Here is a 72089-nt window from a genome sequence, read left to right as displayed (position 1 = left end):
AGACACGTAGTCCTCTTTTATTGTCATTTAGTAATGCATGCATTAAGAAATGATACAATATTTCCTCTGGTGTGATATCACAAAACACAGGACAGACCAAGACTGAAAAAACTGACAAAACCACATCATTATAACATATAGTTACAACAGTGCAACAATACCATAACTTGATGAAGTCCATGAGCACAGTAAAGTTCAAAGTTTCTCAAGTGTCCCACATCTCACGCAGACGGGAGAAGGAAGAAAAACTCTCCCTGCCATGCCGACCACAATCCGACTCTGAGTCATCTGAAAACTTCGAGCTCTGATCAGCTCCACGACATCGAATACTGAGCGCCATCTCTGTCCAAACGACTCGACCTCCCTCTCAGTCGCCAAAAGCAGGCAAGGCCAGGGATTTTGAGGCCTACCCTCCAAAAGATTCCCGACCACACAGTAATGACAGTAGCGAACGAGTGTTTCAGAAATTTCTCCAGATGTTCCTCTGTGCTTTCACGTCCATTCTCCATCAAATCAGAATTGTCCACGGCCCCTATTTAACAGATACAACATCATTTTTCATCAGAGGGCTGCGCACATGCAGGCGCGCCGCCATCTTCTCCTCCCGCCTATTAGGAAAATACAAGATAAGGCAAAATCCACAGTTTTATGAAATATAAATAATTTTTGACCATCTCTATGCATAAAGGGAAGCAATGGGTGTACTATAGTTAGATTTCTAGGAGGCATTTGATAAGGAGCCACATCAAAGGTTATTATGAAACAGAAAGACTCATGGAGAAGGATGTAACATATGGCATGGATCAAAGATTGGCTGTCTGGCAAAGGGGAGAAGCACTAGACTGGACTGAGTAGTAAGATGTAATGAGTTTAATGAGAAGTGTTCCCCAGGGATTGGCGCTGGAGCCACAATGTTCAAAATCATATAAATTGCTCAGTGGAAGGCATCAAGGTTGACGCAAAGGTGGGTAGGACCATAAGCTATAAGGAAACTAAAAAAGAGATTTAGAGATGCTTTGTGATAGGACACTGACTTGTCATAATTTGAAATTATACTTTTTCACAGGAGAAATTTAAAAAAAGAAACATGCTTTCCAAGTGGTGGGGGATTGCAGATTTGTGAGGTACACGGGGATCCTGGGGATCCTAGTGCATAATTTGCAAAAAGCTTCGTATTTCAGCACAACAAATAACTAGCAAAGCTAACAATGTTAAATAATTTATTACCAAGGGGTTGAATACAAAGTTAGTGGGGCCTTGCTTCCCTGAAGTTGGCCAGTAGTATGGAGTCCTGGTCTTGTACTTTTTGAAGGAGGAATGCAAATGCATTGCAAGTAGTTCAAAGGTTTACTTGACTAATACTTGGTACTGGCAGCTTATTTTATGAGGAAAGGTTAAACAGGCTCAACATTTACCTACTGGAGATCAGAAGAGTGAGGCTGAAAGATATAAATCCTGAGGGTACATGACAGGGTGAATGTGGAGAGAATCTCTTCTGGGAGAATTGGAAAACAGGGGACAATCTACCATTTTAGACAGGTGTTTTTTTTTGATTTCTCTAAGATTGAGAGTGTTGGGAACTTCCTCCAAACAAATGCAACATGATCTTTGAACACCTTTTAGGCAGAGGTGGATAAAGTCTTGATAAGAATATAATTTATTTATTTACTTATTTCTTGAGATATAGTGTAGAATAGGCCCCTGCCACCCAGCAATCCCCCGATTTAACCCAGCCTCATCACGGGACAATACACAATAAGCAATTAACCTACCAATTGGTATGTCTTTGGACTGTGGGAGGAAACCGGAGCACCGGGAGGAAATCTACACGGTCACAGAGAGAACGTACAAACTCCTGACAGGCAACACCTGTCCTGAAAGCACTTCCTCAGGAGTCGTCAAGTCATCAAAAGCCTTGGCAAACTTCTCTAGATGTGCAGTGGAAAGTATGCTGACTGGCTGCATTACAACCTGGAATACATTTGAGTGGAAAATACTACAAAAGATAATGGATTTGGTGCAGTACATCATTGGTAAAACCCACCCAACCATTGAGCATACAGTATGTACAATAAACGTTGCCATAGAAAAACAGCATCCATCATCAAAGATCGTCAACACCCAGGCCATGCTCTTTTCTTGCTGCTGCCATCAGGTAGGAAGTACAAGAGCCTCAGGACTCACACCAGCAGGTTCAAGAACAATTACTACTCCTCAACCATCAGGCTCTTGAACAAAAGGGGATAACTACACTCACTCTATTTCTGGTGTCTACACAACCAATGGTTTCACTTTAAGGACTCTTTTACCTTGTTATTTCATGCTTATTATTTATCGATACTTATTTATACCTGTGTTTGCACAGTTTGTTGTCTATTAATTCTGTTTACAGTTACTGTTCTATAGACTTGGTAGGTGTCAGGGTTGTCTGTGGTGGCATTTATGTACTCCGATAATAAATTTTACTTTGAACTTTGAACTTTAAAAGGTGTATCAGACTTGAGAAATAGGAAAACTTACTCATGCTCTGGTGTCTGTTGCTCTTGCCCTTGGAAAGCACTCGGAATGTGACTGTCAACTTCTGACGTTTATGTAGATTCCCACTCAGCGTCTGGCATTCTGTTGAGACTAAAGAGCTGCTGCCACAAATGTTGAATGATTCCTTTTTAATTTTTCTAATGGGCCAGATGAAGTGAAATTAGCACCTGGTTTATTGCAATCCGAAGCCATCCACACTTCCTATCCTCATGCTGTTCACACTCTATTTGTTTCTGACTGCTTTTAATTTAGTCAAAGACGGAGAAAGACATTCCACTCCAAATGTGAGCATCTGCTCTTTCCCCTCTGTTCGGTTGACTACAAATGCTTTGTCCTTCAAGTCTTTCCTTTCCTTAATGCTCATCTGACTGTATTGGGATTTTACTCAAATTCCAATCATTGCTGTTGGCAACCATATTGAAATCCATTAGTGACATCAATCCACTCAGCAGGAATCGTTCACTCAGCTCACCAGACTCACAAACATGCCTGATCCTTTACCTCAATACCTTTCTCCTTCTCTATTGGTATTGGTGTATTATTGTTACATGCACTGAGTGGTCACTTTATTCAGTACACCTATACACCTGCTCATTAATTCACATATCTAATTAGCCAATCATGTGGCAGCAAGTCAATGCATAAAAGCATTCAGACATGGTCAAGTTAAGTGGCAACTTGTTCAGATTCTTTTTTGGTTTTGATGAGTCTTAAAACAGGTCATTCTAGTAGTAAGGTTGATTTACTATTGGAAGCTCTTCAAACTTTATTTGTTATTCAAAGTATTGGTTTGCATTCTTTCATCTTATGGACCCCTGCACAGGGAGGTATTAAGGGGAATAAGTGTGTTGACTGTTTAGCTAAAAAAGCTGTTAAAAGTTCAACCGTGGGTATAGACCTTCCACTTAGAAAATCAGAAGCTAAAGGGTTGGTAGGGTTAAAAACCAGGGGATTCTTGGCAAGACTTGAGGGATGATGGGTATAAGGGGAGACATCTTTAGAGAATACATAAAACAGTTGGGTTGATGGGAAGAGGGGGTAAAGCAAGAAGGGTAGGAATTATATTAAACTGACTTAGAATTGGGCATACTATGCTTAATCATCCCTTGTATCTTGTCAGAAAACATCATTCTGGGTTGTGTAGATTTTGTCATCATTATGAAACAGTTGAGCACATACTATTACAGTATGAAGCATATTAGTTTGAAAGAAATCAAATGCAGGCTTCGATATTATACCTGGAGGTTGATAATTTTAGTTTAAAAACTTTATGAAGTATTTTATTTAAATCACAGCATTGTCTTTAGAGTAATTTAGTTTTCATTTGATAAAGAACTAGTAGGAGTTTTATTTCCCAATTCTCTACACCACACTCCAGTCCAGTTGGTGGTGGTAATGCCCCTTTAAGTTGGTCTGCCAACTGTCATTAAAGATCAGAAGAAGAAAAAGAAGAGGGTTCATTCGTTGTTCAGACGAAACATCAGAATGGGAAAGAAATTTGATCTAAGTGACTTTGACTGTCAAGTGATTGTTGGTGTGATACGGGCTGATTTGAGTATCTCAGAAACAGCAGATCTTCTTGGATTTTCATACCCAATAGTCTCTAGAGTATCCTGAGAATGATTTGATAAAGTAGTGGTGTTGGGATGGGTTATTGGATGGAGACATTGATCTGCCTGACAGCTTGTGGGAAGAAATTGTTTTTGAGTCTCGTGGTCTAAGCGTGGATATTGCATAACCTGTAACAAATCAATTACAATAAAAAACGTAAGTCTGATACTGAGTGAAGTTCAGTGCGGGCAAACAACAAAGTGCAAAATCATAAAGAGGTGGATAGTGAATCAAGAGTTCGCCCTATCAGACAAGAGGCCTGTTGAAGAACTTGCTGACAATGAGACAGAAGCTGTGCTATGTTGTAGTATGTGCTTTCAGGCTTTTGTATCTTATGCCCTGCTGTGGTTTGTGGGTTCTTTGATTATGTTAGCTACTTTCCTGAGACAGCAAGAAGCATAGACAGTGTCTATAGAGTGAAGAATGGTTCCAGTAATGTGCTGAGCTGTTTCCTCAGTCTCTGCAGTTTCTTGCGGTTAAATGCAGAACACTTGCCCTTCCAAGCTGTTGTGCATCCAGTTATTGTCGTTGTTCCTCTCCACGCTTTGTGGTACATTAGGCGGCAACCTTGCCACTCCTTTAGCATTTTGCCTGTTTTTTTTATGAGAACGAGTTGCTCACTCAACACTTAACACAGCACAGAAGGAAATCGTGCAAGGATTCAAGCCCGAGGCCACCCAACTCAAAGTCTGGTGTGGCTGCCACAACTCCACCAGTCAGCTTAGGCATCCGCATTGACACACAAAGTGCTGGAGGAACTCAGGAGGTCAGGCGGCATCAATGGAAATGAATAAACAGTCAACGTTTTGGGTCAGGACCCTTCAACATGTCTGAAACATCAACTCTTTATTTATTTCTATAGATGCTACCTGACCTGCTGAGTTTCTCCAGTATGTTATGTATGTTGCTCTGGATTTCCAGCACCTGCAGAATCTCTTGTGTTTATGCATTGAGATAGAATGGTTTCTATGGTACGTGGATAAACATTGGTAAAGATAATTGGAGACACGCCGTATTTCTTTAGTTGTCTGAAGAAATAGAGATGTTGGTGTTCTCTTTTGGCTGTGATATCAAGATGCTTGGACAAGGACAGGCTGCTGGTGATGGTCACTCCTAGGTACTTGAAGCTCTCAACCCTCTAACTGCATATTCCTTGGTTGCCAATAATCAAGTTCAAAGTAAATGTATTATCAACGTACACATATGTTACCATATACAACCCTGAGATTCAACACAGTAAACAAAACAGAATCAATGAAAGACCACACCCAACAGGACAAACCCTTGGTCAAGAACCTGATGGCTGAGGGGTAATAACTGCTTCTGAACCTGGTGGTGCAGGTCCTGAGGCTCCCGTACTTTCTTCCTGATGACAGCTGTGAGAAGAGTGTATGGCCTGAATGGTGGCGCCCCCTGTTGATGGATGCTGCTTTCCTACAACAGTGCTCCGTATGGATGTGCTGAACAGCAGGGAGGGCTTTACTCGTGATGGAGTGGGCCATATTCACTAGTTTTTGTCGGCATTTCTGTACAAGGGCATTGGTATTTCCATAGCAGGCCATAATGCAACCAGTCTATACACTCTCCACCACATTTTTATAGAATTTAAAGATTTAAAATTTAATATCCAAAAAATTCTAAGAAAGTAGAGGCTCTGCTGTGCTTTCTTCATAATGACAGCTACATGCTGGACCCAGGACAGACCCTCTAAAAAGATAATATGGAGGTATTTAAAGTTGTTAACCCTTTCCACCTCTGATACCCTGATGAGGACTGGCTCATTGACCTCAGGTTACCTCCTCCTGATCAATAATCATCTCCTTGGTCCTGCTGACATTGAGTGAAAGTTTGTTGCTATGGCACCCTCAGCCAAATTTTCAATCTCCCTTCTACATGTTGCTTCATCTTCACCTCTGAGTTGGCCAATGACTGTGGTGTCATCGCCAAACTTAAATATGGCATTGGAGTTGTGCTTAGCCTCAAAATCATTTAAGTATAAAGCAAATAGAGCAGGGGGCTTGGCGCAGAGCCTGGTGGTGCACCTGTGCTAGTGGAGATTGTGGAGGAGATGTTGTTGCCAATCTGAACTGCTGGAGTCTGCAAGTGAGGAAATTGAGGATCCAGTTCCACAAAGAGGTACTGAGGTCTCAGACTTGAAAAGTATTGATCAGTTTTGAAGGGATTATAGTATTGAATGCTGAGCTGCAGTCAATGAAGAGCATCCTGTTGTATGCATCTTCACTGTGTAGATGTCCCAGAATAGAGTGAAGAGCCATGAAATGGCATCTGCTGTGGACTTGTTGGGCCAGTAGCCAACCTGGAGTGGACCCAAGTCACTTCTCAGGCAGGAGTTGATATATTTCACCACCAACCTCTCAAAACGCTTCATCCCAGTGGAAGTATGTGTTACTGTACAGTAGTCGTTGAGGCAAGTTGCCGCGTTGCTCTTAGGCACCAGTATAATTGAAGCCTTCTTGAAGCCAGAAGGTACCTCAGAATGCCAAAACGAGAGGTTAAATATATCGGTGAATACTCCAGCCAGTTGATCAGCACAGGTCATTAGTACTCGGCCGGGTACCCCATCTGGTCCGTATGCTTTCTGTGGATTCACCCTCCCGAAGGTTTCTCTCACGTCAGCCTCAGAGACTGAAATCACAGGGTCATTGGGGGCTGTTGGAGTTTGTGAAGGTGCCTCCATGCTTTGATTGTCCAAGCGAGCAGAAAAAGCATTGAGTTCATCTAGGAGGAGGAGATAGCTTTCAAGCTGGTTCTTTAAGGTTTCTTAAGGTTGTTATAACCAGTGGCGGTAATGGGCACCAGTTTTCACTACATATTAAATGCTCTCAATGCTGTTTGTCACAAATAGCCTCTGACAACCAAATTTAGCTCCTGGCCTTCACGTGTGGCTTAGCTACTAAGCTCAGTGGAACAGTTTTTACAGACAGGAGAAGGAGCAAAGGAGGGTTCCAAGTGTCTTAAAACCAGTTGCTTTGGGCAGATGGGGCTCCTCAGCCCTGTTGGTAGATCATCCAGGAGAAGGAAAACTCTGATCTCAAACCTCTGCTGCCTTTTTGCTATACCCACTCATGGGGAAGCTCTTCAGGAGTAAACTGCGAGGGAAAAATCAGGAGCTGGAATACCAAAGACAGTCTTACGTTGAGTTCAAAGTTGACAGGCAACTCCTGCGAAGTTGCTGGTGCCAAACTGTATCAGTATCAGCTGTTACTTTAGGTTCTTCAGATGTGTGGAGAGGGGAAGTTTGCTACATGGGCAACAGCTTGCTCTCCATATCGTACTGCCCAATTTTGTATAACTAGTCAACTAGGATGCAACATTCATGGTCGACACTGGCCGACGGAGTCCTCATCATGACCTAGCATTCAAGCCCTGCCACACTTGTCGAGCATCCTTCAACATTTTGTGTGTGTTGCTTGGATATACTCTCAATTTATACACAATATGTAAGCAATCTATATGTAATTAATGATTTTTTTCATTTACACGTTTGTTTTGTGCTGTATTGGATCCAGAGTAACAATAATTTCCCTTCACAATTGTGCACTGGAAATTACATTAAACAATCTTGAATCTATGATAGGAATTAACAGCAGCAAACCAACCACACAGGTACTTGGCCCGAGATATGAAAGGTATTAATTTAAAAAATCCCAGGGTGGATCTCTCCTCTCTGAAAAGAAAAAGGAAGCTTGATCAGGATTAAAATTACAGAAATAATAGATGTGGAGATTTCCCACTTGATTGCAGAAGGATAGGGTAGGGAGCAGAGTGATGCAACCAAAATTAGATTCAGGATTTGTTAAACTGCTAAGAGTAAGCAGAGTCACCCAGACTAGAATTTGCCATAAAATCCACCCCATCCATAACCACTGTCCTCTGTCCACTCTTCTCTCCTATCAGATTCCTTTTTCTTCAGACTTTTACCTCTTCCATCGATCACCTCCAAGCTTCTCAATTCATTCCCCTCCCCCACCCACCCACCTTCCCCCTCACCTGGTCGCGCCTATCACCTGCCAGCTTGTACTCCTTCGATTCCCCCCACTTTCTTATTCGGGCTTCTGCCCCCTTCCTTTCCAATCCTGATGATGGGTTTCAGCCCTTATTCCAGACCTGCTGAGTTCCCCCATTATTTTGTGTGTGTTGCTTTGGATTTCCAGTATCTACAGATTCTCTTGCATTACTGATGAGTGTATGCTTTGGCATAAGACCAAACCTGATGAGATGGATTGTGATTATTTATAGGGCACTTGCCTGCCCAGTGTGGTTTGAATGATCTCTCATCCTAACTGTATTTGGATATGGATCCTGGTCTAATGCACAGAGATACTCTGTTCCCCCTTGCAAAGAATTTCACTCACCCCCTGGACTATATTATACGACCTTATCAATATCAGCTTGGTCTGGCATTCCTCAGATCCTATCTATCCATGTAACTCCTCCAGATCCCATACACTTCCCTATCTTTACAACTCCTCCAGTCCTTAAACCACTCCTATTATCTCTAACTCCTCCATTGCCTGCAGCCCTCCTATATTTTTAGCCCTCTCTGGCCCCTAAACCCCTTCTGTTCTCTGAAATACCCTCTGGATCCTTTCGCTGTCAGACCCACACACTTCTGTAGCCCTGTCACTCCTCCATTCCTACACCCATCTTATCTCTGTAGTCTTCTGCACCCTAATACTCTCTGTTATTCTAAAATAGCTTCTGGACCTTAAACCCTTCATTATCTCTGTAACCCCCTTTTTGTCCCTATCTGTAACACTCCTCTTGCTTTTACATACTTCACTAACTGTAAATCCCCTTTTCCCCTACACCCACCCTTATCTTTAATCCACTTTGGCCCATTAACTCCCTCCTCATCTCTGTGAACCCCTTCAGCCCTACAACACCTCCCTAAATGGCGACCCCTTTGCTTGCATCTTCGGAAACAACTTTATTTCTATCATTGATATCTCTTTTTTATCCTCTTCAAGGTTGTTTTGAAGAGCCTGACCTGGAGTTACACTCTGACTTCAGTTCTTTGCGGGAACAGGGCCCACTCTCAGGGCCTCACGACCGGCCGCTTTTTGATATCCCAAGGACGCGGCCTGAAAGACTAGCGCACCTTCAGGCTGATTCAAGGCCAGTGTCCCTGACTGACAGGCTGATTCAAGGCCAGTGTCCCTGACTGAGGTGTCGCGGGAGAACATCCGGAATAGCGGGTTAGTTGCCGTGGGCTGAGTGGATAGAGACCTGACCCCTGGGACTTATTCTCTGGGCACAGAACTGGGAAAAAGCGACGCAACATCATAAATCAGCGAGTTGTTTGTTATGTCTCTCCTCTCACTGTGAAACGGGGACACCCCTTATTCCCTCATTAGGGAGAGAGAGCCTGTGGTATGCCAAATTACCGGATGAACGAGTAGCCTTTGGGGTACTGCAAGTCTGTGTCTTTATTGATGCTTTGCTGCACGCTTGAGCGTTCAGTGGGGAGCACTGATGCTTTTTTGCTTGTGGGGGAGGGGGGATGGAAGGGGGGAATTAATTCTTTGGGGCACTCTTCTGTTTACATGGATGTTTGTGAAGAAAAAGAATTTCAGGATATATATTGTATACATTTCTCTGTCATCAAATGCACCTATTGGACCTATTTCTCTAAATCCTCCGTGCCTGCAGCTCGACTAACAGTTGTAATGGTTGTCCATCATGTCCGATGAATGTGGGAGAGTTTTTAAAATGGAAAAGCCGTTGCACCAAGGTAGTTCTACTGTTTGGACCTTAGAAGTCCAAGTCCAGTGGTACGAACAAGCATTACAAACTAGGGTCTTCCTTGGTTGCGGGGGTGACGGTGACGTTTTATGTGCCTTGTCATGCCCTTCGCTCTCCATGGGACTTTGCTGACCCGCCTTCCTGACCGTTGGATCTCATTGTAGATCTCATCCTCTCAGTCCACCAGAGCTGACATTGCAAGCTCAGGCAGCCTTGTTCCCATCTCACCGGCTACCCTCACCTGGCTTCGCCTGCCTGGAGAGGTGATGTACCGGGGTGTGGCCACTGTCACACACAAATAGCCACTTGGAGCTACAGGTGAAAGATGAGTGTCCGGTGGGGACCAATGGTGAGAGAGCTGCCCCAGAATGGACACAACAAGCCCCTTCACCGGAGGTGCTACCCCTCCCAAGACACCTCATACACCACATCTAACAGATGGTAACTGTAGTAAGACCTTCAAAGGCCATACCATTCTTTTAATTCCGTGTTTCTACTGTTTTGATTCATTGTAATTGCACAGTTGGCTGCTCAAATGACAACTGCCCTTATAAAGCTGAAGCATTCATTATTTGGTCTTCGACACAGAGGAATTGTGATTATTTTTAATATTAACAATCGCTGGCTTTCATGTACAGCCTAATAGTTGTCTTACTAATGTATTGACACAACATTTAATCAGCCCAAGGAATTTGACAAGTGATATCCTGCTCTCATTTTATATTAAGTGTATTTTCATTTATGAGACTGAGATGCACAGGCTAACAGTAGACTTGAAAGCATTGGTGTGAAAACTATTTTCCTCCACGATTGTGAGATATAATCATGAGACATTGAAGCAAAACCTCTTTTGAAATTCAGATTGATTTTAATCATCAATGCCGAGGCTGTGGCCTGCAACTAATGGGCTTTTGAATCGGCTGTCCGTTTCCTTTTGTGAACTTCAGTTCTGAAAGCTGTTTGCTTACTTTTATTGCTTGCGTGATTGTTTCTTTACTCTCACTGCACGAGGTCTTCTTCTGTATTAATGGGTTATTTATTTATTTATTTTATTGACATGTAGTGCAGAGTAGGCCCTTCTGGGCCGCACCACCCAGTAACCCCCGAGTTAATCCTAGCCTAAACACGGGACCATATACTACTACTACTACTACGTCGACTCAGGCCTAAGGGGCCGGCGTCGGACACGATGACGGACTCTCCACTTCTCCTTCTCCTTCATCAGTGTGTTCAGTTCATCTATATTAGCCGCACCGCTGTCTTCTAGGAGCGTGTTGACCATAGTCTTGGGAGGGCGCCCAGGGTTCATCCTCCTGTGCTTGGGCTCCCATATGATGACTAGGCTGGCAGGTAGCTCGGGTTGGCATAGACAGTGCCCCGCTAGTTGCAGTCTTCTCACCTCGATTTTATTGGAGAGCATCCGTAGGTGGTTATAGAGCTCAATGTTCGTCATGTGCAGATGCCAACTCACGTCAAGAGCCATCCGGAGCATTCGTGTATAGCAACCATCTAGAGACTTTTGCATCGTCTTGGTGAGTGTCCACGTCTCGCATCCATACGTGAGAATGGACTCTATGACTGCTATGAAAATCCTCTTTTTAAGCCCTCTGGTCAGGTTCGACTTCCAGACTTTCTTCATGTCGTTCATAGTCCTCCACGCCAGCACCTTCTGTATCTTTATGTCCTTCTCCGAACTCATCTCTGGACCATTTACAATGACCAATTAACCAACTAATCAGTACACCTCTGGACTGTGGGAGGAAACCAGAGCACCAAGAGGAAATGTACTCCGGGTACATGGGCATAACGTACAAACTCGTTCTAGGCATTTGTGCGATTTGAGTGCAAGTCACTGGAACTGTATAGCCTTGTGCTAACCACAATGCTATCTTTTACTGGGTTTCTTTGGTTTGTGGCAGCTTGTAAGGAGATGAATCTCGCAGCTGTATAAAATATACCGACTTTGAGAATAAGCATACTTTGAACCTTGAACTTTGTTGGCGTTACTGGCAAAGCAAGTAGTTGTTCTCTCTGTTACATCCTTAGTTACTCTTGTCAAAGGTAAGTAGAGCTGCCCAGGACGGTAAGACACTAAATGGTGATATTGTAGTGTCATTTAAATTCAAGTTGAAGTTGAAGTTTACAGTTATTCATCCATACACATGTATGCAGTTAAATGAAACAATATTCCTCAGGAACCAAAGTACAAAACCTACAGTACATATAATCGCACGCAGCACATAAAACAATATAAACACAATAACACTAACAGATAAAAAAGAGTTTTCTGCAGATGTACAAGTTGACGTAAGGTGCATATATGACATGTAGTTGCAGATATCATATAACAGTGCTATAGCTACTGGCACTGTCATAAGTAATATGCACTGAGTGGTAGCAAGGTGTTTGGAAGTCCCACAACCTGGGGGATGAAGCTGTTGCCCGGCAATTGTGCACCTCAGCTCCATCTGCAAAACGCAGAATTTCCTGGTGGCCAACCATTTCAATTCCTATCCCCATTCCCATTACGGCTTGTCAGTCCATGGCCTCCTCTTTTGCCACGGTGAGGCCACTCTCAGGTTGGAGGAGAAATACCCCATATTCCATCTAGGTACCTTCCAACCTGATGGCATGAACCATTGATACCTTGGCCTAAAATATCAATGGTTTATTCATTTCCATAAATGCTGCCTGATCTGCTGAGTTCCTCCAGCATTTTGTGCATGTTACCACAAGACTATAAGAACTGGGCCATATGCCATTAGATCAGCTCCGCCATTTCATCGTGCGTGATCCATTATCCCTCTCAGCCCCAATCTCCTGCCTTCTCCCTGCATCCTTCAAGCCCTGACTAATCAAGAATCTATCAACTTCTACCTTAAGTATACCCAATGACTTGGCCTTCACAGTTGCCTATGGCAAAAAATTCCATAGATTCACTTCTCTCTGAGTAAAGAAATTCCTTCTCACCTCCATTCTAAATGGGCATCTTTCTATTCTGAGGCTGTCTACTCTGGTCTTAGACTCTCCCACTATAGGAAGCATCCTTTACACATCCACTCGATCGAGGCCTTTCAGCATTCAATAGGTTTCAATTACATCACCTCTCATTCTTATGAATTACACAGTCTAATAGTCCTGGTTCTTAAACCATGATACCTTTTGTCCGATGATGGAAGGTCAAATAGATTGCGGGATAGATGGGAAAGGTCCTCGACGATGTTGAGGGTCTTGCGAATAAAGCACTCAAGAATCGAATCAGCTGAGGGACACAAGGTCACTTAATCCTGCTCTACCTTTCCATGTGATCATAGCTGGTCTATCCGGGGACTCAACTCTTCCTCTTTGCTAGTTTCCCATGGCCCACAGTCGCCCAATCTTTGCAAAAATGGCTTAGCTCCACTTCAAACCACCCTCTGGGACAAAGAATTCCAGTCTAACTTTCCCACCAATCCACATAGCTCTCCACACAGCCATTCTGTGGCCACTTTATTAGGTACCTCCTGTACCTAATGAAGTGGCCACTGAGTGTATGGTCACGGTCTTCTGTTGCTGTAGCCCATCCACTTCAAGGCTTGCCATGTTAGGCATTCAGAGATGCTCTTCTGCACACCACCATTGTAACGCATAATTACCTGAGTTACTGTCACCATCCTATCAGCTTAAACCAGTCTGGCCATTCTGTGAGCTCTCTGATTAACAAAGTGTTTTTTCTCACAGAACTGCCACTCACTGGACTTTTCTTTCAGTTTTTTTGCTCTGTTCTCTGTAAACTCTGGAGACTGTTGTGGATGAAAACCGGAGGAGATCAGCGATTTCTGAGGTACTCAAATCACCCTGTCCAGCACGTTGCTGAATGTTAATCCGTCTGTGTCACGAGCACTGTGTTTTTGTTTGTTTCCATGAGTACAGTTTCAATTCAACTCACTGTGCTCACGATTGAACTGGACACACCGCTGGAAGTTGGCAGAAGCTGGATTGACTCTGTGTGTCTTTATCTTGTTCTGTCTCTCTCCTGCCCGGCTCACCCTCGCTGTCTTGCTCTCAGCAGTCCCATTTTCACTGCCTCTCACTCATTGTCTCTCTTTCGACCTCTGTCTCCATGTCTCTGTTGTTCTCACTCACCTTCCCTGTGTCTCACCCTCTGCCTCACTTTATCTTGACAGTCTTTCTCACTACCCAGCTCAGACGTTCATTCCCCATCTCACTTCCTCTTACAACTCCCCCACTTCCATTTATCAGTCTGTCTCTCACTCTGTGTGCATGAGTGTCTCTTTCCCTCCCAGTCTCTCTACCCCATCCCCACAGACACCCTCATTGCTCTCACTGGCTCTCTGCTGTCATTCTGCATCTCACTCACCTGTTCTAGTCACTTTCATGTTTTCTCATACTCTGTAACTCTGTCTCTATCACCCTCTCAATCTCTGCTACACCCTCTCTCACTCTCTCCCACACTCCCGCTCTCCCTCCCTCATCCCCTCATCACCCCTCCTCCTCATTCTTCCCCTCTCCTTCTCTTTCTTCCCCCACTCTCTCCTTCCTCCCTTCTCTTCACCTCTTACTTCCCACTACCTTCGCTCTCCCCACTCTTCTTCTCTCCTCTCTCTCTCCTTCTCTCCCCCCTCTCCCCCGCCACCACTCTAACACCTCTCCCTCTCTCACTCTCACTACATTCACCTCCTTCTCTCTCCCTCCTCTCACCTTCTCCCTGTCCCCACCCCCTCTCTCTCTCTCCCTTCTCTTTCCTTCCCACTCCCCCTCTCCCCCCTCCCCCTCTCTCCCACCTTTCTTTCTCCCTTCTCCTTCCTAATCACCTCCCCATCTTTCTTTCCCCTCTCTCTCTTCTTCTCCCCCTCTCCCCCTCACTCTCCCTACACTCCCTCCCCCCTCTCCTTTCTCTCTCCCTCCCCCCCTCCCCTCTCCTTCACCATTTCTCTACTCTCTCCCCCTCTCACTCTCTTTCCCCTTTCCTCCTTCTCTGTCCCCTCTCTCCCCCTTTCCTCCTCTCTCCTCCCCTCTCCCTCCTGCCTCTCCCCTCTCCCCTCTCTTCCCTTCCCCCTCTCCCCTTCCCTCCTTCTCCCTCCACTCTCTCTCCCCACTCTCTCTCTCTCCACTCTCACTCTTCCCAGAACTCCTCCCTCTTCTCTCTCCCTCTCCATTTCTCTCCCACCCCTTTCTCCCTCCCTTCTACCCTATTTTCCCTCTCTCCCCCCCTCTCACTCCCCCTCCCTCCCCTTCTCTCACTTCCCTTCTCTCTCTCTCTCTCCTTTTCTCTTTCTGCTTTCCTCTACACCCCCTGTTTCTCCCCCTCCATCTTTCTCTCCACTCTCTATCTCCCCTTGCCACCACTCTACCACCTCCCTCTCTCTCCACCTCTCTCTCCCCTCTCCCCACACTTCTGCCCCATCTCTCTCCCTTCTCTCTCCCTCCCCCCTTTCCTTCCCCTTTCTCTCTTTCCTTTCTTCCTTTGTCTCTCCCTTACTCTCCCTACACTCCCTCCCCCTCTCCCCTCTCCCTTCTTCTTCCCTTCTCTCCCTCTCCCTTCTTCCTCCCTTCCCCCTTATCTCCCCTCTCTACCTCCCCTCTCTTGTCTTCCCCTCTCTCCCATCTCCCCCCACCGCTCTCTCTTCCTCTCTCTCTCCCTTCCTCCCTATCCCTGTCTCCCCATCTTTCTCCCCTCCTCCCCTGCCACCACTCTAACCTCTCCCCTTCTCTCTTCACCCTCCCCTCTTCCTCTTCCACCTTGCTTTTCTTCCCTCTCTCTCCCTCTCTCTCCTCTCTCTCTCTCTGTCTATCTCTCCCTCACACACATTTCAGCCATGCTTTATTATACCATCCTGTTCATCGCCACATTCAAGCAGATGCCCACTGATCACCCCCTCCCTCTTCTCAGTGTGCCATCTCTCCCGGGACAGCTGCTTTCCATCCCCTGGCCTTCTGCCTTGCTTCACAGGCAGCCAGTTCTGATCAGAGCTTCATCTCACAACAACAGATGTGAGCTGACAACTAAATTCTGTTTTAATTAGGGTGCTAATAATGTCTGTGAACTCCCTAAATTGTCAGATTCCTGCATATTAAACAGCTCTGCGCTCCTCATTTGCAGATTAATTAAATTCATGGACCAAATATTATATTTAAATTTCCTCTCAGTGGGTATGTGATTGTTTACTACAATACTTGTGCCAACTTTGTAAGAATTTTATTTCTTCATAAACCTAAATATTGCTGCTGATGTTTCTAAAGGAGGACCAGGCCTACAGAATATTCCCAAGTGTTCGTACTCTGTGGATCGTTCTGAGGAAATCTGGCTGCTGAACTCTCAAGGGTTGAAGGCTAAAGTCACACTTGAACCTGGCAATAGGCAAAACTGCTTCAAATGCTTTCCTACAGGAATAAAGGCATTGGTAATGAACCAAATGTGCCTTCAATCTACATCATTACATTTAATCATTGTAAGAGCAGGGTCAAGCAAGTCATTGCCTTAACACTTTAACTCAAATCCCTTCTATTGACTCCACCTACACCCTCCATTGCCCTGGAAAATCAGGGACCCTTCCCACCTCGGTCATTCTCTCTTCTGCTCTCTCCAACAGATTAAAAAAATGAAAACACATTCCACCAGACTCAAGTTCAGCTTCTATCCCACTGTTATCAGACTTTTGAACAGACTTCTCATACATTAAAACATGGACTCTTGATCTCCCAGCCTACTTTGTTATGGCTGTTGCATTATATTTGTCTGCGTTGACACACCATATATTCCATTTTATTTTCTTTTTACAACCACAAAGTAAATATGTATGGCATAGAAGGGTCTTGACCTGAAAAGTCACCCATTTCCTCATTTCTATACATGCTGCCTTACTTCTCCCCTGACTATTACTTCCCCCAGGTCCCCTCCTTCTTCTCTTTCTCCTATAGTCCACTCTCCTCTCCTATTAGATTCCTTCTTCTCCAGCCCTTGACCTTTCACATTTACCTGGATTCACCTATCACCTCTGAGTCACCTGGCTTCCCCTCGTCTCTCCTTTTTATTCTGGCATCTTGCCCCGTCCTTCTCAGTCCTGAAGAAGGGTCTAGGACTGAAATGTCAACCGTTTATTCCTCTCCATAGGTGCTCCCTGGCCAGCCGAGTTCCTCCATCATTTTGTGTGATGCAAAAGGAAAGGTTTTTTTCTTTCTGTATCTTGGTACATGTGACAATAATAAACGAATGCCAATATCAATTTTTCTTGCTGCTCTGTTGCACCTCACTTCTGTGAGAGTGAAGTTAATCTCCAGCGCAGTTAGAAAACTCTTCAGCAAATGATGACTACACTCCAAAGCGAAGGTAAACTGAACCTCAAAGTTGAGCTGCAGTGTGTTGTACTCCCTCAGTGACTGAGCTCCTTCATTGCTGATGCTTTTACTCAAACAGATGGCAGGATGGCTCCTGCACTCAATGCCTACAAGACAGAGACCTCTGCTGGAACGCACAGCCCTCCGAAAATAAATGTCCAATACGAGCCTCTGAAGAATGCCGACCTCATCCCACATCTTAGGAGCTGTCTGTCATTGATGACAGATATTGATGATGAAATGCAGCATTATCCTCAGCATATTCCTTGGTCACGCGAGGTAAGGGATACTGGAAAACTGAGAACATAGGACCTGGCATATAGTCAAAGTAAAACTTACATACGTGAATGTCACCACATATAACCCATTTTCCTGCGGGGACACTCAGCAAATCTATAGAACCGTAACTGTAAGCAAGATCGATGGACGACAAACTATGCGAAAGCAAATATAAATAAATAGCAATAAATAACGAGAGTATGAAATAGCAAGATAGAGTCCTTAAAGAGAGGTCACTAAGTTTTATGGTCTAGTAATCGCTGTTTCAAAGATCTGGCATACTTACAGCAATCAACTCAAATCATTGGAAAACTACTACTGATGAGGTCTCTGTAATCTCCTCCAGATGCACTTGAAAGAAAAGTGAACCAAAGTCAGTGTCCTGTGCCAGGCAAACATCCCAGTGTTGAATTATTTGGTACACTCTGCTGGCCCTGCTGGTTGGCCCATGTTGCTCTTACTCCTGATGCCAAACTCTCAAAGCAGGCATTCCAAAGGTTAGATCTATTTGTCACATGTACATTGAAACAGACTGTGAAATGCATTGTTTGGCATAAAATCAAATTAGTGAGTACTGTGCTGGGCAGCCCACAAGCATCACCAGGCTTCTGGCTTCAACATAACACGTCCACAACTTACGACAAAACCTTCCAAAACATAGTGGATTCGGCTCAGTACATCATGGGTGAAACCCTCTCAACCGGTGAGCACATCCACATGAAATGTTGCTGTAGAAAAGCAGCATCCATCATCAAAGATCCTCACCACCCAGGCCATGCTCTTTTCTCACGACTGCCATCAGGTAGAAGGTAAAAGATCTACAGGACTTGCACCACCAGGTTCAGGAGCAGTTACTGCCCCTCAACCATCAAGCTCTTGAATAAAAGGGTATAAAGTAAAGGCATCTGTTAGTCTTGCAAGACCATGGATCTGTGCCTGGAAAGCCTTCACTCTCCAGGGAGCAGGCCTGGGCAAGGTTGTATGGAAGACCAGCAGTTGCCCATGCTGCAAGACTCCCCTCTCCACAACACCAATGTTGTCCAAGGGAAGGGCATTAGGACCCATACAGCTTGGCACCAGTGTTGTCGCGGAGCAATGTGTGATTAAGTGCCTTGCTCAAGGACACAACACGTTCCCTCGGCTGGGGCTCGAACTCACGACCTTCAGGTCGCTAGTCCAATGCCTTAACCACTTGGTCACGTGCCCACAAATGTATAACTACACTCATTTAAGGACTCTTTTACCGTGTTATTTCACGCTCATTATTAATTACTATTTATTTATATCTGTATTTGCACGGTTTTTTCTCCATTGATCCTGTTTACAGTTACTGCTCTATAGATTTGCTAAGTATGTCCACAGAAAAAGAATCTCTGGGTTATATGTGGTGACCTATATGTACTCCTTTGACTTACTAACCCTAGCCCGTACACCTTGTGAATACGAGAGGAAACGGGAGTGTCCGGAGGAAACCAATGGGGGGAACATACAAACTCCTAAAAGAGAGCAGCAGGAATTGTATCCCAGTCTGAGAGGTGATGCTGTTCTAGTATTATGCCAACTGCTACACTACCATATTCTGAACGGTGTCACAGCAAGATAATACCAGGCAAAGAGAAGAAAGGGTCTTAGGTAGTGTTTGAAGACATCTTGAACAAGTGCCACTTTCCACTGATTCTTGGAGGAACTCTGGCTCACGACCCCTCAGAGAGGAGAAGGAGTATTAGGGATGGTATTGAGAAGCTTGCGTCCATGCATCGGGGCTCACAAAAGCACTGAATAATTGACAAAAGGAGCAGATTGCCTCACAAGTCTCACTATCTCATTTCCTAGCTGTTGAAGAGCCTCCAATTAACCTCCTCAACCACAAAGTTCATTCTCAATCTCAACCGTTACTGAAGAAGAAAGAGGTGTGATACTTGATGGTTAGCGCTTGGTTCCACCCATTGCTTTTGCGACCAAGATCCGGAAGAAACTTGTTGATTTCCTCAAGGGCAGGAGGAAACTCTGCATCTTAGTGTTAATTCTAAATCTCAGGATCAGGAGGGTGCACTGATATACATCCTTACCTTACTCTCATTCTTTGGACCCTGCAGAGTTACCTATATTGTGAGCATCTTTCCCAGTGCGGTTCAGCAGTGACATATTGGAAAAGGAACTGTTTTCACAATGACACACAGCTCCTATTAGCATACATTACCTATGGCTAGAGTCACAGAGCCATACAGCATGGATGCAGGTCTTTCTGCCCAACTGTTCCATACTGGCCAAGATGCCCCATCCAAGCTAGTCCCACTTGCCAGGGTTTGGCCCATAACCTTCTAAATTTTTCCTGTCCACGTGCCTATCCAACTTTTTTTTGGTCGTTATTGTCTATCCCTCATCCACTTTCTCAGACCATGTTACCCTTTCTGAAAAAAAATTTGGCCTCAAGTTCCTAGCAAATTTCTCCCCTCTCAGCTTAAACCTATTCCCTCTAGTTCTTGGTTCCACAACCTTGGAAGAAAGACTGAGTGCATTAACACTATCTATACTCCCCATGATTTTATACAATTCTATCAGATCACCTCTAATTCTCCTCCACCCTAAGGAAAAAAGTCCTAGTCTCTCTAACTTCTCCCTACTCAGTCCCATGAGCCCTGATAACATTGCTCTAAATCTTTATTTCACCTTATTTCAGCTTAATAATGTCTTCCCTACAGCAGGACGAGCAAAACTGAACACAACACTCTAAGTGTGGTGTCATCAGGCTATTGTACAACCAACTTTGATAAAGGCTAGCATGCCAAAAGCCTTCTTCACTACCCTGTCTACCTGTGGCTTCATTTTCTCGAAGAAAATTGCCTGTCTGTTACCAGGGACCTTTCAGAGTTAGGGACACAGTTCTCTGTAGTCGGGATGCCTCTTTGGGCTGTAGAAACATGAAGATGATCTGGTGTGCTGGTGCGAGCCACACAGCACCATGATTTATGTCTATTGCCATGGGTGTTGTGAGGCTCAACAGGGTGGAAAAATCTTGACCAAGTGGATTGCTACCGAGTCAGAAATAGATCACACTGACAACTCAAGCCACCTTCTAAGCCACATTGCACAGTATAATTTCCTGAGTGGCCTGCTTCTGCAAACTCCTTGCCCTTACCCATGCCCTTTCTACTGTCAGGATATACCAAGGGGGTCCAGTCTGCCATCTGTTGATGACAGGGTGAGGTCTTACTGTGTGGGAGTAGTTTTCCCACACTTTACATTGCGGATCTAGCGTGGAGGTTATTACATGAATCTGTCTCATGTGATAAAGTGTATAGGAGTCACACCAGCTCTTCAGTCTGGATTAATCCACGTTCCAGGTGACTATGGAACATGAGATGCTGTGCATTTGAAAGGGCTGCTCCTCAACTTCCTGTTCCATGTTCCTGAACTTTCATCACCTGATGCGGAATGGTTCTGTGTCCTCCTCGTCGGTCCAAACTAGACTGAAGGGGTTGTTAGATTTGAAAAGGATGTTGTCCCAAAAGTTTTTTCTGAAGACAGGAATGAGGCACACATTTTTTTTTATTAAATGTTCATCAAAGTACAGCTGAGACAGGGTCAGAAGTACCAGCAAGCAGCGCAAGTAAAGAAGTAGCAAAGAAACGTGAGCACACTCAGGGCTGGAGGAGCAACACTTTATGTTCCACTTGGGTAGCCTCCAAACTGATGGCATGAATGTCCATTTCTTGAACTTCTGGTAATGCCCTACCCTTCACCCTCTCCTTCACCAGTCCCTTTCCTTCTCTCATCTTATCTCCTTGCCTGCTCATTGCCTCCCTCTGGTGCTTCTCCCTCCTTTTCCATGGCCTTCAATTCCCACCTATCAGACTCCCTGACTCCCCCTTCTCCAGCCCTGTATCTCTTCCTCCGATCAATTTCCCAACTATTTACCTCATCCCTCCCCTTCTCGGTTTTACCTATCACCTCTCCCTTCCCCCACCTTTTAAATCTACTCCTCATCTTTTTTTTCTCCAGTCCTGCCGAAGGATCTCGGCCTGAAAGGACAACTGTACTTTTTTTCCATTGATGTTGACTGGCCTGCTGAGTTCCTCCAGCATTTTGTGTGTTGTTGTTGTGAGCGCATGGTTTCCCTTTATACAATAAACTGGCCGGAACTGGTTTAGGTAAGAAAACGATAAGCAGATACTGACTGAGTCACACTTCAGCTTTGCTAAAAAAAAAGACATTACAAAAGTATAGAACTAAATGTACAAGTTACCAAAAGTTCACAAACAAGTGATTCTACAAGCATATAAGCAAGTGTAAAGAAAGCTAAAACAACCAGGAAGAGCACAATAAAAACAACGAACTGGACCTAATCCAACAGGGTCTATCTATCCTGACTGCCCGCACTTTTGTCTAGAATCACAATGATTCCTGAATGTCCATGGAAAGAGAGTTTGCAACATCCACTGGCTCACTGCAGGTCCTTGGGCACTGCAGAGTCTAAGGTCAGCAGACAATTTAATTTGCTTGGTCGTCTCAAATCCCTTTTAATTATTTCTTTAAACAAACAGCAAATAAATTGGAAATTTGCTTATTGTCACCTTTACCACGATAAAGTGAAAAATTTAGTATTACAAGCCATTCATTGAGATCATGTCTAAACATAGCTACATTGAGGTAGTTCAAGGGAAAAGCAGAATGTATTTTTGGCGGAGTTTTTGGCTATTGTTGGCAGAATCTCAGATAGAGACAAGAGGGTGTACAGGAATGAGCTTGTTGGGTGGTGTTGTAGCAACAACCTTGAATTCAACATCAGTAGGACAAAAGAATTGATTGTGGACTTCAGAAAGGGTAAGACAAGGAACACATACCAGTCCTCATAGAGAGATAAGAAGCGGAAAGGGTGAGGTATTTCACGTTCCTCGGTGTGAATATTTATGAGGATCTGTCTTGGGCTCAACATATCGATGCAGTTACAAAAAGACATGACAGCGGATAAGCCATTTTAGGCTTCAGGAGAATTGGCATGTAACCAAAGACTCTCACAAATTTCCACAGATGTACTGAGAAGAGCATTCTAACTGCCTGCATCACCATCTGGTTTGGGGCGGAAGAGGGCACTGCAACAGTTTGTAATAAGCTGCAGAAAGTCATAAACTCGGTCAGCTCCATCATGAGTACTGGCTTCCCCAGTATCCAGGACATCTTCAAGAAGCAATGCCTTAAGAAGGTGGCATCCATCATTAAGGACCCCGGTCCCCCAGGACATGCCCTCTTCTCATTGCTACCATCAAGAAGGAGGTACTGGAGCCTGAAGACAAATACCCAATGATTCAGGATCAGCTTCTTCCCCTCTGCCATTTGATTTCTGAATGGACATTGAACCCGTGAACACAACCTCACTGCTTTTTTTCACTACTTACTTAATTTAATTTTTTTATTATATATATAGACTGTAATTCACAGTATTATTATGTATCGCAATGTACTGCTGCCACATAACAACAAATTTCATGACATATGCTGGTGATTTTAAACCTGATTTTGATTCTGCAGTTAAAAACGAGGTCTTGGCTTCTTGATTTCTCAGTCCACTTTGTTATCGCCCTTGGCATCGGGGGCGGCACCTTCCCACAAAGGATGGAGCATGGTTGGAATGAGCTGCCTGGCATCGTGGTTGAGGTGGCACAATAGCAAAATATAAAAACCATCCAGGTGGACAGGAAGGGTTAAAAGGGCAAAATTCAAAGTACATTTATTATCAAAATGTGTACATTATGTATACCTGTCACAACCATAGTCTCTGCTGCTGGGTCTATGTGCCCCAACAGGCAGGCTGTATAACAGGTTCAGCAATTGCTCTCATGAGCATGTATGTTCCAGCTAATTAATGTCTCATTAAGGTCGTATTTAACTCTCTTCTTTTTGTTCTTGTTTTGTCGAGACTTGACCAAAAGCACAGCGACATTTACGCTCCCTGCTTGCCCTCATCTTTGCAGGGAAAGAACACCGTTTGAATTGACACGGTAGAAGTGAGATACTCATTTAGTATTTAATTATTGTTTCCAGCCACGTTGTTGGCATTAAACTTTCAGTTTGAGAGTTTCAGTTAACAGCCCTGTTGGCCTATGATTTATTGTTTTACTTTTCCTTTAAATTCTGCAACAGTTCTCATTAAAGTCAGTGAGCTGCCGATCCGCCTCTGTGTCTCTTCATCCGTACAACCTTGAGATTTGTCTCCTTAGAAAGCCAAACACAGGCAAATGGTACTTCCTTACTGGGCAACACGATTTGTGCAGAAGGGCCTGTATCCATGGGGTGTGACTCAACGACTCAATAACTGTAACATTATATCCTGCATTCTGCTTTGTTTTTTTCCCTTTTGTTCTATGTTCCACCTCAAAGTACTGATGTTTGGAGAGATCTACCTGGAATAGCATGCAAAACTTTCACTGTATCTCAGCACGTGACCATTATTCAAGCTTCAAGATTGAAGATTCAAGACTCAAAATTCAAGATTTGAGATTGTTTATTTTCATTTTTCAGTACACAAATATAAAGTAGAACAAAATGATTGTTGGTTGACAGGAGGAGTCAAAACCAATTTAAAAGCCAAAGAGAGAGCACATCACAGAACAAAAATTTGTGGGAAGATAGAGGATTGGGAAGCTTCTCAAAATCAACAGAAGGTAACTAACGAAGTCATTAAGAAGATAAAGATGGGATAAGAAAGTAAGCTAGCCAATAATATTAAAGAGGATGCCAAAAGTTTCTTCATGTACATAAAGTATAAAAGAAAGGTGAGAGTGGATATTGGACTGCTGGAAAATGATGCTGGAGAGGTAGTAATGGGGCACAGTGAAATAGCGGATGAACTAAGTAAGTATTTTGCACATGTCTTCACTGTGGAAGTGCCAGGTGCCAGGGAGCATGAAGTTACCGTAACTAGAGAGAAGGTTCTTGGGAGACTAGGTAAGTCACCTGGACCAGATGGTGTGCACACCAGAGTTCTGAAAGAGGTGACTGAAGAGATCGTGGAGGCATTAGTTATGATCTTTCAAGGACCATTAGATTCTGGAATGGTTCCGGAAAACTGGAAAATTGCAAATATCACTCCACTCTTCAAGAAGAGAGAGAGACAGAAGAAAGGAAACTATAGGCCAATTAGTCTGACCTCAGTGGTTAGAGTCTATTACTAAGGATGAGATCTCAGGGTACTTGGAAGCACATGATAAAATAGGCCAAAGTCAGCATGGTTTCCTCAAGGGAAAATCTTCCATGACATGTCTTTTGGAATTCTTTGAAGAAATAACAAGCAGGATAGACAAAGGAGAATCTGTTGATGTTGTGTACTTGGATTTTTGTGTGCCACACAAAAGGCTGTTTAACAAACTACAAGCCCATGGCATTATAGGAAAGATTCTAACATGGATTAAACAGTGGCTGATTGGCAGGAGATAAAGAGTGGGACTAAAGAGAGCCTTTTCTGACTGGCTGCCGGTGACTAGTGATATTCCACACGAGTCTGTGTTGGGATTGATTCTTTGTGCATTATATATTAATGATTTGGATGATGTGATTGATGGCTTTCTTACAAAGTTTGCAGATAATATGAATATAGCTGGAGGGGTAGGTAGTATTGAGGAAGTAGAGAGGCTACAGAAGGAAGGATTTAGACAGATTAGGAGAATGGGCAAAGAAATGGCAGATAGAATACAGTGTTGGGAAGTGTATGGTCGTGCAGGTGTAGAAGAAGTGAAAGGGTTGACTATTTTCTAAATGGAGAGAAAATACAAAAACATGAGATGCAAAGGGACCTCAGAGTCCTTGTGCAGAATTCTCTAAAGGTTAATTTGCAGGTTGGGTCTGTGTTGAGGAAGGCAAATGCAAAGTTGGCATTCATTTCAAGAGGACTAGAACATAAAAACAAGGATGTAATGTTGAAACTTTATAAAGTACGGGTGAGGCCTCACTTGGAGTATTGTGAGCAGGTTTGTGGCTCTTATCTTAGAATGGATATGCTGAAACTGCACAGGGTTCAAAGGGGGTTCATGAAAATGACTCCAGGATAGACTGGCTTGTCATATGAAGAGCATCTGATGGCTCTGGGCCTATATTCAGTAAAATTCAGAAGAATGGGGGGGGGGGTGACCTCATTGAAACCTATTGAATGGTGAAAGGCCTTAATAGAGTGCATATGGAGAGGATGTCTTCTACGGTGGGAGAGTCTAAGACCAGAGGACGCAGCCTCAGAGTAGAGGGACATCTTTTTAGAACAGAGATGAGGAGGAATTTCTTTAGCCAGAGGTGGTGAATCTATGGACCTCTTTGCCACAGGCAGCTGTGGAGGCCAAGTCTTTATGTATACTTAAGGCAGAGGTTGATAGATTCTTGATTAGACAGGGCATGAAGGGATATGGGGAGAAGGCAGGACATTGGGGCTGAAAGGAAAATTGGATCAGCCATGATGCAATGATGGAGCAGACTTGATGAGCCAAATGGCCGAATTCTGCTCCCATATCTTATGGTCTTATGCTCTTACTCTGGGTCCAATGCAGCACAAAAAAAAGTAAGCATAAAGAACATAATAAGAATATAATAAATACATAAGATTAGCTTCCTTACATAGACTGACTGTGTGTACACAAAGGGACAGTAGATACAGGAGTATCTGTAGCATAGTGGTTAGTACAGCGCTTTACTGTATCAACGACCCGGGTTCAATTACTGCCTGTATTTTATGCTCTCCCCGTGACTCTGTGGGTTTCCTCCGGGTGCTCCAGTTTCCTCCCACAGTCCAGAGATATACTGGTTAGTAGGTTAATTGGTCATTGTATATTGTCCAGTGATTAAGCTAAAGTTAAAATTAGGGACTGCTGGGCGACACAGCTCGAAGGGGCAGAAGGGCTTACTCTGCTCTGTGCCTCAAAGAATAAATAAATAAATAAACTCTGCCAGGAAATGATAAATGGTGGTGGGGTGGGTGAATGGGTGGGGGTGTTGATCAGCTTGGTGGATTAAGTGAAGTAACTGTTTTTGAGTCTAGCCGTCCTGGCATGGATGCTGCATAGCCTGTAATAAATCAATTAAAAAGAAAAAAAAATGAGTCCAATATGAAGTGAAGTTTGATCTACACTGTCCCATCAAACGCCACAGGAGCTGGACAACATGAAGGAGACATGAATATAGAAAGTATTCGGTTGATTGGAGCTCCTCACCTGAGACCAATTAATGGAGACAGCTGCACCTGCATCTTTGTAGTTCAGAGAGCAACCAACGAGACTGACTGCAGGGAAGAAGACAGCATTAGCAAAAAATAATAATTAAATGCTTTAGAAGCTGTTTTATGAGATGGGTGTCATGAACAGTGTTTAGATATAGAGTAAGCCTCCTATTCTTGTAGGGAAGGAGCAGGCTAGGAGGGTAAAAAAAGAACACTTGTACAAAATTAAATGGATGAAATAAACAAAATAGCTTGGAGTCCTTCCCCACCCCCACCTTCTTATGCTGGCTTCAGCCCCATTCGTTTCCAGTCTTCGTGAAGGGTCCTGGCTCACTTGCTGTGTTCCTCCAACATTTTGGGTGTGTTGCTTTGGAATTGCAGTATAGGATCATAGGACCATAAGATATAGGAGCAGAATTAGGCCTCTAGGATCTTGAGTCTGCCCTCCCATTCCCTCATGACGGATTTATTTTCCAACTCAACCTCATTCTCCTGGCTTCTCCCCATAACCTTTGACACCTTTACTAATTAAGTACCTATCAAGCTCTACTTTAAATATACCCGATGCCTTGTACTCCACAGCCATCTGTGGCAATGAATTCCACAGATGCACCACCATCTAGCAAAAGAAATTCCACTGGATCACTACCCCAAAAGGATATCCTATTCTGAGACTGTATCTTCTCGTCCTAGACTCTCCCACTACTCTCAATCTAGTCATAGTCATAGTCATAGTCATATTTTATTGATCCCGAGGGAAATTGGGTTTTGTTACAGTTGCACCAACCAAGAATAGAGTATAAATATAGCAATATAAAACCATAAATAATTAAATAATAATATGTAAATTATGCCAGATGGAAATAAGTCCAGGATCAGCCTATTGGCTCAGGGTGTCTGACCCTCCAAGGGAGGAGTTATAAAGTTTGATAGTCACAGGCAGGAATGACTTCCCATGACGCTTTGTGCTGCATCTCGTTGGAATGAGTCTCTGGCTTTCAATATTAAGTAGATATTACCGAGATTTTCCCTCATTCTTTTAAACTCCAGTGAGTACGTATCCAGAGCCATCAATTATCAAATACCAACATCTGCATCTGGTGTATTTGTATAATATAGAATGATATAGATTTTTTTCAGGGTTTTTTTTCTTTACACTTTTAGTGAAGATTCATCAACATAATCCCATTTAAAAATTAATATGGAATAAAGTTCCCTTTGTACTATTTCATTAAATACTTTGTAGGTGGGGAACTGGCACTTTACAAGAAAATCCCTGTGCAAAAAAAAAAGTGGGTTGGGTGCAAAGTCACAAAGACGAGAAAAATCTGCAGATGCTGGAAATCCAAAGCCTCCTCTACTGCCACAACGAGGCCACACCCAGGCAGGGGGAACAACACCTTATATTCTGTCTGGGTAGCCTCCAACCTGATGGCATGAACATTGACTTCTCGAACTTCCAATAATTGCCCCACCAAACCCTCCTTCAGCATTCCCCACTCCTGTTTCCCTCTCTGATCTTATTGCCTTACGTGCCCCTCTGGTGCTCTTCCTCCTTCCCTCACTTCCATGATCTTCTGTCATATTCCACCTTCTCCAGCTCTTTATCTCTTTCACCAATCAACTTTCCAGCTCTTTATTTCACCCCTCCCCCTCTCCCAGTTTCAGCTATCACCTAACATCTTCTACTTCTTCCTCCCTTCCCCCATCTTCTTATCCTGACTTCTCCTCTTTCGTTCCAGTCCTGATGAAGGGTCACGGCCTGAAACATCGACAGTTCGTTTTTTCCCCACAGATGCTGCCTGGCCTTCTGAGTTCCTCTAGCATTTTGTGTGTGTGCTTGGGTGCAAAGTTATGCTTTCTCTACACAATTCAATGTAAAATTCAGTTCCCTTGACACAATCTCATCAGATACTCCCTGGGCAGGGACAGCAGACATTACATACACAGAATAAAGGTCCTTCTGTAATGTCCAGTGAACAGCACCAAGAGGGTCACACAAGATCTCCATCCCATGTGCTTTCTTATAGGTAGAGATTGAAGCCATCAGGATAGGAAGGTTGCAAAAGAGTTGTGATGCCCTTGAGTTTAAGGTGCATTGCCTTTCTAACGAGGCACTTGCCAGGGTTACTGAGGAAGAAAGCATGTTTTGGCACTGATAAAGACTCTGTGAGTTGCTGCTGGAGTTGAAATGAGAAGATATTGAACCATTGTTGCAGGATATAGAAGGATATACAGTATCTGGCAAAAAGAATGCAAATTCAGTCACAAGCAGCAATGCCAAAAGCATCAGTAGATGCCCCAAGGGAAGAATGAGATCTACTGCTGAATTATAGTGTCAATTGGGTTTCGATTATTCACAGCTTTCGCAGATGTTGCAATATTACTGTTCATTTCACTTTCTCCCCTTCACTCTCTCTTCCCCTTCTCTCTCTCTTCCCTTTCTCTCTCTCCCAATGTTTCCCTCTCCTTCTCTCTCTCTCTCTTCACATCTCTCTCTTCCCCTTCTCTTTCTTTCCCCTTCTCTCCCTTCCTTTTTCTCTCTCTTCCTTCTCTTTTGCTCTCTCCCCTTATCTTTCTGACACCATCTACAAGAAGGTGGCACCTAACATCAAGAAATCTCACCATCTGGGTCATGCCCTCCTCTCATTGCTACCATGAGGTAGCAGGTACAAGAAGCCTGAAGTCCCACACCATCAGGTTCAGGAACAGCCACGCTCCTACAATCATCAGATTCTTGAACCAAACTGCAAAACTCCAACACTACCTCAGCAACCTCTTGCATTACAATAGTTTTTTTGAACAGACCTTCTTTCTTTCTCTCTTCACTGTCTTGTATAATTTGGGTGTAACTTATATTTTGTGTCCTGTCTGTACCTACTCACGTGTAATGTTGCTGCAAGCAAGTTTTTTGCTGTACTTGTGTACCTGACAATAAACTCCAGTTGTCTTGTCTTTACCTCAGGTCTTGTTCACTGACTGGCCCTCTACTAGCTAATTTTCTTCCACAATGTTACGGCTGGCTCTTTGTCCTAAAATCTCCCTTAAGGTCTCACCCATCCCTCTCTCTGCAATCTCATCCATTTCTACCAAAGCTCTGATCTCTACATGCAAGCGATGTATTTTAAATGCCCATTAACTTCATTGATTTCCTCATCTGTGCATGTTGACTTCAGATTTTGAGAGCTGGATTCTGACATGATGGTGCGTCTCGGAGAGCTACCGCCTGTCAGTACCAGAGTCCGGGACTGAGCCAGACAGTGTGCTGCTTGTGTGGTTTGTATGCTCTCCCTTTGACTGCATGGTTTTTTTTTCCAGGGGCTACAGCTTCCTCCCACCTCCTAACAGTACACAGTTTGGTCAGTCAATTGAAAACTGTAACTTGTCTCTGTTGTGTTGATGACTGGTAGAATCCGGAGGAGGGTGAATTGCAATATGGATTAGTGTAGAATGGTGCTTGTCAGTACAGACTCAAAGGGCTGAAGGGCCTGTTTGCATGCTGTAACACTCTATGATTCAAGGTCTGGAATTAACTCTCTAAACCTCGTATCTGCTCTCATCCTTTTAAGTTGTTACTCAGTTCTCCGTCCTCCCATCGTGTGCTGCTTGCTGGTGAGTGTTGGATAACGATACTCACCAATCAGGGCAACACAGAAGCGTTGGGGGCATGGAGGTCTCAGGCTGAGCAGTCAGGGTGAGAATGGCTCCCCCCCCCACCAGCTCCTCACGTGTGTGTCTCTCCTTCCCCCTCCTCTCCCTCCCAGTGCATCACCAACAGCCACAGGATGAGCGGTTACAACACCTCCCTCGAGCTGCCCGACAGCACCCTCAACTTCGCCAAGGAGCACCCGCTGATGGGTTCCCTGGTGCAGCCCGTGGGACAGCAGCCATTACTCATCTAGAAGAACGCCAACTACATGAGGATCGTGGTGGATAGGGCCTGTCCTGGAATAGGATTCAGTACACCGTCCTGTACATTGGGACAGGTCATTCTTCCAGTTTTGGGGGAATAGGAATGTGTGGTGTGATGTGTTGAATCAATTGGACTTCAGTCTCAAAAGCTGACCTGAAGTTCTGCCTGCAATGATGTCTTCAAGCGTAGAGTAAACCAGTTTGGAAACAGGCCATTTGGCCCACTGAACCTATACTGACCATCGAGTACCCATTTACACCTATCCCATGCTAACCCATTTCATTCTCCCTTTATGCCCACCAACTCCCCAAGATTCTACCACTCCCCAGGGATGGTGTACCTATGGCCCACACAAGGATCTTGTTAAAGTGTGGCATGTAGAACTGCAGCTCAATTCCTTAAACCCCACCCATAATGGGCAGCATGGTAGTGTAGTGGTTAGTACAATGCTTTACAGTATAGATAGGCAACCCAGGTTCAGTTCCTGCCTCAGTCTGGAAGGAGCTTGTACTTTCTCTCCATGGCTATAAGGGTTTCCTCTGGGTGCTCCAGTTTCCTCTCACAGTGCAAAGATGTACCAGTTGGTAGGTTAATTGGTCAGTGTAAATTGTCTTGTGATGAAGCTAGGATTAAGTCGGGGGGTTGCTGGACGAGACAGCTCAAAGGGCTGGAAGTGCCTATTCCGTGCTCTATCTTAAGATTTAAATAATGCTCTTGTGAAGTGGTTTACACAGTATTCCTGGCACAATGTGGGACTAAATTATGATTTATTAATTCCCAGTTTCTAAGCAAATCAATAATTCTTTGATCAGCTAGAAAGCACATGCTGCACCTCATTGCTTGTAAATGCCTACAATGTCACAATGGGCAGAGAGCCCAACAATTTTCATCTTCTCCAAGAGAGCATGACTGCCTTTCTTTCGTGCATTACAGAGCCCATATCCATATTCATAGGCATGCTTAGTTTGCATTAGTCTATCTTCAAGCACGCAAGTTGTCTCAATTAGCACAATTAACGTTTTTTATCTAATTGCCCCCTTGAAGTAATTGCCTGGAATCGTGTCCTGATTAAAATTGGTTTGATTTCTTTCCTGTACACCTTGGAGCATCTGTAGTTCACAAAATAAAAAAAGTCACTTACAGCTTTGCTGTTTAATAACAACTTGACTGTGGTTCTCCTGTGGGAGCATTTAACGTTACTGTTCTGAGGATGTGGGAACGTTTCTACTGGCATTGGGAACAAAGCGCAGGTTGCTTATTTTGCTGTATTGAGACTTGGCTTGTCTTCTCCCTAGTTTTGCTGCATTGATTTTGTTGTAATTGCTCTGAAATTTCCTTACTCCCAGGAGATTTAACTGGAGATTCTCTAGCTCTGCAATCCTGCTTCCATATCTTGCGTGTGAGCTTCTAACCTCACCCCGCTCTGCTTGTCATTCACTCTCTCAAACTCTCACTCCCTCCCATTCTTTCTCTGACCTCACCTCTTTATCTACCTCCCTCTCTACCCCTCCCTCCTTAACCCCCTCCCTCATCCCCTTCCTCCCTACCCCTCCCTCCTTATCACCATCCTCCTTATTCACACTCTCTCTAACCCTCTCTTCTTTGCCCCTTCCGTCCCTACCAAACCTCATCCCTATCAACTTTATCCCCCTCCCTCCCCACCCCTCCCTCTCTACGCTTCTTATTTCCCCTCTTCCTCCCCTTCCCCCTCCCTTCCCACCCCTCATTCCTTTCCTCCCCTCTCCCCCTCTCCCCTCCCTCCCAGCCTCTCTCACCCCTCCTTTCCACCCTCTGACCAATATTCACACCAACCCCTCCAAAACTTACTCTCTCTCCATCCCCCTCTCTCCCTCCCTCTCTCTCCACCCTCTATCCCACACTCTCTCTCTCTCTCTTTCTCTCGGTCAGTCCTCACATCTTCAACCCCAAAGGCAGTGGTATAGCCCCTGAAGGCTTACTACATCCATGGTGTCACTGCTTTTCTGCTGTGATATTAAAGCAAACTGTTTTTTGATCTCTTGGTTCAGAGTAAAAATGTATGCAGCACTATTCCTGAAAGTATGGCGTTCCACCTGGGGCCCTGGTCAATAATTTTCCTCATTCACCAGCACTAAAGCATCTGTTAATTGTTGTACTGTTGGAGGCTTGCTGTATATAACTAACTAAATGGTGCTGAGCTACAGAGGTAACTATACGTTCTCTATTTGCTTAAATCACTTTGCTCAGACCCAAGTTCACTAAAGGTTCTGATGAATCTCTTTCTTTTCTCCATTTAGTCTTGAAACACTGATAATAGTTTAGAAAACAAAACATTAACCTAAGGTGCAAAACAGACACAACACAAGGCACATGTAGCACATGTTTTGGGTATGGTAGTGTAGCGGTTAGCACAACACTTTACAGTACAGGAAACCTGGGTTCAATTCCCACTGCTGCCTGTAAGGAGTTTGTACGTTCTCCCCATGACCACTTGGGTTTCCTCCCTGACAGACCAAAGACCTACTGGTTGGGAGGTGAATTGGTTTGGTCATTGTAAATTGTCCTGTGATTAGGCTAGAGTTAATTGCCGGAATGGCTCACAGGGCCGGAAGGGCCTATTCCACATTGTATTTCAATAATAAATATAAGATGGCAAGTAAACATGCAATCACGCAAAAACAATATGCATCACCTAAGCCCCTGGGTGATGTGGCCAGATGCGATCATTTTGACCTTTTGACAGAACAAATAAACTTGAAAGATTTTCCACCGTAGGCATTGGTATCCGAATCTGAGCAGGCAGAATTTTCTGCGTCTGTACTTGTTTATTTTCACTTCAATGAAAGTTAGTTTAGTTCAGTTACTTTCTGGTCTAAAATTATTTCATTTTGTTTATTTATTTGTTTATCTATTTACTGATATACAGTGTGGAATAAGCCCTTCTGGCCTTCGAACCAGGGCTGGCCAGCAATTTCCCCAATTTAACCAGCCTAGTGACGGGAGAATTTACAATGACCAATTAACCTATCTGCCGATGCACCTTTGGACTGTGGGAGGAACCCAGAGCTGCCGGAGGAAACATTTGTAGTCATGGGATGAAAGAACAAACTCCTTACAGGCAGCCACGGGAATTGCACCTGGGTCACCTGTACTATAAAGAGCTGTGCTAACCACTGCGTTCTTCTTCTTCTTCTTCTTTATCACTAACCAAAATGTCAAGTGCTCAATATATTTTCCAAACTGGATTCGATAATTTATAAATACAGTGAATAACTTCGTGTTATATGAAACCTGTTTGTTTGAAGGCTTTATTCACCTGTTAGAACTGGTTTGATGTTTTAGAGTGAGATTGGTTAAATATCAACATGCAATTCATTTGAATGGACAAGATAATACTATTGACTGTGAGTTCAGAGAGGTATACAAAGATTTAAGTGGTTTGAACTATGGCCTTAATGATTATCCTAGAATAGGTCATGATAGGAACACAGGACTAAAGCTTGAAATCAGCAAGCTGTCCCACAGGAAAGATTGGACTTGCTTGCCTCTATCTGCTGGAGATGATAAAAGTGTGAGAGGACTTCACTTGCTGAAGGACTTTGCCAGGTTGGATGTGGAGAAGATATTTCCTTTTGTGGGAAAATCATAGTTCAGCACACGGACTAGATAGGCCAAAGGGCCTGTTTCTATGGTGTAGTTCTCTATGACCCTAGTCAAGAACTAGAGGATATTACAAATAAGGAGCATTAGGATGTGAAATTTGTTGTTGTGTGACAGTAAAGGATAAGTAGATAGATGCCTAATTGATCCCAAAGGAAATTACAGTGTAAGACATAAAATTGCCATAAATACAAAAAATAAATAAATAGTGCAAAAAGGGAATAAGAAAGTGGGGTTCATGCACCACTCAGAAATCTGATGGCGGGGGAGAAGAAAGTCTTCCTGAATCATTAACTGTGGATCTTCAAGCCTCCTGTACCACCACTATCAAGAAGCGGGCATGTCCTACATGGGGGTTCTTAGTGATGGATGCCCCCTTCTTGAGGTAACGCCTCTTGAAGATGTCCTTGATGGAAGTTATAGTTTCATACCTACCCATCTTCTTCTTAAGCCCAACACCCCTACTGGGGCATGGGCTGTCGATAGCTGATTGCCACGTGTCCTCGATCCTGGTTGATCGGACTTGTGGCTTCTGCTTTCACCGCATAACTTCATACATCTTCCAGGTGAAGATCTTTCCTTTGTCAAGGATGAGGTTGGACCTTCATCCGGCGTTTCCGTAGTGCTGTGTTTTTATGAGATGGGGTGGCTAGCCATATACGCAAACCTCCTTCTTTCACAGCCGGCCTTCGGACCGTCCTTGCTGGAGTTATACTTGCCTGTGGAAGGTACATATTGTACTGGTGACATGGTATGGGAATATTATCACCAGCACTGCCATTGGCATGATCTCCTGGCTTGACATTTGACATCATCTTCTCTCCAGAAACTGGGAATGTGGATATGTAAGCCCACAGTTGTGAATGCTGCGTGCATTTTCTCCAGTGAATTGTCCTTTCTGTCTGACTTGTCTCTAAGTATCCTGTGATTCACTGCAGTAATTAGATTTGTATTGACAGAATCCATAAAGCATTTGTTTCTCAGCAGTAATATAGATGGAGTGAGGTATCACCTTCTTTTTAAATGCCGCTGTTTAAGGAGGCAGAATTCAGTTTGCATTAAGCATCCTGATGAACCATGAAAGGTATAGTCAGTCCTTGCCATGTAATATCATCTTTGTTTTATTGCAGTTTCTTTATTGCATTTGTATGTGGTTATTATACTGTGAATACAAAGCAGGTGATTTAGACAGAGGGTAGGGTTGCATTTTAGATATATTGACCAAGAAGGGTTGATTCAATTGCAATTAATGCTTTCTGATAGCACTGTGCATAATACAAGTCATTATTATTTAGATATTAATTCATTTAGAGATTAAACATAGTAACAAACCCTTCTGGCTCACGAGCCTGTGCCAACCAAATACACCTGCCTGACCAATTAACCCACTAACCCATCCATCTTTTGAATGTGCGAGAAAATCAGTGCACCTGGAAGAAACCTACCTGTACAGTGCCTATAGACATTGGTTTCACTCAGGTGTTCATTCCTACCTCTGGGTCCCCATCTTGACAATGAAGAAGTAATTTTATTTCTTGGACAGCAAGACCCATATTCTAAAAGTGCTTGGTGGAACACCATAGAGAGAGATCTGCTCTTTTATTTTAAATCTGTTCCATTTTCAGGGTCCATTTGTTTCCTGTGAGGCCTGCAATTATTGTCCATCCCTTATTGCCCTTGAGAAGGTGATGGAGGTTTGCTAGGCCAGCTTTTAAGAGCTACCACATTCTGTGGGTGTGGGGTCACATGCGGTCCAAACAGAGTAAGTCATCCTAAACAACTAACCATCTGCTTGAAGAACTCAGTAGGTCAGGCAGCATCTGTGGGAGGAAAGAAACTGTTGACCATTGTAGCCCCTGGTAAGCCTCAGACTCGCTCAGCTCGCATTCGTCTAGGGGGAGCAGCCTTCAGTCCCGCCAAACTGGGTAATCAAGTTTGTGTAGATGCTGTGTGATGTACCCCACCCCACCAAATAACAGACAGTACACCATATGTGATTAAATGATTACACTTTATAAGTATTTCTTGGTGATGGGTTAGTGGAAACAAATACAATAAAGGCGCCAAGACAGTAACTCTATCAGTTCCGTGCACAAGTAATTTGTTGGAGCTCTTACAGAACCGGGTCTCCCTTTCCTCCAGTCGCTGTCCTCTGAACTCCGCCAACCCTCGAATGGGACCACCCTCGGTGGTCAACCAAATGCTCCACACGAGTCCGTCCTTGTCTCCCCTCCTCATCAAAGACCCTGGGCCCTGGACTCCCGCTCGGGGTCCGTTCCATCGCCCAGCTTACCGCATCTCATCGCGTCTCCTCTCTCTGTCCCCATCGCGCCTTCTGCCCAAAGCCCGCGAAAACAATAGCTTACAGACACACAAGAAAGAATAACATCTATCCCAATTGGTTAGCAAATGAATGCAATTCTCGTTATCAGTAATTATAACCCAAACAAGCTGCTACTGTTAACTCAGCAGTTAACATTACAGAGAAGCCATTTTATTATAACATAACAAAGAAGTCATTTTATTAGCCTAAGCAGTAACATAAAAGAAGAAACCCCTACACCATAAATACCCAAAGATTCTTTTCCTCACACAAATGCTGCCCAAACCACTGAGTTCTTCCAGCACAATGTTTGGGGCTCCAGATTTCAGCATCTGCGATCTCTTGTGGTTCCAGTGCAAGAACTACTTCTGAAGAACATTGGTTAACTAATAAAGTTTTAATAATTCATTATTCCCTTTGCACCCATCCACCACCCTTTTCCCTGTCCTACCTGGATTAATATATCACCTGCCAAATCATGCTCCTTATTCTCTCCCTACCCTCTTATTTGGGTGGTTGAGTGGAGATACACCTCCATCAAAGAAGGTGTAAGGTGCTTCTTCCCTCCACTAGCTTGCAGGTCACCCTTGGGCGAAGTGTAGCAGTGCTTAGCCCTGATCAGAGTCACGTGAAGCCATGGGAGCAGGTGGTGGATGGTCCTACGAGCAGCTGGTGCACATCACAAGTCCTGGTTATGCGACCACTGACGCCAGGCAGACCAACTCTGAAGAGTGTTGATAATGGCTGGGATCACCCATCTTGCAGAGACATTACCCAGAAGAAGGAAATGGCAGAACACTTTTGCAGAAAAAATTGCCAAGAACAATCATGGCCATGGATAGAGAAAAGAATAAGAACAACAGACGGAAAGACAGATAGAAGACCATAATCGCCTGCATCATACGACACGGTACGTAATGACGATGATGATGATCCTTTTATTTTCTGGATTCTACCCTCTTTTGTTCCACTCCTGATGAAGGATTTCAAACTGAAACGTAGACTTCATTTCCCACCATAGTTGCTGCCTGATCTGCCGAGTCCCTCCAATGCATTGTAAATGTTGATTCAGATTTCCAGCATCTTTAGGTTCTCTTGTATATGAGTTTTCATAATAGTCCAATATTTCTTCTTAGCATCATTATCTCATCACCATTTACTGCTACAAGTTCCGCATTCATAACAACATTCAAATCCGCCATTTTCAGAGGCGAGATTTGTACTCTGATCTCTGGGTTGTTAATCCTAAGCCTTGTTTTACTCATTGGTTAACTAGCCCCATACTCTGCGTACAACAGCATCCATCAACAAAAGGACACCCAGCATCCAGGCCATGCCCTCCTCTCGCTTCGACTATCGGTAAGATTGTACAGGAGCCTTAGGTCCCATACCACCAGGCTCGAAAGCAGTCGATACCATTCAACCATCAGTCTTCTGAGCTGGTGCTCTGAATTGACTCTATAACCTACAGACTCACTTTCAAAGACTTTTCACAATTCACGTTCTCAGTATTTTTCATTTGCACAGTTTGTCCTCTTTCACAAATTGGTTGTTTGTCAGTTATTGTCTGTTTACGTATTGTTTTTCATGGAAGTCTATTGTATTTCTTTTCTCCTTTAGACGCCCGCAGGAAAACAAATCTCAGGGTTGATATATGGTGACACATACAGTACTGTGCAAAAGTCTTAGGCACATATACAGGATATATCTAGGATACTGAAGACTTTTGCACAGTACTGTATTTGTCAACATGGAACGGAAAGCAAGATCGTAAATCTGGTGGGAGCAAAGGATTTTGGGAATGGCAAAGGTGGAGCAACACAGGGGGGGTGCGGGACAGGTGGCAGAGAAGGAGTGCCAGGGGTAGCATAGGTACAGAGACTCCAAACAATTAGTTTATTGATCATTAAAGAATGTCTCCTTGGTTCTTCCCAGATCTTCCCCTTTTTCCCAACCATGATTCCCTTCTCCCTGCCCCCTTCCCACTCTCAGTTCACAATGGAGACCCTATCAGAATCAGGTTTATCATCACTCACATATGTCATGATTTTTTTTTTGCCGTTGGACAGTGTAAAACATAAAATTACTGGCGTACTGTGCAAAAGTCTTCGGCACCCTCGCTATATGTACGCTCCTAAGGAGCTTTTTTCTCCTTATATTTGGATGTATTTGAGGTAGTATAGATGAGTTTACTTCATCTAGCTTGCATGCGCCAGAATAGAAATAGTCAGTGGAGCATAGCAGATGTGGATTTACAATCTCCAGCTAACCTTGGAGTGTTTAATGGTCGAGGGTAGATGAGCTTTGATATGTATATAACCTGCAATGCGCTTCAGTTTAACATCACAGTTAGACCTGAATGCCCGGAAATTGTGATCAATGCTGCTTCAATACAGCCTGTAACTCAGTTACTTGTTTTTTTTCTCTGATATTGAAATATTGTTGGAAAATTACTAATACCCTATACCGCACCTGAAATTAATAATGTATCTTGTGGTGTAGTGGTCTGACCTCTACCTTGCCGAGGCGCAGCGACAACTCGCGGATACCTCCTCTTATTTACCCCTCGATCGTGACCCCACTAAGGAGCACCAGGCCATTGTCTCCCATGCCATCACCAACTTTATCCGCTCAGGGGATCTCCCATCCACTGCTACCAACCTTATAGTTCCCACACCCCGCACTTCCCGTTTCTACCTCCTACCCAAGATCCACAAACCTGCCTGTCCTGGCCGACCTATTGTCTCAGCTTGCTCCTGCTCCACCGAACTCGTTTCTGCATACCTCGACATTGTTTTATCCCCCCTTGTTCAATCCCTTCCGACTTATGTTCGTGACACTTCTCACGCTCTTAAACTTTTCGATGATTTTAAGTTCCCTGGCCCCCTCCGCTTTATTTTCACCATGGATGTCCAGTCCCTATATACTTCCATCCCCCATCAGGAAGGTCTCAAAGCTCTACGCTCCTTTTTGGATTCCAGACCTAATCAGTTCCCCTCTACCACCACTCTGCTCCGTCTAGCGGAATTAGTCCTTACTCTTAATAATTTCTCCTTTGGCTCCTCCCACTTCCTCCAAACTAAAGGTGTAGCTATGGGCACCCGTATGGGTCCTAGATATGCCTGCCTTTTTGTTGGCTTTGTGGAACAATCTATGTTCCGTGCCTATTCTGGTATCTGTCCCCCACTTTTCTTTCGCTATATCGACGACTGCATTGGCACTGCTTCCTGCACGCATGCAGAACTCGTTGACTTTATTAACTTTGCCTCCAACTTTCACCCTGCCTCAAGTTTACCTGGTCCATTTCCGACACCTCCCTCCCCTTTCTAGATCTTTCTGTCTCTGTCTCTGGAGACAGCTTATCCACTGATGTCTACTATAAGCCTACTGACTCTCACAGCTATCTGGACTATTCCTCTTCTCAACCTGTCTCTTGCAAAAACGCCATCCCCTTCTTGCAATTCTTCCATCTCCGCCGCATCTGCTCTCAGGATGAGGCTTTTCATTCTAGGACGAGGGAGGTGTCTTCCTTTTTTAAAGAAAGGAGCTTCCCTTCCTCCACTATCAACTCTGCTCTTAAACGCATCTCCCCCATTTCACGTACATCTGCTCTCACTCCATCCTCCTGCCACCCCACTAGGAATAGGGTTCCCCTGGTCCTCACCTACCACCCCACCAGCCTCCGGGTCCAACATATTATTCTCTGTAACTTCCGCCACCTCCAACGGGATCCCACCACTAAGCACATCTTTCCCTCCCCCCCCCTGCATTCTGCAGGGATCGCTCCCTACGCAACTCCCTTGTCCATTCGTCCCCCCCATCGCTCCCCACTGATCTCCCTCCTGGCACTTATCCATGTAAGCAGAACAAGTGCTACACATGCCCTTACACTTCCTCCCTTACCACCATTCAGGGCCCCAAACAGTCCTTCCAGGTGAGGCAACACTTCACCTGTGAGTCGACTGGGGTGATATACTGCGTCCAGTGCTCCCGATGTGGCCTTTTATATATTGGTGAGACCCGACGCAGACTGGGAGACCACGCTGAACATCTACGCTCTGTCCGCCAGAGAAAGCAGGATCTCCCAGTGGCCACACATTTTAATTCCACATCCCATTCCCATTCTGACATGTCTATCCACGGCCTCCTCTACTGTAAAGATGAAGCCACACTCAGGTTGGAGGAACAACACCTTATATTCCGTCTGGGTAGCCTCCAACCTGATGGCATGAACATCGACTTCTCTAACTTCCGCTAAGGCCCCACCTCCCCCTTGTACCCCATCTGTTACTTATTTTTATGCACACATTCTTTCTCTCACTCTCCTTTTTCTCCCTCTATCCCTCTGAATATACCTCTTGCCCATCCTCTGGGTTCCCCCCCCGCCGTCTTTCTTCCCGGACCTCCTGTCCCATGATCCTCTCGTATCCCTTTTTGCCTATCACCTGTCCAGCTCTTGGCTCTATCCCTCCCCCTCCTGTCTTCTATCATTTTGGATCTCCCCCTCCCCCTCCAACTTTCAAATCCCTTACTCACTCTTCCTTCAGTTAGTCCTGACGAAGGGTCTCGGCCTGAAACGTTGACTGCACCTCTTCCTACAGATGCTGCCTAGCCTGCTGCATTCACCAGCAACTTTGATGTGTGTTGCATGTATCTTGTGGTAATTTTTACTTGGCCGGAAGACAATATTATTGTCCACATGAACCTCTGTACTGTGCACAAACTCAAATAAAATTCCCCCGACACAATCCTGCTCCAATTGTACTGAAATGATTTAAGCCACAATGAATGAGAATTGGATAAAAGCTAATATCAATCCAATTTCAGACCAATCCAGGGCATTTATATTCAGGCCACTGTGTGTCCCGCTGAAGCCTGGAATGTTTCTGTACCAAAGTTCAAAGGAAATTTATTATTAAGGTACATACGTGTCACCATATATAGCTCTGAGATTCATAATCTTGTGGCATACTCAATAAATCTATAATAGCCATAACAGAATTAATGAAAGACCTCTCAACTTAGGTGCTTAACCAGAGTACCAAAGGCGACAAATTGCAAATACAAAACGGAAGATACAGTAATAATAAATAAACAAGTGATAAATTTGGCATGAACATTGAATTCTCCAACTTCCGGTAATTCCCTCCCCTTCCCTTCCCCCATCCCAGTTTCACTCTGCCCCCTCCCCCAGCTGCCTATCACCTCCCTCATGGTTCTGCCTTCTTTCTTTTTTATTTTAAAAATAAATTTCCATTCATAAAACATCTTATTCCACTTACATCAACTTTACACATTTTCTGGATAACAGTTATGCTTGTGTTCTTATGAAAAGTCCAGACGACATGAATGCAGCTAGCCATACAGCAATATATCTCATTACTTCCCTGTTAACTATTTCACAGCCACATGCGTGTTAGGCAATCAAGACCATAAAGCAACATCTAAAAAAGGAAGTTACTAGGTAAACACATGGGAAGGTCTTTATCTCTTAAAACATACATTATCAAAGGTAAGCATTCATTTTTACCACATGATTGCTTGTACATTTGGTCTTACGTTGACAATAATTTCTTTTAATACAAATAAAATGTTCAGATGTCATGTGTAGCAAAATGAAGACATAAGCAATGGTGAATATTGCAACTGACGGAAAGTTAATCCTCCTCTGCCCTATCCCAAAAATCCTGAAACATGTAATAGATGGTGCAGGTTTTGATCTACGTATTAGCAACTCTCTAGAAATTGCACGACTCGTACTGAATCTGCCATTTCCCCAATACAGACACTAAGTTATGGGCATCCTTCTTTGCTAGTACAGGAAACAATTGACATTAGCTTTGTGGAAACCACAGCTACAAAGAGTACTAACCAAATATTTAAAACTTGTATAAAAATTCCACACCCTGAATTTACATTGGCCATTTGAAACTTACAGTACAAGAGTTACAGGAGGGAGGAGAAGATGGGAACGCGACGCAGTGCGCGTGGCCGTTCCGAATGAATATCAATTATATGTAACTAGGGGCCGTGCACAATCCGGATTTGATGGAGACAGACGTGAGAAGCACAGATGAACAACTGGAGTAACTTCTGAAATGCCTGCTTCGCTGCCACTGCTACTGTGCGATCGAGAATCTCCGGAGACGAAGGCCCCAAATCCTCGGCTTTGCGTATCGCCTGCTGCTGGGGCCGGGGTCAAAACGCTCGGCAGAGATGGTGCTCAGTGCTCGGTGTCGAAGAGGTGATTGGAGGCTCGGAGTTTTCAGACGGACTCGGAGTTGGACTGTGGTCAGATGCTTCCAGGATGCTGCATCGGCAAGTTAGCGGCGCTGGAGGTTCACCGTCTGTGTGAGATGATGGGACTTTTGAGAGACTTTGAGACTTTTACTGTGCCATGGTCTGTTCTTATCAAATTAGGTATTGCTTTGCACTGTTGTAACTATATGTTATAATTCTGTGTTTTTTCTTAGTTTTTAAGTCGGTTTGTCATGTGTTTCTGTGATATCATTCTGGAAAAACACTGTATCATTTCTTAATGCATGCATTACTAAATGACAATAAAAGGGGACTGCGTGTCCTCATAATCATAAGAGTTCCCAATATGATTTGGCTCTTCTCTCCTATCAAACACAAACCACATGAGAAACACAGAGACCCAACAAAAGTGACAGAAGCTCTCCAAAGACCTAAAATAGAAACAAGTGGGACAGCAAAGGTTACAAATAGTCTTGATGGTGAAGATTCAGGAATGAGGCAGACAGAACAAGAAGGTGGAAGTTTCCTTCTCTCCTCCCTCGCCAGCATCAGCTTCTTCCCCCTGGTTGTCTGACGTCCACAATGTCAAGTTATCTCGCAACAACTGCATTATTAATGTGCTGTCTTTCTAGGAATCTTCATTCAGTGTATCAAGCTCTGCAATTGCTTCATCAAATGTAGCCTTTGCAAGAGAGCAAGCTTGCTCTGGAGAGTTGAGAATTTCACAGTGAAACACTGAAAAATTAAGGGCCAGTCCTAGGTGGATAGGGTGTGTCGGCTGCATCTCTTTTTTCTGATGTCAAACGCTTCTTGGTAGGCTTGTTGTGAATGATGCACTGTGGCATTCTTGTCATCACCAGAAGCCACTTCAGCTAAGTAACGATAGTAATCTCCCTTCATTTTCAAATAGAAAACTCTGCTTTCTGGAGAACTAGCATTGGCAATTAAGCATTTCTTAAGAAGACCCAACACACCGTTGCAGATGTGCCGCAGCTCGGCCTCGATCTTCTCTCGGTACTCCCTGGTCATCTGCTGCTTCTTCTCGTTGCTCTCGGTCTTCTGCTCGATGCGGAGATGGCCCTCCAGGAGGAGTGCCGGCCCCCACCGCGTTCTTGTAGGCGACCGAGAGCAGGTTGCGCTCCTCGTTGGAGAGCTCCAGGCCCTGCTCGGTCACAGCTTTCATCGAGGTCGCCATGTCATCGTAGCGCTCGGCCTGCTCAGCCAGCTTGGCCTTCTGCACCGGCTCGTTCTTGCCCGTGGAGGATGGGGAGAGGGGGGAGGGAAGCCGATCACTCTTGCACTCTACTGTCCGAGTTGAGCCCTCACAGTGACTCTGGCGCTCAGCGAGTGAGGAGGAACCACCGCGATTTGCCTCACTTGACGCTCGTTCACCTGCTCGCTCTCTCTCACACACACACACACACACACACACACTTGGTGGGTGGGGGAGGTGATCCACCTCCTTCTACTACCCATTGTGCTTCCCCCTATTCCTTCTTCACCTTTCCTGCCTATCCCCTCCCTGCTCCCCCTCCCCCACCCCCTGATCTTTCCCCTTACTGGTTTTTCACCTGGAACCTACCAGCCTTCTCCTTCCCATCCTCCCCCCACCTTCTTTATAGGGCCTCTGCCCCCTCCCTCTACAGTTGTGATGAAGGGTCTCGGCCGGAAACGTTGACTGTTCGTTTCCACAGATGCTGCCCGACCTGCTGAGTTCCTCCAGCGTGTTGTGAGTGTTGTTTTGGCCCCAGCATCTGCAGAATATTTTGTGTTTATGATAAATATCGAGAACCTGAGATAAAGAGTCCTTGAAAGTGACTCCATTGGTTGTGGGAATATTTCAATGATGGGGCAACTGAAGTTGAGTGAAATTATCCCCTTTCTATTCAAGACCCCGATGGATGAAGGATAGTAACTGTTCTTGAACCTGGTAGTTCAAGTCCTGAGGCCCATGTACTTTCTTCCTGTTGGCAGCAGTGAGAAGAGAGTATGGCCTGGCTGGTGGGGGTCCCTGATGATGGATGCTGCTTTCCTGCAACAGTATTTCATGTAGATGGGCTCAGTGGCTGGGAGGACTTTACCTGTGATGGACTGGGCCATATCCGCTACTTTAGTGGGATTTTCTGTACCTGGTTATTCTGTCAGCTGGGGGGGGGGTGAGATAAACAGCCTTGCATTTACATAGCACCTTCCTTGAACTCCATTTACACTTCACAGCCAAAAATATAATTTCTTAAACTGAAAAAAAGTGCAAATGTTGGAAATCTAAAAAGCATAAGCAGAAAATGATGGTAAGATTCGGCAGTCAAGCAGTGTCTATGGAGAGAAAAACCAAGTTAATCAAAGTCATGGCTTATGCCTGAAATACCGAAATGTGGAGCTTTCAGCTGGATGTCAACTCCATCTAGCACTCTAGGCTTTGATGATCTAGTACCAAGAAACTCCATGGCAAGCGGACCAGCACTGCCATGCAGAATAAAGTCTCAGAGACTTGGGTAAGCTAGCTGTAGACTGGGCCAGTGTGGTGTGAGTATCTACATGCAGAGTAATTGCCAGAACTTTGAAGGGGAAAAGGGTCATGGATTGTGTAGGTTATGGTTGACCTATTCCTCCTGTTGGACCACAGTTGGCATTGGGTTCATGATGGCATATTGGGCCACGGGCCAAGTGCTGGAAGGTGGGATGAATTTCATTGGTCGGAATGGACTTGGTGGGCCAAATGCTCTGTATCCATGTTATCAAACTCTACATCTATATGACTCTATCACAGGGAAATCATGCAGCATTGGTGGCAAAGGCTTACCGAGACCCAGCAAATCCAAGAGAAGCTCATAGCAGTCCAAAGGATAATGGCTCACATAGTTCTACTAACAGTGCAGAATACAAACCAATGTAAGCAGAATTCAGTTATTCTGCCACCCCTCCACCTCCACTGTTTCTTTGCACTGTGTCATACTTCCATTTTGATAATATTCCTGTCAATAATTCATTCTGTTAGAAGGACACGTTGCTCTCGGTGTTTATCTCAGTGCATGGTTGGGTACTGAACAAATGATGGAAGAGAAATGGAAAGCACACCAGTGGAAATTGGAAACAGATGGTGCTGGAATTGGAAAGGAGAACCATGCGTGCAGTAGCAAAATGGAGGAAGACCATTTCATCCCATCGAGTCTATGCCAGCTTACAGAACAGTCCTTTACCCTTTTAATTATTCCTGTGAACTCTTCTCCCCACATTCCAATCAGTTCCCCCCAGATTCTACCATTCCCTGCACACCAGAACAATTTATAGTGGCCAATTAACCCACTGACCTGCAAGTCTTTGAATGTTGGAGTAAGCCCAGTCAGTCACCAAGAGAGTGTGCAAACTCCAAACTGAACAACCGCAGCAGGAGTCAGGATTGAGCAACTTTGGGACCTCTATCGATGAAAGCATGTGCTGGCCTTAGTTCACAAAAATGAAAGGAATGAAAGGTTTAACATATGAGGAGTATTCGGCATCTCTGGACCTGTGCTCCATGGGGTTTAAAAGGATGAAGGGGGATCTCATTGAAACCTACTGAATACTGAACGAATAGAGTGGATGTGCAGAACATACCCACTGGCAGAACAGTCTAGAATCTTAGGGCACACCCTCTGAATAAAGGGATGTCCCTTTAAAAGAGAAATTTCTTCGATGACAACGTGGTAAATTTCTGGAATTTATTTTGTTTTGTTAGTCTCCCCTCTCGCTGTGTGGCACCTCTCTGCCCTTTTTTAAGGAGAGAGAGAGCGTGTCGCATGTCGAATTTTAACAACTAGTTTCTTTGTACGGCAGATCTTGATCTCTCATTGGGGGCTTTGCTATTTCTTGTTTGGTGCGTGATGGGTTCTGGTGTTTTTTGCTGAAGTAAGTGGGGGAGGAGGGGAGGGTTGATGCTTTGTTGCTGCTTGTGAGTGGGAGGGGGGAGAAAGGGGCTTTGGGATTCAAACGTTTTTACTGTTTCTCATGCTTTGGGTACCCTTCTATTTTTCGTGAATGTGTCTGCAAACAGCAAGAATTTCAGGTTGTAGACCATGCATCCTCTGATGTTAGATGGAACCATTTGAACCATTTGAACAGTGGGCTATGAGGTCCAAGTCACTGGGTGAATTTAAGGCAGAGATTGATACGTTTTTGATTGGTAAGGGGTTAAGGGTTACTGGGAGAAGATAGGAGAATGGGGTTAAAAAATCAACCATGATTGAATGGCGGAGCAGATTTGATAGGCCAATTGGCCTAATTCTGCTCTTATATCTTATGGTCTTATGAACTTGGTCCACTGGAGCTGTAGAACTATAGATAGCCTGGAAACACATGGGACAGCTGAAGTTGTAATCTACAGTAGACAAAAAGGTGCTGGAGGAACTCAGTGGGTCAGGTAGGTCCAAAGTCCAAATGACAGGATTGTTTGTAATCTTATTGAATGACAGAATAAGTCTGAGGAGCCAAATAGCCTAGCCTGCTTTCATTCTCATTCGCAGAAAAACAGAGACTTCTTCATGGAAATTAGACTTTAAAAACTGACCAGTCAAATCCTAGGAGCAGGTCAGGATCCCTGGCGGACCGTGTGTTCAATAGTGCTGCCACACAGCCTATGTGACCTGGGTGAAGTTCTGAGCTGGGACAAGCCAACATGACCTGACCCAATCCCATCCAAACCCAGCACACATAGCCAAGTCCCACAGGGCTCAATGGAATAGCTTTTCAAGGCTGGGACCAGAAGTGAGAGATTACAGCTATCACAAAGGAAAGATGTGACCTGACTTATCAATTTAGCAAAAGGTTGCAGAGAATGTTGCTTATTTAGCAAGGAATCCAAAATGTGGTCCATGACTTCAAGCTCGATAGACAAAGAGGACTGAAGTCTTCACTCAAAACAGGAACCTAGAACTCATTAGCATGCAACTTGGTTGATGAAAATGACTTGGGTTCTCTCAACAGGAAACTATTGAGTACATGAGAGTAGAAAAGTGTGGGAAGAGATGCCGGAGGGCTGAGGTGAATAGGAGATTTATGATGGAATATAATCAGTAGAACAGATAGGTAGCCTGGAGACACATACGACTGCGGAAGCTGTAAGCTACAAAAAGGTGCGGAAGCTGTAAGCAGACAAAAAGGTGCTGGAGAAACTCAGTGGGTCAGGCGGCAAGTGCGAACTGGCCAGATGAAGGGTATCAACCCGAAACCTTGACTGTCCATTTCCCTCCACGGTTGCTGCCAGACCTGCGGAGTTCTGCCAGCAGCTCATCTTCACTCTAGGTTCCGGAACTGGGGTCCACAGTAGTCTTACATAATGGTTTTGGTCTGTGGCACAAATCAGGTTGGGAATCCCTTCTCTAGACAGACAGTCCATTCCCCTTCAGTAAATTCCATGTAATGTTATAATAAATATATAATCAGAGGATACAAAAGCACTGGGGGAGGTATAGAGAAGATTTACAACAAATATACTAGAAATGGATGGGTAAACATATCATGATATCCTTTCCGTTGGGAAAGAAGGCTGAGAAGTTAGTAGGGTCATGAAAGGCTTTGATAGAATGAATACAGAGAGTGGGAAAAACCATCACTAAGGCTGCCAACTTAAGGAGGTTAGCAAGGAATCCTGCAGAGAATTAAGAAGAAAATGTTTTACCCAAAGGGAAAGTTGGATTGATGCTCACAGAGAGTGGTTGAAGTAAACACTGTGTATGTGCTGGGCAGACAGAGATGCAAATGAAGAAAAATGAACAGAGGCCTACACAGGTGGGTCGAGGCTCGAGTACAAACCATGTGCCAGAGTGGACGAGGAGCTGATCGCTGAAGCTCGGGTAATCTCCCTGTCACATTGTTAAACCTACAGTCGTTCCTCTACATCAAGGCTGTTGATTATGAACCTCAAATACAGGAGGTTTTTGAGCCTATTAAAGTGCAACAAATTTTAACTTGTGCAACAGCTGTGTGTTGGTTGAAAGAACAAAGTTCAAAGCAAATTTATTATCAAACTACATATGTATATGTCTCATATACAACCCTGATATTCATTTTCTTGCAGACATGATAAATAGAGAATAATAACCATAACAGAATCAATGAAAGACTTTTGTTGCATGGCAGATGGCTATGCACCGAAAGACAATGATATACAATTAGACAATGACTCTGTTAACATTTCTCATTGTAACTTATAGTGATCTTTTTATGTATCGCCCTGTACTGATGTTGTAAAACCACAAATTTCATGACATATGCCAATGATAACAAGCTGGAACAGCACAGTAGTGTAGTGGTTTGCGTAGCACAACTACAGTGCCAGCACCCTCGGCTCAGTTCAGCCGCTGTAAGAAGTTTGTATGTTTTCCCCATGCCTGTGAGTGTTTTCTCGGGGTGCTCCGGTTTCCTCCCACATTCGAGTTGGGAGGTTAATTGGTCACGTGGGCGTAACTGGACAGTGTGGTCTTTTGGGCTGCAAGGCTCTGTTACCGTGTTGTGTCTCTAAAACTGGAGTTCCCAAACTGGGGTCCACGGACCCCTCAGTTAACGGTAGGGGCAGGTTGAGAACCCCTGCTCAGAAGTTTCTGGCTGCCTGTAAGCAAATAAGTCTCAAGGTGTATGATTTTACACATTTTTTTGATAATAAGTGTACTTTGAATCTTTGCATCTTAAACTTTGCAATGTAAGAAGGGAGGAAAGCTCCTTTTAAGACCATCCTAATAGATGCTTTTGACGAGGCAGCAGGGTTGTAAGTAACCAGTCAGCCTCTAGCTACTGAATGGCATGAGGAATTTTAGCACGATTTCCCTGATGAGAGCATTAGTGGTATATTGTAGATGATTTACTGAAAATTATTAAAATATGGAAAAAAATGCACATCACCAGGAAATGCATAAAGTCTTTTGATTTGTTGATGTGCTTTCTGTAAGAACTGCTTGGAGAGTTGGTAATGGATGTACTCATGGTTTCTGCACAGACCCTTTTACAAACACAGGTTTCTAAGTCTCTTGGAGGTCTAGATTCCTCTTCAGCGCCATTTCCCCTTGATTTCAAATTTCCTGCTCTTCCAAAAGTCTATCTCCCTCCTTTTTTAATACTTGAATGGATGCAAATTACTCCACAAAGGAGTGGCGAATTCCCATCATCCTGGCCTTGTCCTAAAATAAACTTCACCCAGAGCAAATCAGTCACTGTAGGATCTTGCTATGCAGTAATTTTATTTTTTGGAACACAACATTGGGTTAAAATAGTTCATTGACCACAAATCATTTTGGGTCAGTTTGAAGATTCAAAATGCATTCTGAAAAATGCCAATCGCCCTGTCCCACTGTCCCGACCTGTCTCCCTCCCTATCCCCCTTCCCCCTCCCCAATCCTTCTCCCCATCTCTATCCCCTCCCCTACTCCTCCCCCTCCACCTCCCCCCTCCACCTCTCACCTCCCACCTCCAACATCCTCCCACTCCCTCCTCTCTTTTTTACCCTCCCCTTCTTTCTTCCCCTCCTCCTTCCCCTTCTTTCCCCTCCACCCTCCCCTTGCCCGCCCTCTCTCCCTTCTCTCTCTTACCTTTCCACTTCCTCCACCGTTCCTACCTCACTAAAATCTTCCCTTTTAGAATAGAGAGTCTAGGTCTCCACTATCTTTCTTGTGACAAGGTGATGTTAGCCCCAAGACATCCCTCTCTAATTTCATGAACCCCTTATCCAGGAAAGTCCATCACCATCCTAATTTCATCAACCATTTCTACACCCCGAAATTTTCTGCAACCTCCCAAACCTGGTGGACTGCAGCCTCTTTCAGGAAGCTGGGTCTCACCCATTGACGGCCGGAGTGCTGGCCATTTGTAGTGGTCTCAGCTGCCCGCTTGCTGTGACAACTGCTCTCAAAATAACCACTGAGGTGGTACTGTCCTATTCATACAGGACATCTGAAAGAATTGTAGAGTCATAGAGAGACACAGCAGGAACAAAGGCCCTTCGGCCCTTCAAGATTGCACCAATAATTAAAATTAGGTTTATCATCATGGGCATATCTTGTGAAATTTGTTGCTTTGGGATACCAGTACAGCACAACACATAAAAATTACCATAAGTTACAATTGAAAAAGTACAAAAGAAGAATGGTGAAGTAGGATTCATAGGCTGTTCAGAAGTCTGATAGCAGAGGGGGAGAAGCTGTTCCTAAAACATTGAATACGCATCTTTAGGTTCCTGTATCTCCTTCCTGTTGGTAGTAATAAGGAGAGGGCATATTCTGACGAGGGTCCTTAATAATGGATGCTGTCTTCTTGGAGCTCCAGTTTTTGAAGATGACCTCAACGGTGGGGATAGTTGTGCCCGTGGTGAAGCTCTGCAGCCTCTTTTGATCCAGAGCATTGGAGCCTCCATACCAGGTGAAGTTGCAACCAGTCAGAATGCTGTCCATGGTACATCTGTAGAAACTTGCTAGAGTCTTTGCCGACTTACCAAACCTCTTCAAACTCAATAAAGTGCCCAGTTACAGTAGCACGGTCTAACTGAATCTCTTGCATGATAGTGCTTTCTCCACATGCTAAGGGAATGAAAGTCTTTTATGTTGAAGTAGAATATAACTGAGGTTATTACTTGGTCCTGGTGATTATTGACTTGTTGGAGTATAGGGTGAGTCTGGAAAGTCAGCTAGGCAGTTGAAATATCTATTTATGTGATTTAGCAACAGAGCACAGGGTAGTCCCTTCTGGCCCTTTGAGCCATGCTGCCCAAGCAACCCTTGGCAAACCTGATTAACTCTAACCTAATCATGGCACAATTAACAATGACCAATTAACCTAATTGGTATGTCCTTGGACTGTAGGAGGAAACCGGAGGACCCAGAGAAAACACATGCATTGCACGGCGAGGACATACGGTGACTCCATGCACAGCAGCACCGGAACTGAATTCCGAACTCTGGAACGCCCCAAGCTGAAATAGCACCACGTTAACGGCTGCGCTTGCGTGGCGCCCAGCTCGGGAGGTGTTGTGGACTTCAGCTTTGTGATCGATTTATAGGGTGTGTTGGGCTGGGGGGTGGCGAAGAAGTCATAAGGTGTGAGAGGACAGAAAGCTGTGGGTCAATGTCAATGTCAAGGTGGATTGGGTTCTGTTTTAGACCATAGACCATGAGACATATGAGCAGTATTAGGCCATTCAGCCCATTTACTGCACTGCCATTCTATCATGGCTGATCTATTAACCCTTTCAACTCCATTCTCCTCCCTTCTCCCCATCTTATTAATTAAGAACCAATCAACCTCTGTTTTAAATATACCCAATAACTTGGCCTCTAAAGCCATCTGTAGCAATGAAGCCCTCGGGCTAAAGAAATTCCTCCTCATCTCTATTCTAAAGGGAGGTCCTTCTATTCTGAGGCTGTGACCTCTGGTCCTAGACGACCCTGCTATAGGAAGCATCCTCTCCATGTGCTTTCAATATTTGTCAAGTTTCAATGAGATCCCCCACTCATTCTTCAAAACTCCAGAGAATAAAGGGAGAGCCATCAGTTACTCATTTGTTAACCCTTTCACTCTCAAGATCATTCCTGTGAGCCTCCTCTAGATCCTCTCCAATGCCAGCACATCCTTTCTTAGATAAGAGGCCCAGAACTGACCAATTCCTTATTAAGGCTCAGCATTACCACCTTGCATTTATATTCTAGCCCACTTGAAATGAATGTTAACATTGAATTTGCCTTCCTTCCTCTGTTTTTGTAGGGAACGGTACGTAAATAAAGAGATCTTATCCATTAAGTTCCTAGCTCTGTGGCAGGGCTGGTCAGAAAACACTCAGCTATGAGTCACTGGAGACACAAGAGACTGCAACGGCTGGAATCTGACACAACAACCAATCTGCAAGAGGAACTCAACCTTCAAGCAGCATATGCGGTGGCAAAAAGAGTTGCCAACGCGTTGGGTCAAAACCCTGCGTCAGTCCTGATGTGACCTCTCCTCCCACAGATGCTGCTCGATCCACTGATCTCTTCCAGCAGATTGGTTGTTGCTGTCATTCTGAGAGTGTCCAACACTGGGTGCTGCAGGAGGATTATACTAGGGTACAAGTAAGCACGGTCAGATCTGCTGGGTATATCCAATATTTTCAAAGATTCAAAGGTTTCAACGTATATTTATTATCAAAGTATGCATGCAGTATAAAACCCTGAGATTTGTCTTCCCACAGACAGTCATGAAACCAAGAAAGCCATGCAACCCGCTTATAGACCCCACCGCTGGGCACAAAAAAAACCCACGAATGGCAACAACAACATCAACTTTCCCACCCGCAAACAGCAACAAGAAAGGATGAGCAAAAACACAGAATATAAAAACACAAAATCAAAAGAGCCCAATCGAACTACGGTCCAATCCACAAACTGCAGACCCAGAAATTTGGTACCATCTTCCGACAGCATCAAGGGAAAGTGAGACCATTCGAACAAAGGGGCCTTCTCTTGGGAGCAGTGAACAAGAGGGAGAGAGAGAGAGAGCATCGCACACAAACTCCTTCCTCCTGCAGCAGCCAGCAAGAGACTGGTATGCGTGTTAAATTGTACATCACAGGCTCCGACAGTACCAGAACCACATTTAAAGGAAAAAATAAATGTAAAAGAAGTGAAAAATAAAACAGCTTCATGGACCATCTGGAAGACATCACCAGCGTAGCATTGTTTAATGGTGCCATCTTTTAGATTATTAGCATTTGCAGTTTTTTATTTGAATTTCATACTTCAGGGGAAAACTATTCAATCTACATCTACTGCCATTTGCAGCTAAAGTACTTGTATGTTTGTTCATTCTGAGAGTGCACACCAAACTCCTGAGTTTAATTTCTGCCCACTACCATCCCCACATTCTGCTTTTCATTATAGAGCTCTTTCTTGGTCTGTCTGCCAGCTGCCAATGGGTGTGAATAAGATGATTCTCGTCTGTCTGTCAGCCTGTCAACATCTGGATGTCCACGAGGTGAGTTTTGTCCAACGGTCTGTCACCACGTGGGTGTGAATGAGACAGATCTTGTCTATCTGTCAATGTGTGGGTGGGGAATGAGACAGACCTTCTTTGTCTGTCAACGTCTGGATGCCAATGAAGTGTGTCTTACCCACCTGTTTGTTACCAGATACGTGTAGCTGAGTTGGATCTTGTCTGCCTGCATCCACTGAAGGTGTTTGCCCCCTCAGTGGAGTCCAATTTCTCCGAGATTTCCTGCCAACAATCTCCACCGACCTAACCAGTGATGTGGGCAGTTTGCTGTTCATTTCTCTGAGAAGCTCTGTGAATCTCTTTGCTCAAATGAAAGTCTGAATTCATCTGAAGCTGATAGCTGTTAAAATTGATAGAAGTGACTTTTAGGTTGGTGTGATTTCATTCTGAGGCCTGTACTCTTTATTCAAGATCCGCTGCCCTTCACCACTAATAGGCTAGTGGTCCAGACAATTGAGATGGATCACTTGTGGCAGCAAAAGTTGGCCTTGACTGCAATAACCATTTGGTATATGTATGTACCAAATGAGCAGTTTTCTCTGGATAAAACTGTCTCTGTTTGTCCTCATTTTGTGTGAGAAACAAGAACGGTGAATGTCCATTGACTTTCAGGCATTCTTTGTCGTCCTGTGCAATCATGGCTGGACTAACTTTGTCTGCAGTTCCACTTGCCTGACTAATCCTTTTAACACCTGTTTGCCTCTCCATTCTGGGAGGTTGGATTCTGAGTTTTGCGGTTCGATTGTCAAAGAAACTGACCACTGTTGTGCCCCAGTACTAATGGCAACTTCTGAGTTACACTCACACACAGATAAAGGTAGGAACTCAGAGGAATCCTTCAGGGTTTCCCAATTTTTTCTCTAAACCCTATGCATTAGGGTGGCATAGTAGCGTAGTGGTTAACACTTTACAGTACAGATGACCAGGTTCAAGGCCCGCCTCTGCTTGTAAGCAGTTTGTACCTGCTCCCCGTGATCATATGGGTTTCCTCCAGGAGCTCCAGCGTCCTTTCACAGTTCAAATGCGTACTGGTTGGTAGGTTAATTGCTGATTGTAAATTGTCCCATGATTAGACTAAGATTAAGTCAGGGGAATGCTCGGTGGCATGGCTCAAAGGGATGGAAGGGCCTATTCCGCGTTGTATCTCAATAAATAAATGAATAAATGAACATTACTGCATATTCCTTATTTTCCATAGTGTAAGCTGCTAAGGTCAGTGAGCGGAGGAGTGAAGTATTAACAGAGTACTCCCGCTGTAACAAGCTCTGAAAATGTACTTTGTCACATATAGAGAAAATGGTATGGTTAGCATTTCAAGGCACATCTAGGAATAACTCTTGCTAAAAAACAAAATTTTATATTTGTTAACTAAGATGCTTCCATTAACTATTGCAAAATTTAGTGACTTGTAATAATTTTCTAAAAGTATTATTTGTTTTTCATTTTTGGCATTACTGTCTTCAGTTTGTGTGTTGTAAAATGTTAGAAGTTTTAGTTTAGAATTGTAGTTATAACTCCCTGTGTTCTGACTGACTAAAACTGAGCCACAAGGAATCTGTAACTGTGAAGTATAAAAATCTTTATTCATACAGCAAAACTCTGGGAGAGAGAGAGAGTCCAGGAGGATCTAAAATAATCTCACTCTCCTGGCACAATGTTTTAGACTTCTTCAACATAAAGATAATAATAAACAATTAACTACAGTTTCAATTGCTATAAAAAGGCATCCGTTAGTCTTGCAAGACCATGGATCTGCACCTGGAAATTCTTCACTCTCCAGGGCACAGGCCTGGGCAAGGTTGTATGGAAGACCAGCAGTTGCCCATGCTGCAAGTCTCCCCTCTCCACGACACCAATGTTGTCCAAGGGAAGGGCATTAGGATCCATACAGCTTGGCACCAGTGTCGTCGCAGAGCAATGTGTCATTAAGTGCCTTGCTTAAGGACACAACACGTTCCCTCGGCTGGGACTCGAACTCACAACCTTCAGGTTGCTAGTCCAATGCCTTAACCACTTGGCCATGTGCCCACAATGGCTATAATCACCCACTTAACATTAATATTTTGAATATCATTTATTCATTATGTACGGTGTTGTATTATGGAGGTGATCATGCTCTCATGACCATGATTGCTCTTGGCAAATTTTTCTACGGATGTGATTTGCCTTTGCTTTCTTCTGGGCAGTGTCTTTACAAGATGGGTGACCCCAGCCATTATCAATACTATTCAGAGATTGTCTGCTTGGCATCAGTGATCACATAACCAGGACTTGTGATATGCACCAGCTGCTCTTATTTTGAATATAGTCAGTAAATTTACAGAATTCTATTTTTACAACAGCAGCAGACCACAACTTGCAGAACCTTTCTGAATATTCAATACTAATGTCAGTTCCAAAGGCATCAGTACAAACTCCAGATATCTAAAATATATCCTTTTGTTAAAACTCTAGACACCTAACATAGACAAGAGAAAATTTGCAGATGCTGGAAATCCAAACAACACAGACAAAATGCTGGAGGAACTCAGCAGACTGGGCTTCATCTATGAAAAGGAGTATAGTAGATATTTTGATCCAAGACCTTTCATCAGGACTGGAGAAAAAAGATGAGGAGTCAGAGTTAGAAGGTGGGGGGGGGTGGGGGGAGGAAGAAACACAAGGTGATAGGTGAAACCGGGAATAGGGGGAAGGGTTAAGTAAAGAGCCAGGAAGTTGACTGGTGAAAGAGTTGCAGGGCTGGAGGAGGGGGAATCTGATAGAAGAGAACAGAAGACCATGGAAGAAAGAAAATGGTGAGGAGCACCAGAGGGATGTGATGAGCAGGTAAAGAGAGAAGGTGACAGAGGAAAAAGGAAATGGAGAATAGTGAAGTGGAGGGGGGAGATTACTGAATGTTACTCAATGCTCATGCCATCAGGTTGAAGGCTGCCCAGAAGGAATAGGTGTTGCTCCTCCAACCTGAGTGTGTCCTCATCACGACAGTAGAGGAGGCCATGGATTGGAATGGGAATGGGTAGTGGAATTAAAATGGGCGGCCACTGGGAGATCCCGCTTTCTCTGGCAGACAGAGCATAGGTGCTTGGCAAAGTGGTCTCACAACCTACGTTGAGTCTCACCGATATGCAGGAGGCCACACTGGGACCACTGGATACAGTAGATGACCCCAGCAGACTCACAGGAGAAGTGTCACCAAGCACATCTTTCCCCCTCCTCCACTTGCTGCTTTCCACAAGAATCGCTCCCTACCCAACTCCCTTGTTTATTCATCCTTCCCCACTGATCTCCCTGCTGGCACTTATCCTTGCAAGTGGAACAATTGCCACACCTGCTTCTACACCTTCTCCCTCACTACCATTCAGGGCCCCAAACAGTCCTTCCAGGTGAGGCAACACTTCACATGTGTGTCTGTTGAGGTCATCTTCTGTGTTCAGTGCACCTGGTGTGGCCTCCTGTATATCGGTGAGACCCGATGTAGATTGGGAGACCTACAGCGATTGGGAGACCTACAGCAGAAAAAGCAGGACCTCCCAATGGTCACCCATTTTAATTCCACTTCTCATTCCATTCTGACATTCCTGTCCATGGGAAGAAGCTCTTCCTCAATCGCTGAGTGTGTGCCTTTAAACTTCTGTACCTCCTTCCTGATGGTAGCAATGAGAACAAGGCATGTCCTGGGTGTTGGGGGTCCTTAATGATGGAAGCTGCCTTTCTGAGGATTCGCTCCTTGAAGATGCCTTGGATACCATGGAGACTAGTGCCCATGATAGAGCTGGCTAAGTTGACCACTCTGTGGACTCCTAACTCCAGAATGAACACCTTGGTTTGCTCTCTTGAAGAATTCCTTAATGCGATTGGCTACCTTGCAGTTTGGATGGCATAATAGCTGCTGGAAGCCAAGGACCCCTTTGAGCCGAGGAGTAACAGTAACACAACAAAAGGGGAAATTCTGACCGCAGAGACTGTGAGCACTTTGACTTCAAAGAGAACTGCCAAGAACAACAAGTGGCAATAGCCTATACACATAACTAACATTTCCCATTTAAATGTGTTTTTTTTTTGTTTCCTCTCTCTGCATGACCAGACTCTGGGTTAAATTAGGTTGCTATTTATATTACTGCATATTCTTATTCATGGTGTATTAAAATTGAGCAGCGGAATGGGGATGGGGTACAGTCATCATTCTTTAAGCATAATCTCATTACATTTCTGGCTCAGTGAATGGAACTGTCATTAATTCCTTGAAAAAAAAAGTGGCCTGTTTTTGCACATTGGCTCCTGCACAAGAATAACTAACAGACAACAGGAATCTATAATTTCTGCAACCGTGACCTTCATCAATGAATAGAATTGCCCTGCCTAATTAGTCCTGGCAAATTACGCTCCCAAAATGCAGAGGGGTTTAGAAAGCCCCTACTTCCAAAGCATGGTGATCTATACTGTGCACATACTACAAAGCCAACTGGTTATTCTTCAATTGTTTTACTTCTGATCCCTTTTAGTTTCTAAGTGAACATAAATCCAGTCAGAATCTTCTCCAATAGCTTCCCTATCACTGATACAAGGCTCTCCGGTCTACGGTTTCCAGACGTACTTCTTATTTCTGCTGACTTATGCGAACATTAGCTATCACCAACCTTCCCACCCCCCACAGTCTTCTGATACCTCAGCCAAAGGTGCTTAAATCTCCGCCGGTGCCCCAGCAATACACTCCTTTTGATGCTGGTCATCCACAGGATTAGATCCCGTCTTGTCTCAGGGATTTATCCAAACTAATGTGTTGGAATATTTCTAGCAATTCCTCTTTCTGCATTCAGATGTACTCCAGATTTCTGTGTGCCCTTCCCTTTACTCTCCAGCCTCTTCATTCTCCTGCTGGTGAATAGTGATGAGAAGTTTTCATTTGGGATCTCATTCATTTCTCTGGCTCCATGCATAGATTATCTATGTAGTCCCTGAGGAGATCTATTCATTTCTTAGCTGCCTTCTTGTATCTAATACACTTAAAAGGTTTGAGCTTTCATCCTAATCCTACTTACCAAGGCCATTTCATGGCCTCTTCTTGCCCTCGTAATTTCTTTATTTTTTTTCTCCTCTATCAACTTTAATCCTTTGATAACCACTTCTTACAACTGATATATGCTTCCTTATTTACCGTGATCAAACCTCCAATATCCTTTGTTAAATAGGGTTTCCTAAAATTACCATCTTTGCCTCTTACTCTCACGAGGACGTGCAATCTCAGAACACTTTCCTATCTTTCTTTTAAATGCCTCCCAAGTGAATTCTCTAATATGTTCCAGTCTCTCTCTCTCTCCTTTCTCTCCCTTCTCATCCCCTCTGTCCCCCCACCTCTCTTTCCCTCTGCCCCCTCACTGCTCTCCCCCTCTCCCCCTCTCCCCACACTCTCCCCTTCTCATTCTACTCCTATTGTTCCCCCTCTCTTCTCCCCATGTGACCCTCCCTCCACATTCCCCTCCCCATGTCCCTCTCCCCTTCTCCCCATTCTCCCCTTCTCTCCTTCTCTCCATCTCCTCCCACTCTTGCCCCTCTTTCCACTTGTGATTCTCCCTTTCTCCTCTCCCCCACTCCCCCACCCTTTCCCTGTCCCCTCCTCTTTCCTTCCTCTGTTATCCTACCTTATCCTCTCTTTTCCCCTTGCTCCTCTCCATCTGTCCCTTTCTCCAACCTCTCTCCCCTCTCCCTCCCACCCTCTCCAACCCTCTATCTCCCCCCACCCTTCCCCTCTCTCCACTTCTCTTCCCCACTCTCTACTCCACTTCTCTCCCCCGTTCCCACTCTCCCCGTCTCCTCCTTTATCCTAATTTATCCTCCCTCTTTTCCCCATGCTCCTCTCCTTCTCTGCTCCTTTCTCCACCCTCTTCCCCCCCTCCACCTGATTTCCACCCCCTGCCTCTCCTTTTGGTGAACATGAATGAGATATCATTCAGTATTATTGCACAAACACTCCTTTTCTGCTCTCAGGTCCATTGGGTCAGACTCCTCGCGCCCACTAAATCTGTGCTGAGTGCAATCCACCCATTAATGCTGCTCAGACCCCATTCTATTCTCCCCATATTATCGTCCCGCAGCCCCCACGCCCCACGCAAAACCCCGACCCTTTGATTCAACCATTCCCCTATATACTACAGCCAATTTACAGCAACCAGTTAATCCGCTAACCCGTGCATGTTAGGGGGTGGCGGAGAGCAGAAGATAAAAGCACCTGGGGGAGAGTGTGTGAAGTCCATCCAGACACCGCTGGCCATCACATCGCAAACCATGTCTCTCTACTGCCTTTGTATTCCAGCTTTCTCTCCGTGCTTTAACCACTTCCCTTTTCTCCTTCTCATTCTGTAAATCCGGATTCTCCTTTCGTTTCTACTGCTGTCCTCCACTCCCTCGTCCATGACCGGGCTATAATAAAGTCAAGTACACTCAGTCAGTGATGCTTCAATGCTTCTACTGGAGTGAATGCCATGCAACAATGTGCCATTGAATAGAAAGTTAGCACAATGATTCATGATTAGATTCAAACAACCTTGGAAAGATTGTCTCTTCAAAGCTTTCTTGAGAATACATAAAGACATTTTTTGCTGTGTCTTTACGGGTGGATGGTGTGGAGGAGGGAATGTGTCCTTAATATGTTCCTTCTCATAAAGCATTGAAACAGAAGGATTGAATTGTGGTTCATTTATCTGACATCAGTTCCTGAGGTAGACCGTGAGTTGTGGAAATTGATCACAGCATCCTGCACGACTCGGCATGTCGAACTTCATTCCGTTTAGAGTGTGCGTTAATAAGGAAGAAATGAATATCATTGCCTTATTAATGAAAAGATCAACGTGAACTTTCTGGAATAATCAGATCAGCTACCTCCTTATTTGTAAATCCAGTCTGCTTCCACACTCTTGACAGATCGCAAATTTACAGACTCGACCTTGACCAAAATTCAGCACACGTACAAAGTCTCCAACATTTTTTACATATGTACATTTCCAATATGTACCCAGTACTGTTGGTCTAAAATGCATCATTTCAGGATATTGGGATAACTACAACACTGTTGCAGATATCCTTGATCAGCTGACAACTCCAACATTCTGAGGAGGCTGGGTCATTGGGTATTTAGAGCCAAAGCTGATGTGATCTTACTTATTAAGAGTGTCAAAGGTTTCAGGGAGAAGTCAGGAGAATGGGGTTGAAAGGGATAATTAGTCAGTGGAGTAGATTCAATGGGCCAAATGGCCTACTGTATTGTACAAAAGTCTTAGGCACATATATATATATATCTAAGGTAGTTTAAGTAGCTGGTGCGATGGTGTAAGCACTACAGCTAAATCTGGTGAAGATATCTTGAGCAATGGAGTATCAGACCCATAAAGGATAGATTTTCCACATTTTCCAGTCTTGTTGCCCATGCAATAATTTGACCTTTTCCTTCACAGTGTTTAGCTATCAGAAGCTCAGGCAACTTCTGCATGTTGTCATAGAGTCAGAGAATTATAGTATCATGCAGCAGCAAAACAAGTTCTTCAGCCCATCCAGTTGTTTTGCCCTCTACGCTAAATACCCTTAACTTCATTCAGTCTGTATCCTTCTATGTCTTTTCTATTCAAGTATCTGTCCAAATTCCCCTTAAATATAGTAATTGTATCTCATTTCACTACCACCTCTGGCAGTGTGTTCTAGATATGTACAAACATGGAAAAATAAATGTTCCCCTCAGATCCCTTTTATAACTCCTTTTTCTCACCTTAAACCTATGACTTCTCATTTTTGAAACTCTATTATGGAAAAATAATTTACTCAAAGCACTGGAGGAACTCAATGGGTCACACAGCAACTACAGAGGGAAACCGGCATTCAGAATTTCTAAACCAGATGAAGAGGCTCAACCAGAGATGTTAACTGTCCATTGCCCTCCATAGATGCTGTCTGATCTATTGAGTTCCTCCAGCATTTCCTGTGTTGCTCCAAATTCCAGCATCTGAAGTCTTCGGCATCTACCCTATCTTGTGTTGGCGTGTGGCCAAGTGGTTAAGGCGTTGGACTAGTGATCTGAAGGTTGTGAGTTTGAGCCTCAGCTGAGGCAGTGTGTTGTGTCCCTGAGCAAGGCACTCAGCCACACATTGCTCCTGCACGTTTATAGCCCAGCAACGACGGTTGGTGCAGGCTGGACAAGGCTATCTTCCCTGTCTATTTTATCAATTTATACTCTGTCAAATCCTTTCATAATCTACTATACCTCTCTCTGGTCACCCCTTCAGCCTCCTCCACTCTAAGGGAAACAAGCCAAGGCTATCCAATTTCTCCCCATAACTAAAACCCCCCAATCCAGGCAATATACAACGGAATCTCTTCTGAATTGTCTCCAGTGTAACTACATCCTTCCTATAGTGTAGTAACCAGAATCCCAGTGACTTTACATATTCTTCCCAAGTTGGCGTGGGAAGATCAAGATCAAAGGTTCCCCAACCTGGGGTCCATGGACCCCTTGCTTAAAGGTATTGGTCCATGGCATAAAAATGTTGGGAAACCCTGCTCTATATGCTCCAGTTTCCTCCCATATCCCAAAGATGTACTGCTAATTGGCTGCTGTAAATTGTCCTACTGCGTTGGTACAATTACTTTTCTTGGTGTATCCCATTATGTTGATAATTGTTTAAGAACCTGATCCAATGCATGAAGTATGTTTTCCTTGGTGTTAGTGCCAGTGAGTAGGACAACTTGATAATGTAGCCAATGGCCTGTGCCATCTTGTACAGTGCCAATTGAAAAATCTGTTCCTGATACTGTATCAAGAAGGGAAGATGAATGTTTTGAGCAGTAATTCCCAAATGGATTTGTCTAATGTGAGCTGTCAAATCCTTAGTAATTGTGCAATGAAAACCCCAACTCTCGCTGTTCATCAGCAGTGCAGGTGTGTATGTGAAGTTATACACAAAACTCATTTGCTTCAATCAAAAGTATCTTCTTTCACTTGGTTGAACTCATCCAGACACAATAAAGTCACAGCAGAAATAAAGGGGTTGTTTTGCAAAGGTGTGAAAATTGCTATTTCATGTCAAATCTTATTAGCTCAATCTACTTAAATCTCTTCCCTCTAATTTCACCATCTCCATTTCTCTCCTAGTGGAACGCAACTGACCCCATTAAGTCCATCCTATGGCAGTAATATATAAATTCTTTCTGATTCACAAAGAGTTGACCTTAATTTATATGCCCATTGAAAGATGAGCCATCTGTTGGAATCACAGTGAGATGTAATGTAGAGGACAGCAAAAATCAAACTGCCAGAGAAACTTGATCAGCATCTGTGAAGGGAAAAGAATTGTCAACGACAGTAAACATTTTGGGTCAAGACCCTTCATCTGAATGGAAAATTTTGAACCAAAACATCAATTGCTCGTTTCCCTCAAAGTGATGCTGCCTGACTGCTGATTTTCCCCAGTGTTTTGTTTGTTGCTCCAGATTCCAGAATCTTCAGTTTCCTAGGTCAATATTTTTGAGTTGAGACCCTGCATCAGACTCAAAATGTCAACAATTCCTTTCCCCCTATAGATGATGCTTAACCTGTTGTGTTCTTTCAGTGTTTTGTTTCCTGCTCCAGATTCCAGCATCTGCATTTCTTGTGTCTCCCTGTAGAACAAGGCTATTGGTGCACTGATTGTGTGTGAACAATGTGCAAGGATTGATCCTGTTGGCTAGAAAGAATGACAATCAGTGAACAGGAATGGAGGTGACCATTTGTTGAGACTGTCCTTGCAGCTGCCATTTTGCGAACTGCTTGATGAACTGATTCTTACTTCGGGATAACTTAATTAGAGCAATTGAATGTAGAGACAAGGAGTTTCAGCCAAACCTGAGACTGTTCTCAGCCAAGTAGCAATTTATTATGTAAAGTGGCAGGCTTGCAGGAGGAGCAATTGGTAATCTCGTTAGGCTGTGTCTGGGTCACCTGGTCAATCAGAGCTGAAAAGAACAAAAGGCATGAGGCTGAGGGCAAAGGTCATAGGACAGTACTGTTTGTGGCCCGAGACCAGAGCCAATAAGAAGGTGACCCAGCTCGGTCAGGTGACCTCGAGCCAGCAAGATTGAAGGGCACCATTTGAACTGGTGAGGAAAGAATATAAAAATGAGAGGCTTCTAATGCAAATTAGCAACAAATCTTCAGAGACCAACCATCGCGCATGTGGAAGACCTTCACATCGGACACATGGAGATTAGATCAGGAGCATGTGCAACACCTGGCCAGCGTAGGCTCTTTACCCTGGAAGTACCTTTTCTCTTCATTGACTGTTTGTGAAAGGTCAGTGAATCCTAGTGGGTGTGCACACAGTTATGAACACGTGTGCTTTTCAGTTGACACACTACAGGTACTTGTCAGTAAATACTGATTCTTTCTGTGCTTAATTGTTCAATATTACTAAGGGATAAATCCTTGTGACTACGGAATTTCTGTTTGAGAGCTACCACTGACTTTACTTACACTCTCCCTTCAGGCAATCTGATCACTGGATTATACTCCATTTCCTGCCCCGGAGTTTAAGAGAAGCAAAGTGTCTGAGAGAAGCAACTGGTATTTGGTCAAAACTGTGGGGGAGGGGGGAAGAAATGCCGGAAGAAATGCCTGACAGATATTTGAACAACAGGCAGTTTGAAGGATGTGGGGAGAATGGGCAGAAAGTGATGCAGAAGCCAATTTCAGATCAGCTGTGATCTTATTGAACAGTGGAGCAGGCTCCAGGGTCCAATTGACCTGCATGTGCTCCTGTTTCTTGTGTTCGAGGCAAACTGTGCATTTCGCATTTGTGACAAATTCAGAAACAGTTCATAAGAATTCTGGCTTGAGATCAAGCATTCTAGATTTGAGGTACTGTGACTATTGCAACTGTAGGTCAAGTGGATTGTCTATTATTAATCTTCCTCCCACATTGAGATGAAGCATTTGAATCCAGTTCTTTTTCAGCATAAAAACGATGCTGGAAACACTAAGCAGGCCAAGTAGTGTCAGCAGAAAGAGAAATTTCACATTTCAGGAAGGTACCGAATCAGGGAGGTTAAATCTATCAGAGAAGTTTGACCTGATTGTAACTCTTTCCTCATGAAAAAAGAGTGAAGTATCTTTAAGACCAGAAAGAGCTTTTAAAAGAATAGTTGAAGTGAGGTTTCCAGCAGTTGGCACTCTGAAATTTGGGATTGCAAGAATTAAATGGACCCTCGTAAATCTGAGAACCCACATTTTAGGAACAGCCTCTTTTCCCTCCGCCATCTGATTTCTGAATGGTCCATGAACCTATGAACATGACCTCTTTTGAACTTCAAAAAAAAATTAACTTGCAGTAATTTTTAATGTTTTGCACTACTACGGCAACAAAAAACAAATTTCATTACCTAAGTCAGTGATAATAAATGTGATTCTTTAAGAAGAGGCTTGATAAACAGAGGAGAGAGTAATGGATTGAGATATAACTGATTGGCAGGTTACTGTGGTGCTTAGCACTAGGATGAATGGCCCATGGCTACGCTGTAAATAATATGTACCTTGCTGAAGAAAAGCCATTTACCTGAAACATTTATGTTGTCTCTCTCGCTCTCTCTCTCTTCACTGATGTTGCCTGATTTGCTGTACCTTTCCAATGGTTTCTAATTTTACCTTTCTGGTGCTTTGCACCGGCTCCAGTCTTCATGTAGATACCTTCTAATGGGACAGAATAGTGAAACCATTTAGCCAGATCAGCATGTTTATTTTGGACTGATATCCTCCTTACTCTCTAAGGAATGTCATGCTCCTGGGGTCAACATTTTGAAGGAATTGTCCCACGTTGATGCAAATTATGAAGATTGTACACCAGTAACTCTGTTCCAGGGACAATACATGGATGCACTCCTGGAGAAGGCACACTGATAACTTTATTTCATTGTGCATTTGAGAAGATTTGGTCTCTCACCAAAGACTTCTGGACATTTCTCTTGAATGACGTATGGTGGAGAGCATTCTGACAGGTTACATCACCACCAGGTATGAAGACTTCAATGTGCAGGATCAAAAGAGGTTCTAGAGGGCTGTAGACTCTGCCAGCCCCATCACCAATGCAAATCTTCCTATCATTGAGGACATCTTCAAGATGTCCTGACTCAAGAAGGTGACGTCCATCACTAAGGACTCTCACCACACAGGACATGTCCTCTTCTTAATACAACCATCAGGTGGAGGTACAGGAGTCTGAAAACACACACTCAGTGATTTAGAGACAGCTTCTTCCCCTGAAGTCCTGAAGAAGGGATTTGGCCCAAAACATTGACTGTTTGTTCATTTCCATGACCTGCTGAGTTCCTCCAGCATTTTGTGTGTGTTGCTTTGGATTTCCAGCTTCTGCAGAATCTCTTGTGTCTATTCTTCCTCTCTGCTATCATATTTAATGATCACTACTGCATTATGCCTTCTTTCTTTTCACTATTTATTGACTCTGTAATTTATAGTAATTTTATGTTGTTGTGCTGTATTTTTGCCACAAAGCAACAAATTTCACTTCATATAAGATAGTGATAATAAATCTGATTCCAAATCCATCCTTACTCAGGTGATTGAAAGAACTGTTGCTAACAGCTGGCTCTATCATTGCTGACTGTAATAGATGACAAGCATGTTCTGTATTAAAATCCTACAGGAAGATGCTCTTTCATCATGACAGTGATGGAGCATGTAGAAATGTGTGCAAGTGACATTTTTGTCTTCTGGACATCATGTTGATGGAGAATTCTGATTAATGGCAAAATTGCCTTTATAACATGACTTAAAAAGCATTAGATGTCAAAAGAAAAAGTGTTAGCCTGCATTCTTCAGTTCTCTTGGCACAATGCTCTTCTTAAGCGTGGTTATTACACCATTTGTTTTTCCAGCACAGACGCATGACCCTGAAGTTATTTTGCCATGAGCATTTTCTTTTGGAAATGAAGAACCCGGAAACAACTGAATTACGGAAGACGTACTTGGAACCATGGGGATCGGGAGGGAAGTTCTGATGGCAGTTCTTAATTGAACAAAAAAGGTTATGGAGAGAAAAGGAGAGAATAGAATCAAATAATCCAAATTTATTATTAGTTCATTCATATGCTGCCGCCCCCTACTATTGCGTCATTCACTTCTTCCAATTTCAGCTATCTCCTCCTACTCCTCCTGCTTCCAACCTCATGGCATGAACATCGATTTCTTGAACTTCTGGTAATGCCCCCCCCCCTTCACCACTCTCCATCCCATTTACCCTCTCTCACCTTATCTCCTTGCCTGCCCATTGCCTCCCTCTGGTGCTCCTCCCTCCTTTCTTCCATGGCCTCCTCCCTTCTCGTATTAGATTCTTCCATCTCCAGCTCTGTATTACGTTCACCAAATCAACTTCCCAGCTCTTTACTTCATCCCTCCCCCCTCCAGGTTCCACCTATCACCTTGTATTCCTCCCTTCCCTCCCCCCACCTTTTAAATCTACTCCTCATCTTTTCTTCTCCAGTCCTGCTGAAGGATCTCAGCCTGAAACATCAACTATACTCATATCCGTAGATGCTGCCTGGCCTGCTTAGTTCCTCAAGTATTTTGTGTGTATTGCACCTATCACCCTGCTTCTTTTCCCCTCCTCCACCCACATAATCCTCCCACTGGATGCCCTCTCTTCTCTGTATCCATCTGCCTGCCCCACCCTTCTTTTTTGGTTTCATGCACCCCCTTGCCTTCCTATCAGATTCCAAATCTGCAGCCGTTTGTCACATCTGCTTATCTCCCTCCAGCCTCCATCAGAATTTCCACTCTTCCCTCCCCCAAGTCAGCACTTCACCTGCAAATCTACCGGGGTCGTCTATTGCATCCTGACGCAGTCTCCTCTATTGGTGAAACCCGTTGTAATTCAGGGGACCACTTTGTCCAGCACCTCCATTCTATCCACCAAAAGCAGAACTTTTTAATTCCCATTCCCATTCCAGTTCTGACATGTTGGTGCAAGGCCTTTTCTTGTACCGTGATGAGGCAACCCTCAGGGTGGAGGAGCAACAACTTATATTCCCTTTGGGTAGCCTCCGACCTGATGGCATGAATATTGATTTCTTCTTCGGGTAAAAAAAAATTAATTCCCCCTTCCCTCTTCCACTATTCCTCAATCTGTCCTCTTACCCCTTCTCACCTGTCTATCACCTCCCCCTGGTCGCCCTCCTCCTTCCCTTTCTCCTAAGGTCCACTTGCCTCTCCTATCAGATTCTTTCTTCTCCTGCCCTTAACCTTTTCCACACACTGGCTTCACTTATCACCTTCTAGCTATCCTCCTTCTGACATTTCACCCTTCCTTTCCAGTCCTTTTTAAGGGTCATTGTCCAAAACATCGATTGTTCATTTACCTAGATGCCACCTGGCCTTCTGAGTTCCTCCAACATTTTGTTTGTGTTGCTTTGAATTTGCAGCATCTGCAGAACTTCTCGTGTTTATGATTTGCTTCCTTCCTCTATCTGTCCATCACCTCCAAAATCCCTGCATCCACCAATCACATGCCAGCTCTTGTTCTACCTCTTCCCCTCACCTCTTTATATTGACTAAATCCTCCCTGTCTTTCAGTCAAACTGGAGGGTCTCAACCCTAAATGTCAATTCTCCATTTCCATCCACAGATGCCATTGGCCTGCTAAGCTCCTCCAGCATCTTGTTATTCCCTATTGTCCTTTCACCGACTGCCCCTCTCATTCCCTCACCAACACCTCCACTTTCACAAGCAGTCTCTTTGCTCTCTATCCCATGACCACACTCACTCTCACCTCAGCCTCTCCCTGAGCAACACTTCTCTCCCAGGCAAAGTGGCCTTTCTACACAACTATCCAGCTCTTGGCTCCATCCCTCCCTCTCCTGTCTTCTCCTATCATTTCAGATCACCCCCTCCCCCTCCCACTTTCAAATCTCTTACTATCTCTTCCTTCAGTTAGTCTTGACGAAGGGTCTCGGCCTGAAACATCGACTGTATCTCTTCCAATAGATGCTGCCTGGCCTGCTGCGTTCACCAGCAAATTTTATGTGTGTTGCTTAAAATTCCAGCATCTGCAGATTTCCTCTTGTTTGCTTCTACAGATTACTCCAGGTGATGAGTGCTTTGTGTGAGGAATTATCCTTATGTTCTTCCCTATGTTCAAGATTCCAATGTTTTTCCTCACTAACTTAAACCCAACTAAAACGTTCTCATTGACTGGCATTAGTTTCCAGTTCTTGACTATCACCACTTCAATATATTTGTTCAAAGTTCAAAGTACATTTATTATCGAACTAAGTATACATTACCCAAACCTGAGATTCATTTCCTAACAGGCACCCAAAAGAAACCATTATAAAAGATCTTCAAACACCCAATGTTCAAGGAAAAACAAATAATAAATGCAAGCAAATAGCATTCTGAATTGAAGTGCACAAAATGAGTCTGACCACGGACCCTTAGTTCAGTGCAGAACCGAGTAAATGTTACAGAGCAGCAAGCTGAACTGATCTGTCCCTCATCTTGGTCCCCAACACCCTCTTCTTTTCAATATGGCCCAGATTCAGTTACTTCAATATGTTCTGGCGCCTGGACACCCCCCCCCCCACCACCACTATTTGGGTTGTCCCAACCTTTCTGATTTGGCCTGGCACTCAAATTGATCAAATCTCAGGTTTCCCTTAACCTCATCAACAGGCCGACTGCCTCAGCTTGCCTCGATTATGCCACATTGAATTGCATCCAAGTCCAAAGGGAAGTTACTTGCCATTGTTTTCAATGACCGTCTACCACAAAAAAAGAGTGATGAACAAAGTATTTAGTTGCTTTCTTTGGTTCATCAACCACCAGCCAGAAGTCGCTAAGATTCACCAGTGCCATCTTAAACCAGAATGTATTATCTAAGACTATGGCTCCCAATATCTCTGCAAACTCCTTTCAATTTCTCCTGTCAGAGACCTTGCGCATACTCTGCTATTTACAACCAACCAGGATCACAAGCACTGTACTTTACCCCCTTCCTTTCTACATCATTAAAGCCATCCCTTTGACCAAGGTTTAGGTCACAAGCTCTAACATCTCCAACTATAGATCAGTGTTTTCTTTGGTGGCAGAGTGGAGATACCATCTCTACCAAAGGAGGTGTAAGGCGCTCCTTCCCTCCGCTAGCCTGCAGGTCACCCTTGGGCAAGGTGCATCACCTGCTTAGCCCCCTGTTTAGGGTCATGTGGAGCCATGGGAGCAGGTGGTGGATGGTCGTATGAGCAGCCGATGCGTATCCAAGTCCTGGTTACGTGACCACTGATTCCAGGCAGACAATCTCTGAAGATACTGATTATGGCTGGGGTCACCCGTCTTGTAAAAACACTGCACAGAAGAAGGCAAAGGCAAAATACTTCTGTAGAAAAATTTTTCTAGACCATGATCACCAACATCGTACGGCATAGCACATAACGATGATGATGTTGAATATTAGATTATGAGGACACTCAGTCCTCGTTTATTGTCGTTCAGAAATGCATGCATTAAAAAATGATACAATGTTCCTCCAGAAAGATATCACAGAAACACAGGACAAACCAAGACTAAAACTGACAAAACCACATAATTCTAACATATAGTTACAACAGTGCAAAGCAATACTGTAATTTGATAAAGAGCAGACCACGGGCACAGTAAAAAAAAAGTCTCAAGTCCCGATAGCCCCATCATCTCACGCAGACGGTAGAAGGGAGAAACTCTCCCTGCCATGAACCTCCAAGCGCCACAAACTTGCCAATGCATTGGAAGCACCCGATCGCAGCCGACTCTGAGTCCGTCCGAAAACTTCGAGCCTCCGATCAGCCCTCCGACACCGAGCACTATCTCTGCCAAGCGCTTCGACCCGGCCCCAGCCGCCGAGCAACAAGCAAAGCTGAGGACTTGGGGCCTTCCCCTCCGGAGATTCTGGATCACACAGTAGCAGCGGCAGCAAAACAGGCATTTCAGAAGTTTTCCAGATGTTCCTCTGTGCTCTCACATCTGTCCCCATCAAATCAGGATTGTGCACGGCACCCTACTTGACAGGTAACAGATATCATTCACCGGAGTGGCCGCTGCGCGCTGTGCCGCACCGTCATTTTCTCCTCCTCCGTTAATTTTGAAGGAAGTGCCTTGTGGGTAACATAGTAGTGTTGGGGAAGACCGAATAGTGTAGCAGTTCATGCAATGTTTTACAGTGCCAACAGTAAGATTGGGGTTGAATCCCCCATTGCTGTTTGCAAGGAGTTTGTACCTTCTCCCTGTGATGGCATCTGTTTCCTTTGGGTGCTCCAGTTTCTTCTCACATTCCAAAGGCATACTAGTTAGGGTTAGTGAGTTGTGGGCATGCTGTGTTGGCTCTGGAAGCATGCTCGCACTTGCACCCTGCCCCCAGCACACATCAGGTCATTGGTTACTGACACTTGCGACACCTTCCACTGTATGCTTGGATGTACATCTGACAAAGAAATGACTTAAACTTTAAAAAAATTCTTATGTTGGAGTCTGCACTTTCGGGTCTCCTTCATCCGTTCGACACAATCTCAAATCTTCCCAGGCAGGACCTGTGACGGGAACAAATCCAAGCGGCTTTCTCAGCTCAGTTTCGACTCTCTCACAGGGGTAATTACCAGTGGCGTTGTCTGCAGCATAGAGAGGACAAAACCTCACACAGCATCACCATTATTTATTGACTGAGCTCCTTATTACAAGTTATCATTGTCCTGGGAACATCCTGGCTCGCACACCTTTCTGCCGCAGAGAAGCAGCGCAATTATATGCCCGTGATTGCCAATTCCCTCCCCTCGAGACAGAGCTTAGGATGTGACTGATTTATTCTCAGAGAGCCTAAGTTTCTCAGCTGTAAATTGTACTCTCTGACACATTTAAGGCAACTTCAAATGCAAACTTTGGTGGTGCTATGGGGGGAGAAAGAGTGAGATCAATTGTTCCAGCAAAGGTAAAGTGGGCTGAATGGTCTTTTGAATTATATGGATTGCAATGAATATGGTCAATACAGTAACAATATCAACCAAAGTTAGTTGATTTAATACAGGAAGTGTCTTTCTCAGATCTTTGTACCATGTGAAGAGGCAACTTTTACATTCAGATTTATTTATTTCATGTACATCAATGTGTCATTTACATTAACAGCCAACGTACCCAAGGCTACACTGGGGGCAGCACGCAAGTGTTACCACACATTCTGTTGCCAATGCCCACA

General features: G+C 44.2%; 1 pseudogene; it reads right to left on the bottom strand.

Annotated features, from left to right (window-relative positions):
- Window positions 1-43218: 43218 nt before the first annotated feature.
- Window positions 43219-65540, bottom strand: LOC134351222 (14-3-3 protein beta/alpha-1-like; annotated as a pseudogene).
- Between the last annotated feature and the right edge of the window lie 6549 nt (window positions 65541-72089).

The sequence above is a fragment of the Mobula hypostoma genome, chromosome 8 (genome assembly GCF_963921235.1).
Source record: "Mobula hypostoma chromosome 8, sMobHyp1.1, whole genome shotgun sequence".
Taxonomy (NCBI): Eukaryota; Metazoa; Chordata; class Chondrichthyes; order Myliobatiformes; family Myliobatidae; genus Mobula; species Mobula hypostoma.
The sequence above is the reverse complement of the archived record's forward strand: the minus strand, read 5'-3'. Positions and strand labels throughout refer to the sequence as shown.